General features: G+C 47.3%; 2 protein-coding genes across 4 annotated transcripts; both read left to right on the forward strand.

Moving 5' to 3' along the window:
* Nucleotides 1–18,546: 18,546 nt before the first annotated feature.
* PLEKHA4 (pleckstrin homology domain containing A4) lies at nt 18,547–37,557 on the forward strand. 2 transcript variants are annotated; one of them, XM_030197832.1, is made up of 21 exons: nt 18,547–18,741; nt 20,103–20,207; nt 22,156–22,228; nt 23,119–23,219; nt 23,714–23,829; nt 24,555–24,854; nt 24,944–25,805; nt 26,463–26,576; nt 26,716–26,784; nt 27,516–27,596; nt 29,006–29,158; nt 30,105–30,203; nt 30,416–30,524; nt 31,301–31,407; nt 31,605–31,704; nt 31,897–32,009; nt 32,820–32,972; nt 34,087–34,449; nt 34,612–34,739; nt 35,413–35,525; nt 36,050–37,557. In XM_030197832.1, exons 1-21 carry the CDS (start codon nt 18,658–18,660, stop codon nt 36,562–36,564), a joined length of 3,858 nt encoding a protein of 1,285 aa, XP_030053692.1. In that variant the 5' UTR covers nt 18,547–18,657; the 3' UTR covers nt 36,565–37,557. The 2 variants fall into 2 exon arrangements, with proteins under 2 accessions (XP_030053692.1, XP_030053694.1); XM_030197834.1 differs by lacking the exon at nt 34,612–34,739 and having other exon boundaries at nt 36,050–36,155.
* Nucleotides 37,558–38,044: 487 nt separating this feature from the next.
* Nucleotides 38,045–51,723, forward strand: HSD17B14 (hydroxysteroid 17-beta dehydrogenase 14). 2 transcript variants are annotated; one of them, XM_030197836.1, is made up of 9 exons: nt 38,045–38,171; nt 38,914–38,949; nt 39,243–39,340; nt 41,502–41,568; nt 41,676–41,767; nt 41,854–41,958; nt 49,962–50,029; nt 50,378–50,474; nt 51,161–51,723. In XM_030197836.1, the coding sequence occupies exons 1-9, from the start codon at nt 38,072–38,074 to the stop codon at nt 51,323–51,325; spliced, it is 828 nt and encodes a 275-aa protein (XP_030053696.1). In that variant the 5' UTR covers nt 38,045–38,071; the 3' UTR covers nt 51,326–51,723. The 2 variants fall into 2 exon arrangements, with proteins under 2 accessions (XP_030053696.1, XP_030053697.1); XM_030197837.1 differs by lacking the exon at nt 38,045–38,171 and adding an exon at nt 38,179–38,267.
* Nucleotides 51,724–55,575: the final 3,852 nt, after the last annotated feature.

Raw genomic sequence — 55,575 nt, forward strand, 5'->3', positions numbered from 1 at the left:
GAACCTGCATCTGGGCGCTGAGTAACAAATTAACCGCAATGTTCAAACTGTCAAAAAGACGCCAAGAGCCGGTGCCTGTTTGGCAATGGCTCATGCATTAGCCATGCACTAACCAGTTAAAGCTACTTTAGAAACAGGATTGCCCTCTCCCCGCACCCCTGTCACACCCCCTGTAGAAAAGTAAACAATATGTCATGCACGGTTAGCGTGTGCAGGTGCGCAAATGAATATGGGATGCTTTTGCGCTTTCAGCATTAAGAGTGACTTTCAGCATTAAGAGCGATTTAGCACTCAACACAGCTTAGTAAAAGGGATCCCAAGTCTTCAAATGTTTTTAAATGACCCGTTGCAGCAGAGCTGGCATACTTCTAGTGCAATAGAGTACCAAAAGTCCGCAAACAGGTCAGTTTAATCTGAATCCTGTCAGGAACTCTTAGTAACTGCTGTAGCCACAAATTAAATACATCTAGAAGCATAGAAACAGATGGCAGATGAAGACCATACGGCTAATCCAGTCTGTCCATCCACCCAACTACTAATCTGTACAATCCCTTCCTCAGAGATCCTCTGTACATAGAAACAGAGAAAATGACACAGATAAAGACCATACGGCCTATCCAGTCTGTCCATCCATATCGACTACTAATCTCTACAGTCCCTTCCTCCCCCTCAAAGATCCTCTGTACGTAGAAACATAGAAAATGACACAGATAAAGACTATCCAGCTTATTTTCGAAAGTGATGGATGCCCATATTTCAACCCAAATTGGGAGATGGGCACCTGCAACTGCACTCCGTCGCGGAAACGGTCAAAGTTGATGGGGGCGTGTCGGAGGCGTAGTGAAGGCGGGACTGGGGCGTGTTTTTCGGCCGAGCAGAGATAGGCGCCATCGGCTGCTAAAAAAATGGGCGTTTTTAGCGAGAATTTAGGTCGCTCTTTTTGGACCCTTTTTTTTCACGAACAAATCCCAAACAAGTGCCCTAAATGATCAGATGACCTCCGGAGGGAATGGGGGATGACCACCCTTGACTCCCCCAGTGGTCACTAACCCCCTCCCACCAAAAAAAAAACAACTTTAACAACTTTTTTTGCCAGCCTGTATGCCAGCCTCAAATGCCATACCCAGCTCCATCACAGCAGTATGCAGGTCCCTGGAGCAGCTGTTAGTGGGTGCAGTGGACGTCAGGCTGGTGGACGCAGGCCCATCCCCCCTACCTGTTACACTTGTGGTGGTTAATATTGAGCCCTCCAAAACCTCCCAAAACCCACTGTACCCACATGTAGGTGCCCCCCATTCACCCCTTAGGGCTATGGTAATGGTGTAGACTTGTGGGCAATGGGTTTTGGGGGGGGGATTGGTGGGCTCAGCACACAAGGGAAGGGTGCTATGCACCTGGCAGCTATTTCAATGTGTTTTTTTAATTTGTAAAAGTGCCCCCTAGGGTGCCCAGTTGGTGTCCTGGCATGTGAGGGGGACCAGTGCACTATGAATCCTGTCCCCTCCTATGACCCAATGCCTTGGATTTGTTCGTTTTTGAGCTGGGCGCCTTCGGTTTCCATTATCGCTGAAAACCGGTAGCGCCCAGCTCAAAAACGCCCAAATCCTAGGCATTTGCCCCGCACAACCTGTATTATCGAAAAAAAGATGGGCGCCCATCTTTTTTTTTCGAAAATACGGTTTGCCCGCCCCTTCACATGGCCGCCCACAGAGATGGGCACCCACTTTCAATTATGCCCCTCCACATTACCTATCCAGTCTGTCCATCCACCCAACTACTAATCTCTACTATCCCTTCCTCAGAGATCCTCTGTACATAAAAACATAGAAAAATGACACAGATAAAGATCATACGACCTATCCAGTCTGTCCATCATCACCAACTACTAATCTCTACAATCCCTTCCTCTCTCTCAGAGATCCTCTGTACATAGAAACATAGAAAATGACACAGATAAAGACCATACTGCCTATCCAGTCTGTCCATCCATATCGACTACTAATCTCTACAATCCCTTTCTCTCCCTCAAAGATCTTCTACATAGAAAATGACACAGATAAAGTCCATCCACATGAATTACTAATCTCTGCTGTCCCTTTCTCTCCCTGGGGTGGGGGAGTGAGGGGTAAAGTCCGAGATTAGCACAGAGTATCCTCGATGGGACAGGCACAGGGGTTGTTACATTAGTACTTGAGTCCTCAGAACTCCAGACTCCTGAACGAAACATTCATAATTTGTCTCATAAATCTGTCAACTGACTAAAGTTTATTGTCTCAGAAACCTACATGTCATTCAGACTGTGATCCCCTTACCTTGCAGTGTTGAGACAATGGCACCCAGGAGCTGTTCTCTCAGTTTCATCATGACTTCCTTGTTCGCCTTCCTTTTTCACCACTGAGTTTGCAAACAGGGCGTTCCATAACGCAGATGATCTTTTACTGTAATGAAAATATGGGAACTAGTGAAAGATTCTTTCTCATTCTTTTTGCTGCAATAAAAGTTATTGAATTTTAATAATGTAAAACAACACATCTCATGGTATATAAATACAGTTATAAACGTACAATAATGTATATGTATCTAATAAGTTCAGATTCTAATTCTCAATCTCAATCTTTCTTTACTTTCATCTCTGAATTCTGGTTGTTTGTCTCCTTCTTCTTTTGTTACATATGTGAACTATGTACACAGAATTCTAATATATAACCTATGTAACCTTTATTGTTACTTATGTCAAAAATAAAATGTTTAAAACTGAAAATAAGAAAAAAACATAGAGTTGCAAGCTTGATTCCAGATTTGCTGGACAAGGTTGGTCCAGTTCTGGGGTTTCCCCCACTGCATTCTGAGACTTGTAGTCTTTTTCCTCCCCCTCCCCCCTCTTCTTTTGTATGGGAATGCACCTGGAAAATCAGAACTTCAAGTCCAGTATGTAATGGGGGAATCAAAACCTAGGACTGGATCAAGCCAGTCCTGAAAACCTGGATCCATTTGGCAGTCCTGCTTGTAATCTAGGAGTGGACAACCACAGTCCTTGAGGGCCACTACCCAGTTGGGGTTTGAAGATTTCCACATTGCATATGCACGAGATTGATTTGCATGTGCTCCTTCCATGCATGCAAATAGATCTCATGCATATAGTCATTGTGAAATCTTAAAAACCTACCTGTGTTGTGGCCCTCAAGGACTGTGGTTACCCACCCCTGTTCTAATCCCACCTGCAAGGCTCATCCCTTTTTAGTCAACTAGCAATGAGTTCTAATCCGAGAAAAACTGCATTGGCTACCAATCAAAGAACGCACCACTTTCAAAATTTGCACGACTGTTCATAAAATTTACGGTGAGGCACCGGGATACATGACAGACCTCATAGACTTGCCAACCAGAAACACCACAAAATCTACACGATCATACCTAAACCTTCACTACCCAAGCAACAAAGGACTCAAATACAAATCCACCTGTGCATCCAGTTTTTCATACTTAAGCGCACAACTGTGGAACGCACTGCCAAAAGCAGTAAAAACTAAACTCGACCACCTAAATTTCCGGAAAGCACTAAAGACAGAACTGTTCAAAAGAGTATACTCCACCAACCCAACATAAGATACACGGACACTTGCGACACAATGTAACCAAAGACCGCAATGGACATTACTTGACTCTTCCTCCCCTCTCCCTGTCTAAGTCCCCCCCAACTGTACCTATCATACATGTACCTCACTCTACCACAATATCGCTTTGAATCAATCCAAACCATGTATTTGTTCATACCGGAATCGGCTAACGGTGATGTAAGCCACATTGAGCCTGCAAAGAGGTGGGAAAATGTGGGATACAAATGCAACAAATAAAATAAATAAATAATCCCCCTGTTGGCAAGCAGTTAGCTTAATACATCTGGACCAAGGGTTCTCAGCACACCCAGCCAATCGAGTTTTCAGAGTATCCATAATGAATATGCATAAGATTATATTTATATGCAAATAATCTCATGCATATTCATTGGGGGAATCCTGAAAAACCAACTGGCTTGCGGCCCTCGAGGTTCAAGGTTGCTCACCCCTGGTCTAATGGTTAGAGCAGCAGGCTAAGAACCAAGAGAGCCAGGTTCAAATTCCACTCCTGCTCCTTGTAATCTTGAACAAGTCATTTAACCCTCCATTGCCTCAGGTGCAAACCTAGATTTTAAACCCTCTGGGATCATTAAAATACTTGCTGTACCTGAATGAAACTCACCTTGAGCTGCCACAGAGAAACGCATGAGCTGAACTAAATCCAAAATTCCCCTTCGTCCATACAGCCCAAAGCAGTGAGGATTATGCCTTTTAAAAGCTGGGGCTGCTAAACAGAAATAAAAAAAAGATAAGGTTATACCTTTTATATTGGAGTAAAATACAGTTTTTGACTAGCTTTCAAAGGTAGAACATTCTTCAGGTCAGAAATGAGCAAACAATTAGAAATACCAGATTACAGAAGTGAAACATAAAATCATTCCAATGACAGCTTCAACAGGAAAGGTGGGGGGTGAGAATCAGGGAGAGGATAGTGATCAGGTACCAGGGCCGGTCTTAGGCAGAGGCGACCAAGGCGGCCGCATAGGGCCCCGCGCCTAGGGGGGCCCCGCTCTGTGTGCCTCAACTCTGCCTCGTGCCTGCGACCCAGAGCGGGACCGCATCGAGTCACTCAACCTCTCTCCAGCCATAGGCAGATAAAGCATTCCTGGCATACCTTGTACACTGTAGCACTGTGCTGGATCTTTTCTTAATATTTTTCCTTATTTTCTCCTTTGTTATGAGAATTGGAACTACTAATTGTAGTGGACTTGAACTGAATAATTTCTGGGGAGGAGAGGTTTCATGATGATAGCATTGTGCTTATTATTTCAATCAGTTTCTTTGTACAAGTTTAGCTTTGTTTGTCTTTATTTGAAATTTCATAAATTAAAAAAAAAAATCAAAAAATGGATTAATCTTATCAATGGGGTGGAGCTAGGGTGGGGGCGGGGCTAAGATGGGGCCCCACCAAATTGGTCTGCACAGGGCCCCGCACTTGCTAAGACCGGCCCTGTCAGGTACTATAATTTTATGGTTTATAACTTGATAGGAAACCCAGATCTATGTTAACTCCTGTCTGGTGGTGGTAAAATATTTCATTTAACTTCAACGGTCTTATTCCTGGATTCTTGTGACTCTGGGCAAGTCACTTAACCCTCCATTGCCCCTGGTACAAAATAAGTACCTGACTATATGCAAACCGCTTTGAATGTAGTTGCAAAAACCTCAGAAAGGTGGTATATCAAGTCCCATTTCCCCTTTTCCTTTAAAAATTTGCAGTGTTTTATTTATTTATTGCATTTGTATCCCACATTATCCCACCTTTTTGCAGGCTCAATGTGGCTTACAATAAATCATGGATAGTGGAAATGAGAGGAGAATTGACATTTAGTGTTACAGAAGTATTTTGGGTAGCATGGTAATGTATTCTGACCTTAAGGTCATTTGATAGTGCTCTGGTCTGGGTGAAATATTTTTAACAGTTGCTGCTGCTGCCCCCCAACCACCGCCATCAAATCGCACCATTGAACGCTACAAGGTTAAGAGCACTTGTATGCTCTTGGCATGTTAACCTGTTAGCATTATTTCCAGGCCTGCAGGCATTTCAATGGGGCACGGTCTGGTAAATTGGCTCTGGAGCATGCATTCTCTCTGGAATGAGATGCTCTGGTGTTGCAGCCCTTGTTCCTTTAGTAATTATATAACCACTAGAGGTCATGTATGTCATAAGAACAGCCATACTGGGTCAGACCAATGGTCCATCTAGCCCAGTATTCTGCTTCCAACAGTAGCCAATCCAGGACACATGTACCTGGCAGAAACCCAATTAGTAGCAACATTTCATGCTACTAATCCTTGGAAAAGCAGCGGCTTCCCCCATGTCCATCTCAATAACAGACTATGGACTTTTCCTCCAGAAACTGTGAGAGGTGAGCATAATAGTATTTAAAACTTTTCTGGTGATGCTCCCTCTTATAACATAACCTAATACACCTTATACCCCGCAAAATCCCCATAAGAATTCATTGCGGTTTACATAAAGATCAAGCAAGGCATACCTTGCGAATTACACGTTTAATTTATGAGTTACAGAACTTAATTTTACTGTTTAAACAATTGTGTTTTGAGTGCCTTCTTAAACTGTTTACTCTGAATTAATACCCTAATATTTGAAGGCAAAGAATTCCACCATTTTGCTGCCTGGAAGAAAAAAGATCCATCAAAAATAGGTCTATAAATGACCCCTTTGGGATTTGGATATTGCAATAAAAAAAGCTGGTCTATCTGATAAGCCACAATGGCGATGTGACAAAGTTTACCTTGACAAATAAGATTGAAAAGGTTATAGTACACAGTTTATAATTCATACCTTTACTGGCAGACAGTGTGATGTGATTTCTCAGAAACGGTACGGCTGAGTAATATCTACAAAACCAAAAGCATCCAGTGAATCGTAAAAATCCAGTGAAAGAAGGTAGGAAAAAGACTTCATAACTGTGATGAACAACAACACAAAAAACATGACCGCCGGATCAGCGAATTCACATGCACTCAATTAAAAAAGTTAATCATGGGTCAAAACACCTCCACTGCAACATTGCTAAATGATGCAATCAAAAATTGAAAATTGCAAACAAAATAGATCAAAGAAACTATCATATCCAAATAAATCTTCAACACATTAGTGTCATGCAAATAGAGTCGCAATATGTGAGCGCTTATCTTATCGGTGCCGTGTCTCAATACACGGTCGCTCAGTCTTGGCGGGATAACAAAAAACGGTGTGGTCCCGACGGACCCATTTCGCTTCCAGCTTCTTCTGGAGACCTCACTGTGCCCCAAGTCTGCAACTGAAGAGGTAAAAAATCGGCTTAAAAGCTCACAAAACAAAAAGAAAAACAAAGCCAGAACGTTCTTTAAAGAATCTAACTAGCGGGTTGTTACTGATGACATTTAAAGTCATTAAATCACAGGAGGATTGTGAAAAATTACAAGAGGACCTTACGAGACTGGGAGACTGGGCGTCCAAATGGCAGATGACATTTAATGTGAGCAAGTGCAAAGTGATGCATGTGGGAAAGAGGAACCCGAATTATAGCTATGTCATGCAAGGTTCCACGTTAGGAGTCATAGACCAAGAAAGGGATCTAGGTGTCGTCGTTGAAGATACGTTGAAACCTTCTGCTGCTGCTGCGGCTAAGAAAGCAAATAGAATGTTAGGTATTATTAGGAAAGGAATGGAAAACAAAAATAAGGATGTTATAATGCCTTTGTATCGCTCCATGGTGCGATTGCACCTCAAATATTGTGTTCAATTCTGGTCACCACATCTCAAAAAAGATATAGTGGAATTAGAAAAGGTGCAGAGAAGGGCGATGAAAATGGTAAAGGGGATGGGACGACTTCCCTATGAGGAAAGGCTAAAGCGGCTAGGGCTCTTCAGTTTGGAGAAAAGGCGACTGAGGGGAGATATGATAGAGGTCTATAAAATAATGAGTGGAGTTGAACGGGTAGATGTGAAGCATCTGTTTATGCTTTCCAAAAATACTAGGTCTAGGGGGCATGCGATGAAGCTACAAAGTAGTAAATTTAAAACGAATTGGAGAAACTTTTTCTTCACTCAACATGTAATTCATCTCTGGTATTCGTTGCCAGAAAATGTGGTAAAGGCGGTTAGCTTAGCAGAGTTTTAAAAAGGTTTGGACGGCTTCCTAAAGGAAAAGTCCATAGACCATTATTAAATGGACTTGGGGAAAATCCACTATTTCTGGGATAAGCAGTATAAAATGTATTGAACTTTTTTGGGATCTTGCCAGGTATTTGTGACCTGGATTGGCCACTGTTGGAAACAGGATGCTGGGCTTGATGGACCTTTGGTCTGTCCCAGTATGGCAACACTTCTGTACTTATGTACTCCATGGTGAGACAGCTAGCAAACAGTGGAGGAAGATAGCGCTCAGGCTGAAAAAGCACGCCAAGCATCCAGCACCCAATCAGAACTGGAAACGTCATCGCTCAATCCACTCATTCAACAATCGAATGAGTGGATTGAGTGATGGATGTTTTGGGTTATCCTCATTATTTACAGAGTGAATCTGATCTGTGTGATTTTTACTTTGTGTCTAGAAAAACCATATATCAACCTTTCGGTCGTATTCTGCATTGTCTGCAGTTTCTTCCAAAGACTTTCAGGTATACTTAATAATGCTATGTTACAATAGTCCAGTTGAGGTAACAGCAAACACTGAACCTAAAGGCGTCAAAATGTAACTTTGATCTAAGACGTTTAAGCCTTTTCATATTTCATATTATAAAAACCTTTCTTTACCATTTGGTTCACGTGATGTTCAAAAAGTTAGACTTTCATCAAACATTATCCCTAAAATCTTAGGGCCCTGCTGCGTTATAGGCGAGTTATTGTCTTTAACGAGCATTAACCGTGTACATGCCTACAATATCCCTATAGGTGCCTGCACGGTTAGTGCACATGCTAATTGTAGGCGTGTTAAAAACGCTAATGCAGCTTAGTAAACAGGGTCCTTAATCTGATTTTCCAGTTTCAATGTGATGTCATTTACATTTACAGTCGTCTGGGCAAACGGCTTAGATTTTGAACCTAAGACCATTAATTTTGTTTTTTCGTTATTTAATTTTAGCCGAAACAGGGATGTCCGTTCATTATTGATTTCAAATCCTTGCTTGATCTTATTATTTATTTCTAGAAGTCAGTTATGAAAGGAATGGTCAACGTTATGTCATCAGCATGTATATGTGAAGTAAAACCTTTCTCTTCAAAAAGGAGAGCTAAAACTCTGGAATTCGTTGCCAGAGAATGCGGTAAAGGCGGTTAGCTTAGCGGGGTTTAAAAAAGGGTCTGGACAGCTTCCTAAAGGAAAAGTCCATAGAACATTATGAAATTGACTTGGGGAAAATCCACTGCTTATTTCTGGGATAAGCAGCATAAAATGTATTGAGCTTTTCTGGGATCTTGCCAGGTATATGTGACCTGGATTGGCCACTGTTGAAAACAGGATATTGGGCTTGATGGACCTTTGGTCTGTCCCAGTGTGGCAACACTTATGTACTTAAAACATTAAAAAGGATGGGGGAAAGCGGAGATCCCTGCGGGACTCCACAATTTGAATCCCAACACTGTGAAGCATTTTTGTGTTTTTACTCTATAAGTTCGAAACTTCACAAAACCATCCAAGGACAGCACCACCTACACCACCGATATGACTGATTTTTTTTTTTTTTTTTAAGAAAAATTTGAAGACTTGTCTTTTCTCACAGAAATTGTTCTTAGGTCTGTTTGATTTTGATCATGTTGATTATATGAGTTTTTATATAGAATGAATGTTGTGTAATTTTTAAGTCTACCTTATGGTGTTACATTTTCCAGACGGATTGGGTCTGGCTTCTTTTTATAAGTACATAGCTGTTGCCACACTGGGACAGACCAAAGGTCCATCAAGCCCAGTATCCTGTTTCCAACAGTGGCCAATCCAGGTCACAAGTACCTGACAAGATCCCAAAAAAGTTCAGTACATTTTATGCTGCTTATTCTAGAAATATTCTAGAAATAAGCAGTGGATTTTCCCCCAAGTCATTTTAATAATGGTCTATAGACTTTTCCTTTAGGAAACTGTCCAAACCTTTTTAAAACCCCACTAAGCTAACTGCCTTTACCACATTCTCTGGCCATGGATTCCAGAGTTTAATTACTTGTGATCCGCCCTGAGCTAAGTAGGAAGTGGTGGAATACAAGAAATGAAGTAACATAAAACAAAGGAAGCCTCCAAGCATCAAAAATCAGCTTTAATTGGGGTGGAGGACAGAGAACACAGGGCGTTGTCAGTGCACTGCCTACTATTCCAGCACTGAGACATTCACACATGCAGCTCTGCCAATGCACCTCACTCCTGCCCTGCAGCACCTTCTGCTTTTGCAGTACTGAAACTCTCACATACAGCTTTGGCAAGATCCCAAAAAAGTACAATACATTTTATGCTGCTTCTCCTAGAAATAAGCAGTGGATTTTCCCCAAGTCATTTTAATAATGGTCTATGGACTTTTCCTTTAGGAAGCTAGCCAAACCTTTTTATAATCCCCGCTAAGCTAACTGCTTTTACCACATTCTCTGGCAACGAATTCCAGAGTTTAATTACATGTTGAGTGAAGAAATATTTTCTCCGATTTGTTTTAAATTTACTACTTTGTAGCTTCATTGCGTGCCCCCTAGTCCTAGATTTTTGGAAAGAGTAAACATGTGATTCATGTCTACCTGTTCCAATCCACGCATTATTTTTTAGACCTCTGTCATATCTCCCCTCAGCCGTCTTATACAAGAGTGCCTAAATCTGAGTGACATTTATAGAACTTTCCCCTCTGTGTTTTATTTCAAATCTGTGGTGTTGGGGGAAGGGGGTGATTTTCAAATGACCAGATGATGTATACACCTGTTTTTATTGCCAGTGGCTCTGTCATGCCTGAACGACAACAGATCACCTACCCACTGACACTAAAGTGCGATATTCCTGTGGAGATGCTTTAGCTCTGGTAATGGGAGCGTGGGAATTCAGTGGAAAGATTATATTTCAGTGATGAAAATGAGAGGCATGCATTAAGTGCAATACCACAGCTGCTTGGACTGCATGACAGAGCGAGATAGCTGGTGTGTCTGGGTAGCCCCTTTAGGAGGTCTGTTTCTTGGGAAGAGACCCCTTGATGTTTGTCAGCTGTTTTCTGCTTGATGTCTTTGTGACTGAGAAGGGGGGGAGGGAATCCACTGGATTTATTTTGGATGTCTCAAGTTTATCTTTCTGTTCGGGTAGAGGATGGCCTGGCAGCCTCTGTCATAAAGCAGAGACCAGTTTTCTTTGTCCTGCGAATAAAAAAGGTCAGTCATGGGTTCACGATAGATTCACCCCAAGAAAAAGTCTTTCCTGGAACCTTTCAGCAGCTAAAGGTTTACAGTAAGATCTGGGTTCCAATTCTGCAGCTCTATGCCTGCCGCTGCTACTACTACTACTACTACTATTTAACATTTCTAAAGCGCTACTAGGGTTACGCAGCGCTGTACAATTTAACATAAAGGACAGTCCCTCCTCAAAGAGCTTACAATCTAAAGACAGTCAGTCCGATAGGGGTAGTCAAATTGGGGCAGTCTGGATTTCCTGAGAGGTGAGAGTTAGGTGCCGAAGGCAGCATTGAAGAGGTGGGCTTTGAGCAAAGACTTGAAGATGGGCAGGGAGGGGGCTTGGCGTAAGGGCTCAGGAAGGTTGTTCCAGGCATAGGGTGAGGCGAGGCAGAATGAGCGGAGCCTGGAGTTGGCGGTGGTGGAGAAGGGTACCGAGAGGAGGGATTTGTCCTGTGAACGGAGGTTTCGGGCTAGAACGTAAGGGGAGATGAGGGTAGAGAGGCAGCAGACTGAGTGCATTTGTAGGTAAGGAGGAGAAGCTTGAACTGTATGCGGTATCTGATTGGAAGCCAGTGAAGTGACCTGAGGAGAGGGGTGATATGAGTAGATCGGTTCTGGCGGAATATAAGACGTGCAGCAGAGTTCTGGACAGATTGAAGGGGGGATAGACGGCTAAGTGGGAGGCCGGTGAGGAGTAGGTTGCAGTAGTCAAGGCGCGAGGTAATGAGAGCGTGGACGAGGGTTCGGGTGGTGTGTTCAGAGAGGAAAGGGCGAATTTTGCTGATGTTGAAGAGGAAGAAACGACACGTCTTGGCTATCTGCTGGATATGTGTGGAGAAGGAGAGGGAGGAGTCGAAGATGACTCCGAGGTTGCGGGCAGATGAGACGGGGAGGATGAGGGTGTTATCAACTGAGATGGAAAGTGGAGGAAGAGGAGAAGTGGGTTTTGGTGGAAAGACGATGAGCTCGGTCTTGGACATGTTCAGTTTCAGGTGGCGGTTGGACATCCAGGCAGCAATGTCGGATAGGCAGGCCGATATCTTTGCCTGGGTCTCCGCGGTGATGTTTGGTGTGGAGAGATACAGCTGGGTGTCATCAGCATAGAGATGATACTGGAAGCCATGAGATGAGATCAGGGAGCCCAGGGAAGAGGTGTAGATTGAGAAGAGAAGGGGTCCAAGGACAGATCCCTGGGGAACACCAACAGATAGCGGAATGGGGGTGGAGGAAGATCCATGAGAGTGAACTCTGAAGGTGCGGTGGGAGAGATAGGAGGAGAACCAGGAGAGGACAGAGCCTCGGAACCCAATTGAGGACAGTGTGGCAAGGAGTAAATCATGATTGACAGTGTCAAAAGCAGCGGATAGATCGAGGAGGATGAGGATGGAGTAGTGGCCTCTGGATTTGGCAAGGAATAGGTCATTACAGACTTTAGAGAGTGCTGTTTCTGTCGAGTGAAGGGGGCGAAAACCGGATTGAAGTGGATCAAGGATGGCATGAGAGGAGAGAAAGTCAATGCAGCGGCTGTGAACGGCACGCTCAAGTATTTTGGAGAGGAAGGGTAGGAGGGAGATGGGGCGATAGTTGGAGGGACATGTAGGGTCAAGTGATGGTTTTTTGAGGAGGGGTGTGACTACGGCGTGCTTGAAGGTGTCAGGGACAGTTGCCGTGGAGAGAGAGAGGTTGAGGATATGACAGATGGAGGGGGTGACAGTATGAGAGATGGTGGTAAGTAAGTTGGTGGGGATGGGATCAGAGGAACAGGTGGTGCATTTTGAGGAGGAAAGAAGGCGAGCGGTTTCCTCCTCGGTGATGTCAGGAAAGGAGGAGAAAGAGGTCTGGGATGGTTGGTTGAGGGAGAGGGTTGAAGGGTGAAGAGGCGGAGGTGGCTTGCTAGTGAACTCAAGGTTGATCTTTTGCACCTTGTCGCGGAAGTAATCAGCCAGTGATTGAGGAGAGAGCAAGGGGGGGGGGAGCGGGGGGCACTTTGAGGAGGGAGAAGGGTGGCAAAGAGACGACGGGGGTTGGAGCTGAGAGAGTTGGTCAATTGGGTGTAATAGTCCTGTTTGGCAAGGAATAGGGAGGAGTGGAAGGAGGATAGCATGAATTTGTAGTGAAGGAAATCTGAATGGGTGCGAGATTTCCTCCAGAGGCGTTCGGCAGATCGGGTGCAGGAACGAAGGTAGCGGATGCAAGGGGTCAGCCAAGGCTGAGGAATAGTTCGCTTTGTGGGACGGGAGGTGGATGGTGTGAGGGTATCCAGAGCAGAGGAGAGAGTGGTATTGTAAGCGGAGACGGCCTTGTCGACAGACTCGGAGGACATGATGGAGGGGAGGAGATTAGAAATACTAGAGGATAAGGTGGGAGGGTCAATAGCCTGCAGATTCCTGGAGGTCGTGGTAATAGTTGGACGGGGCTGAGGGGGGGATGAAGAAGTGTGAAGGTGATCAGATGATGATTGGAGAGAGGAAGAGCTGAAGCATTGAAGTTGGAGGGAGAGCCGGAAGAGGAGAGGACGAGGTCAAGACAATGGCCGTCTCGGTGAGTAGGGGTGGTGGAGCATAGTTGGAGGTTGAAGGAGGATATTAGAGTGAGGAACTGGGAAGCGTGAGGGTCGGATAGGTCATCAATGTGTATGTTAAAGTCTCCGAGAATGAGGGACGGAGATGAGGGTTCAAGAAAAACGGAAAGCCGGGCATCAAAGTCGGTGAGGAAGGAGGAGAGGGATTTATTAGGGGGGCGGTAAATGACTGCCACTCTGAGTGGCAATGGGTGGAATAGCCGGATGGAGTGTGCTACTGTTTCCTGTACCGGTCCTGCCTCTTCTGAGGTAAACTTCCGAGCCAGCACAGGAAGCAGTAGCAGCAGGCAGAGAGCCGTGTTCCCACACCTCTGCCTTGGTTGTTTATTAGCGCCGACACGGCGAGGTGCAACTGCAGGGATTGTTCTGCATGGCGATTGTTGTTTGATGTAAATCTGTTGCTGGACTAGAGGCACGGCTGCGAATGAAAGGCCGTGCAGCTGCAATTGGAGGGTTACAAAAGACTGGGTGGGCCTGAACAGAGGCCCACCCATAGCTACGCCCCTGTGCATTTAGTGACTTGGCATCCCCTTATTCTTTTGATGGGGCCAAGGGCATGCTAGGAACCTTTGGAATGAGACACACCACATTCTCCTATAGCGGAGGGGGGGGGGGGGGGACACAACAGATGGAGGGATAAAGGAAAAGATATGAGAGGTTTTGCCAGGGTATCCACCACATCTTGGATTTGAAATAATAAACTATGGGTTGTGTGCAGTAGAGGGCTGAGGATTAGGATGAAGGCACCTGGATGGACCTGGCAGTACCTGAGGAAACTTTTTTTTTTTTTTTTTGCCAAGGTTACACAAAGAGGGTTTTGCTTCTTTTCTGAATTAAATGGGCTACTGTGGCCCATTGAAAGATCTGGAGCAGAGGGAGGGAGGGAGGTTGGTGAAGAAAGGCCTTCAGTCAGTAGCTGGTTTCCTACAGATTGGTTGGAAGGATCTTCCCTCCTGAGATCTGAACTCTCCTTTAGGTGATTGAAACCCCCCTTTTTAAAACTACTACTACTACTTGACATTTCTAGAGCGCTACTAGGGTTACGCAGCGCTGTACAGTTTAACAAAGAAGGACAGTCCCTGCTCAAAGGAGCTTACAATCTAAAGGACGAAATGTCAAATTGGAATTCCTCTTTGGGAGACCTATCCGGGGACACTGACTGACCCTGGCAGGATCAGTCTAACTTCTGTGTTTGCAGTTCTTGAACGAATGGTTGCTTTCCTGTCTCTTCATTGCATTCTTATCTATTTGTGTTTTATTAACTTTTAATGTAAACTGCTGTGGCCTGTGCTTAGAAATGATGATATATCCAGTGTGTCAATTAACATAAACCGGTGGGAGTACCACGTTTGATGTGTTCTCTGTACCTGCAGAGAAAGAAAGTGACTCACACAGGAACGGCACACACAGAATAAGGGACAAAGCCGGGGATTAGAACGAAGACACAGGGAGATGTGGAGGCTGAGTTTCAAAGCACATATAGACTTACAAATTTACATAGGTTACTATATAACTTTGCAAGTCGGTGTGCTTTAAAAATGAGCAGCAAAGTGACTCACCCCAGACACAGAGTCACTGACAGAGCTGGGGATTAGAGCTGAGACACACAGAGGAAAAGTGACCCACTCCAGGGTCACACTCAAAGTCAGTGACAGAGCGAGGATTAGAGCTGAGACACTGGGAGGTAAAGTGATTCACCCCAGGGTCACACAGAGAGTCTGACAAAGCCGGGGATTAGAACTGAGACACAGGGAGATAAAGTGATTCACCCCAGGGTCACACAGAGAGTCTGACAGAGCCGGGGATTAGAACTGAGACACAGGGAGGTAAAGTGATTCACCCCAGGGTCACACAGAAAGAGTCAATGACAGAGCTGGGGATTAGAGCTGAGACACAGGGCGATAAAGTGACCCACCCCAGGGTCACACTCAGAAAGTCAGAGACAGAGCCGGGGATTAGAACTGAGACACAGGGAGATAAAGAGCTGAGGATTAAAGCTGAGACACACAGAGTAAAAGTGACCCACTCCAGGGTCACACTCAAAGTCAGTGACAGAGCCGGGGATTAGAGCTGAGACACAGGGAGGTAAAGTGACTCACCCCAGGGTCACACTCAGAAAGTCAGAGACAGAGCCGGGGATTAGAGCTGAGGCACATGGAGATAAAGTGACCCACCCCAGGGTCACACACAGAGAGTCAGTAACAGAGCCAGGGATTAGAGCTGAGACACAGGGAGATAAAATGATTCACCCCAGGGTCACACAGAGAGTCTGACAGAGCGGGGATTAGAGTTGAGACACAGGGCGATAAAGTGACTCACCCTAGGGTCACACACAGAATCAGTGACAGAGCCGGGGTTTAGAGCTGAGGCTCTGGGAGATAAAGTGACTCCAGGGTCACACACAGATTCAGTTGCAAAGCTGAAGCAGACAGTGATACAGTAGCTCATACAGGGTCAGTAGATCTGATCCTTAGGGGAACCCATCTGGCTATGTGCCTCGGCCCTTCCCTGTCCTACTGCAGGACTGCTTCCCAGACGGGTAACAAACACACATTCCTTTCAGTGATCGTAAGAGCTACAGACAGGGTGTGTGTGTGTGGGGGGGGGGGGGGGGGCAGACCTGCAGATTTCAAGGCAGTGGGTGAGCACAGCTGTGCCACTGGAAATAGGGCAAGAAAAAGGAGCACCTGTTTGACGGAAGACAGACAGCAGCTGTGAGGGTGCCCCTTCTCCCTGTTCCCCACCTCCCACCATCACCAGCAGTGCCAGCCTGAGGAGAGTGTAAAGATATATGAGGCTGTGATACTGGGGAGGACTCAGCTCTGGGCAGTGAGTGTGGGACCTGGGGAGGACTCAGCTCCGGGCAGTGAGTGTGGGACCTGGGGAGAGCTCAGCTCTGGGCAGCGAGTGTGGGACCTGGGGAGGACTTATCTCTGGGCAGTGAGTGTGGGACCTAGGGAGGACTCAGCTCCGGGCAGTGAGTGTGGGACCTGGGGAGAGCTCAGCTCTGGGTAGTGAGTTTGGGACCTGGGGAGGACTCAGCCCAGGGCAGTGAGTTTGGGACCTGGAGAGGACTCAGCTCCGGGCAGTGAGTGTGGGACCTGTGAGGCTGTAACTGCAGAGGACTCAGCTCTGGTAGTGAGCTGGGACCTCTGGAGTGACTCTCTCAGCAGTTTCTGTGTTGTGACTGGTAGAGTGCTGGCAGGAACTTACCAGGGAACATGAAAGAAGCCCTTCCCGAATGGGGACTGCCAGATGAGGCACTCAGAGAGATTAAATATCCATCACCCCAGGAGGGACTCAGCCCCTCCCACCCACAGCCACAGATGGTGCCCCAGTGTTGTTTTTTCTTTTCCTACCCTGAAGGAAAAACACAGGCTGGGGATGGAGAGAACATTACATTCCTGCCCTGGCTGTGCTGTTTCCCTAATCCTAGAGACCCTGGGGTGCTGCGACTAGTATTATCTTACCAGGTGTGGCATCCTGGAACTTGGGGTGTTGCTCTGAAGAACAGTGAGGTGCATCCCAGAGCTGCCAAGTTACCCATTCCACCAGGGAGACTTCTTGGCCATCCTGGTTTTAAACTTACATCCCAAAGCAGTATGGGATTTGTAGTCCAGGATTCTAGCCATTGAAATCAGTACTGCAGGGCCCTTAATGCACCAGGATGAAGTTGGCAGAAATCCAAAAAATGTACCTCCTGGAATGGATAACTTGGCAGCTCTGGCATTGTGATGTAGTGTCTGTAGTGGGTTCAGGTTCCCTCTTTGAGCTGTGGAGTGCCTCAGGTCCCAGAGAGAGATTTAGGCCCAGCTAGAGAAGTTGGGGGCCCCTGGCAGACATTTAAGTGGCCAGCGACTCTCCAAAGGAACAGGGTGTGTGCAGATGACATCTCCTCCTGGCTTAGGATTTAGTTCGCCCTGTATCAGAGCTGCCAACTTTTGGGCCAATCCTAGTTTTGAACTTCCATCCCAAGGCAGTATGGGATTTGTAGTCCCTGACCCTACTTATTGCAATCTGCACTGCAGATACCACAATGCATCAGGAAATCCAGGACTGGCCTGAAATCTCCCTGCTGAAGCTGGGTAACTTGACAGCTCTCATTAAGTGGTGGCATGTCGTTGCCAGGACTGCGCTGTCCCATATTGCCTGGCTTATGAATGGGGCATTCAGACTCTCCTCAGCCTGGCCCCTGACCCCTGACTTGTAGATGTCCTATTGGGGGTGGGGGAAGCATTCCCCAGATTGCTGAAGGGTCCTTGTTTTGCATCCCTCCTACGTGCCAGCCGTCCTCCCCATCGCTGTATCCAAATGCTTTTACCTTTGGCAGCAAGCTTCCCCTCAGCAGTGCATTGAGAGACAGCCTCCAGAAGTGTGAGCTTCCCTTCAGCAGTGCCCTGAGAAATAGACTCCAGGAGTGTGAGCTTCCCTTCAGCAATGCCCTGAGAGACAGACTCCAGAAGTGTGAGCTTTCCCTCAGCAGTGCCCTGAAAGACAGACTCCAGGAGTGTGAGCTTCCCTTCAGCAGTGCCCTGAGAGTCCAGTAGTGTGAGCTTCCCATCAGCAGTGCCCTGAGAGACAGTCTAAAGCAGTGTGAGCTTCCTCTGAGAGACTCCAGCAGTGTGAGCTTCCCCTGAGAGACTCCAGCAGTGTGCGCTTCCCTTCAGCAGTGCCCTGAGAGTCCAGTAGTGTGAGTTTCCCATCAGCAGTGCCCTGAGAGACAGACTCCAGCACTGTGTGCCTCTCCCCAGCACTTAAACACTTCTCTCTCTGGATGTACATCTGTTTGAGTTTTCTGGCAGCTGGTGGAGGGATGGGAGGCAGCGCAGAATCCAGAGCGGGGGTGGAGAAAAAGAGAGACAGAGAACAATCCAGGGCTGTGTACTGGGAGCAGAGGGCTATCTGACCTTCACACTCTGAGCTGCTGAGCGAAATACCACGCTCCACAGTCAAATAGCCAGTGAAAGGGAGTTAGCAGTACAGTCTGAACAAGCCCTTTTGTGCCCTGAACACCCAGCCCAGCTCCCCTCTGCCACCTGCCACCGATGCCCACTGTTTCTCTTTGGATTTGTCTTTGAAAGTGTGTGAAGCGAAGAGCCATGTCAGAGCTGGAACGACCTCGGAGTGGACTCAGTGTGGCCAGCAGTGTGGCTACCATCTCCTCTGTGACCTTGGGATCAAAGGTAAGTGGCAACTTTGGGGAGGAGGGGGGGGAGGGAGGATCTGCATTAGATATGCTGGGGCCCAGGGCAGAACTTTGCAAGGGGACCCTAAAACCTGTCAGCAAGCTTGGGGTCCCTTCTGGGATGGGACCCCAGGGCAAGTGCTTGGTTTGCACCCCCCTCCCTAACGCCGGCCCTGTGAGTGGGAGGGGAAGAGTGGAGGTCATCAACAATCCGAGCAGGATTTCCCTGGGTGAGGCACAGTGTCAAAGTGTAGGTGACCCATGTCCACCACCGGTCAGCATCCTTGCATCTATCTCTCAGAGGAAAATTATCACCCGCATTTCCTGTCACTCCCATGATCATCATGATCATTGGGCAAATAGTGCCCGCGCCCCTCAATACCACACAGCTCAATTAGATTTAAACGAGTTCTGCGGTATTCCACCCCTATGATCAGAGAACAGCGCTGTGATCGAGATCGTAGGGGTGGAACAGCGCCTTAACCCTACGCCAGCTCAGTGCCAGCCAGCTGAAGAAAACATGCATCTTTCTTGGGAGCCAAACCAGAGATGTGATTTGATATACCACCTTTCTGTGGTTTTTGAAACTACATTCAAAGCAGTTTACCTTATTTTGTACCTGGGGCAATGGAGGGTTAAGCGACTTGCCCAGAGTCACAAGGAGCTGCAGTGGGAATCGAACCCCAGGATCCCCCACTGCACTAACCACTAGGTTACTCCATTCCATATAGAATTTCAAATAGGGAAAGGGAAATGGGATTTGATATACTGCCTTTCTGTGGTTACAATCAAAGCAGTTTCCTTATTATATACAGGTCCTTATTTTGTACCTGGGGCAATGGAGGGCTGAGTGACTTGCTCAGAGTCACAAGGAGCTGCAGTGAAAATCAAACCTGGATGCTACACTAGATAAGATCCACTATCTCAGTTCCAGGCTGATGGAGAAAATTGTAACCTCCCAGCCCTCACTGCAACTTTCCTGAATGTTTTGTGTGGGCAAGTATGGAAGCAACAAAGAACAAAATGTGTTTGTTTTTAGCTGGTTCCCAGTTTATGGAACAAGCTGCAGGGCGCATTGCGAGTGGAAGCCTCCTTACCTAAATTCAAAAGGCAACTAACTCAAAGCTCATTTTTGTTTTATTATCCGAGCTTTGGACCCCTGGGAGTTTGAATGCGTTGAGCCAGCATCTGTCTGCAGGTCCCTGATGTTATTGTTTAGGGTTTTATATTGTATCTGTCTTTATTGTTGTGAGTGTGATGTGTCATCTTTCCTGTTTTATTGTTGTTCTTTGTTTGGTGTATTATGTCATATTTTCTTTAATAACCATAAACACACATTTCCCTCCCCCCCCCCCCCAGCCTATTCGATCGGTGAAGAAGGTGCACACCTTTGGCAAGAGGGAGAACGCCATCAGGAGAGACCAGAATGCGCCAGTGGTGGTGCGTGGATGGCTTTACAAGCAGGTACAAGGCACGTTCTGCTCCCTTGTCCTTATGGGATGGGGGTAGCTGATATAGTTCTCATAACATCCTCCCCCCCCCCCCCCGTCTACACACACAGACAAGCTTTGTCAGAGCTGGTGAGGGAAGTGAAAATATCAGTCTGAATAGGCCTGGACCCAGCTGGGCTATGTCTGGTACTGTTCAACTTTGCGCTCTGTACCCAGAGGCGCGACATCCCAGCACGGATGGGAACAGTCAAGATAAATAAGAGGTTCAGGCCATTTTTTTAGAGAATGCTCTGGGCGCGCTACGTTTGTAGAATTTAGGAGGAACAACCCGTGCAAAAAATCTTACAGTCTCATGGGCCGATGCTCAAAACTTAACGCCAGCACTAGAAGTGAGGGCAGAACACTGAGAGGCTGTAGCGCAGGAGACAATGTACTCGCCAAAGAATAGCGCAAATAGCACGCAAATGTAGTCAAATGGATGTTAATGAGGTCGTTCCCTAGTCTCTCCCAATGCTCAGAGAACAAAGCAGGAAACAAAGCCCCCCTTTACCGCTGAAAACCTAACGCCATCTCGGAGCAGGCATTGGGTCTGTTTGAAGAGAGGATTTCTTACGATTCTTTCTTTTAAAATCTGCTGGTTTTGATTTCTTTTGGAACTGGAAGAAAGTCCGTTCCAGACGCTAACAGGTGTTTCACTTTCGGGTTCCCCCCACGCATTTTCGCATTTACAGCGTGTGTTTAATTTGAATAGCATTTTCTCTGAGCACTGGGAATGCAAAGGGGAAATCAGAACTGCAAGTCTCTGCGTGGAACAAGGCCCTGTCCTGAGAATCTGGATCCAGTTGGCAGCCTTAATTGTGGCAAAACCGTTGTGTCTCTGGAAAAGGAAGCTGAGCTGATCCTGGTTTTGGCAACCCAACCCCACCCCACCACCACCACCACCAAAGGGCTGGTGTTAAACATGCTGGGGCCCAGGGCAAAAATTAAGGAGGGGGCTCCCAAAGTCCAGCAGCAAACTGTATCTCCTTCAGCATGAAACAGGTCTGGGGCCCAGGGCAAGTGCCCTATTTGCAGCCCCTTTCTCACTCACCCCAGTGTATGTAGGGAAAAGTAGTTCTGATCTCCGCCCTAAGAAAAGTGGGAACTAGGTTTCCCTACATGCAGTGGGGGAGGGCAGAAACCAGGACTGGATCAGCCTCTGTTGGATGACCTGGGTTCACGCTCAGCACAGCTAAAGCGAGAGGTAAACAGAAGGCTTAAGGCCGGGAGAAGGACATGGAGCTGGTTAATGGGTTCACTTCCAGTGTATTTGAGGGTTGCCTCCGTTTCCGATACCCCAGTCCTGATTTTACTCTTGGTGCATGCTGGGACATGCAGTTCTGATCCCCACCCCAACCTCCCATAAGCAAAACAGCAAGACTACAGAGTTGTTCTCAACTCAGTCCTCTGGACACACCAATCCAATTGGGTTTTCAAGATATCCACAAAGAATATTCATGAGATATATTTGCATACACTGCCACCTTGGGATGCAAATCTAGCTCATCATGAATATTCATTGTGGATATCCTGAAAACCTGACTGGCTGGGTGTGCCCTGAGGGCTGGGTTGAGAAGTACTGGACTAGAAGCAGGGTTTCCCCAATTCGGTCCAGCAGTACCCCCTTGCCAGTCAGGTTTTCAGGATATCCACAGTAAACATGCAGGACATTGATTTGGATACACTGCTTCCATTTGATGAAAATTTCTTGCATGCATTTTCATTGTGGATATCCTGAAAACCTGCCTAGCAAGAGGGTACTCCAGGACCATCTTGGGAAACACTGGATTACAGGATACTGCATGTAGAGAACGAAGGGAGGAGGGGAGGGGTTAAACCAGGTGTGGGGTAGAGAAAGCTCTGAGGTGCAGGGGGCCTGACATCTCACTCTGCTAACACCCCATCTCTGTTCCCTGGTCCAGGACAGCGCAGGCTTGAGGCTCTGGAAAAGGAGGTGGTTTGTTCTGTCTGATTTCTGCCTCTTCTATTATCGAGGTAAGTTCTTCCTGCACGTTACCATTCAAACTTGCCCCGGGTTTGCCCCACCCTCCCCCTCGCTCGCTGCGCAGACAGTGGCATCACTTCACGTTTGCTGATTCTCGCCTTTCCAAATCCGAGCGTGAGACGAGTCATGGGACTGTTTCTTGTATTTCCATCTGTCGGAGGGAGGACTGGGGCAACGGTAGGGGGCACCCTGGGCAACCCTCAGCCCTACTCCTCCTTCAGTTAAATTCCAGGCCTCCAGCCCGTCCCCTCTCACCCAAGATTTTGATAATTATACATAATTATTCTATAAAAAAAAAACAGAGCTGCCAAGTTACTCATTTCAGGAGGGAGACTTTTTGGCCGGTCCTGGATTTCTGTCTCATCCTGGTGCATTATGGGACCTGCAGCACTGATGTTAATGGATAGAATCATGGACTACAAATCCCACACTGCTTTGGGTTGTCAGTTTAAAATCAGGACTGGCCCAAAAAAAAAATCTCCCGCTTTGAATGGGTAACTTGGTAGCTCTGAACAAAATCAGATATCATACTTTTATTAAGTATTAAATTCTGCTACCCCCAGAGAGCTGTTGCCCTAAGCGATTGCCTAGTTTTGCCTAATGGTTACACCGGCCCCACGGAAGGGGAAAAGATGGAGGGAAATGTGTAAACAGAAACAATTCTATAATATTGGGGGGGGGGGGGGGGGGGGGAAGGCATTCTGAGCTGGTCCTGGTTTTTATCCTATGCATTCTGGGACTTGTAGTGCTCATTTCCAGTGAAAGCAGCATGGACTACAAGCCTTCTACCCAGCCTTGGGCAGTTGGGAAGAGGAGGTTTGCATGGGGAAGGTGAGATGAGGACTTCCACAGCTGACTGTCTCTTTTTCTCATCCTATAGATAGCCGTGAAGAGACAGTGCTGGGCAGTATCCTGCTCCCCAGCTATGAGATTCTACCAGTCAGCACCAAGGAGGGCAAGAATCGGAAGTTCGCCTTCAAGGTGAGCGACTGAGTACCTGGGACCCCCCCCCCCCCTCCGCCACTTTATCACCTTCTGCCGCTCTCCCCTATCGTGCTGCCAGGCTCTGCACCTAGAGGTGGTTCTTTGCATGCGATTCTGAAGTTCTGAATTATGAAATATTTTTTGCATCATGTTAGGGTGTAGGGAAGGGAAATGGGACTTGATATACTGCCTTTCTGAGGTTTTTGCAACTACATTCAAAACAGTTTACATATATACAGGTACTTATTTTGTACTAACCACTAGGCTACTCCTCTAGAGAATCATATTATGATTATCATAGTGGATAGGAGGACAGAGGATGTACAGATTCATTTGGTTTTGGCGAGGTGGGGGGGGGGAGAGGTCAGGAGAGAAATCTGGCATTTCCAGAAGGGCACAGCAGAGGATAACCAGCAGTGAGGGGCTTCCTTGTCACACCCCCAATCGCCTTTCCTCTCTATCCCCCATCCCACCCCTCTGCTCTCTAACAGGCAGAGCACCCTGGCATGAGGACCTACCATTTCAGCGCGGATACCCAGGAGGACATGAGCAACTGGATCCGGGCCATGAACCAGTCAGCGTTGGCAGTGGCAGACAATAATAACAAGTAAGGAGGCTGCAGGGGACAGACAGGGTAGTCCCTCTGCTCCCTGCAGCGAGGAAGGGGATGCAGAAGCTGAGTCTGTGTCCTATCCATTATTACCTAATAACACTTCAGTTTCCTAACAATGTTGGTTATTGAGAAAGTAATGACTTCCTTCTTTCCATGTTTCATCTCCCCTGTCTGCTGCCAGAGAGGTTGATACATTTTTTTAAGCTGTGAAGGGAAGCAAAAATGACTGAGAGCAGAGAGACACACACAGGCTGGATAGGGAGGGAGGGCCTTTATAAACTCCAGTTCTCAGAGGTGCTGGACCAGTGTGTGAACTAGCAAAATTCCATGCAAACAGCTTAGGGAGCTGCCTGTCTCTCCCTGACACCCAGTAGAGGATTTAGTTGTGTTTCATCTGGTATCTGGAACAGTTTAGAGAATGTGGTGACTTTCTCACCTTTCATAAATGTCATTAAAGCACAACTTTTCGATGTGCCATGTACTATGGTCTGTGGAGTTAACTGTGGTTTTAGCAGGGGGAGGAGTTTAAGGGAGATTTTAGGTAGTTATTTTTTTGTGATAATACATGATTGTGTACTGTTTTACATTTGGTTATTGTGATTTAATCATAATATACAACACATCCTGAGCTTCCCCTGCCATTGCCATTCTGCAGTACCCAGAGAAGGATCTGGAGCAGTGAGCTTGTACTAAATGCTTTTCCTGTTTCCTCCCAACAGGCTTGCCTACACCCTTCCAGGCAGGACTGGGGCTCTGCCTATCAGCTGTCCCCCTCTGGGCACCTTCCATTCAAGCTATGAGGAGTTCCAACCCTGTGGCCTGCCCCCCAGCTGTGAATATACCAGGAGCGCAGAATCGCTGGAGATCACCCATCTGTCAGAGACCCAGTCAGTAGACGAGTCCGGTGGCAGCCCGAGGCAGGGGCGATCCTTCAGCAGGCCTGCTCAGGATGCTGCAGCCCCCCTGTCGACCCCCATTAGTGGGTGTGGAAAGCTGGAGACCACAGCAGAGAATGGAAGGTGCTACGCGAGCAGAGTGCGCTGATTGTGTCTGCAATTTGCTTCTGGTCCAGTATCGAGATAACAATTCTTTTCTCTGTGTCTTTCAGCATGCACTACGCCAGAACCCAAGGCAGCCAGCTTTCCCAGGGCTTGGATTATCCCCATGACAGTTACCCCTCCCCTCCCATCCCCAAGACCCTCAGTCCACGGGAGGCTCTTTCCCCGCCCCGCATGTACAGCCTGGAAGGGACAGAAAGGGACTGGGAGAGGCGACAGGACAAAGCCCTTGTCCTAGGCCTGAACTCCACCTTTGGCCACCAACCCACCCCACGTCATTGCTTGAGGATCTACCCCGAGCCCCCAGCATCCCCTCCCAGTGAGAGAACCACCCTAGTAAGGCCCTTGAGGTCCTACTCCCTCCCCACCACACCTTCAGACCTCTCAAGGCCCCGGGCCCTGGCCATCTCTCCACCGCTAAGAAGGAGCGAGGCTCTCGGAGCAGTCGCTAGAAAAGCAGCATCGTTGACCCCCAGGCTGCATCAGAAGGCCCGTACGTCTCTCGGGCACTGCCAGGCAGCCTCTTGCGAGGAGCTTTCTCTGATGGACTCCCCAACCCTAAACAGCCGCTCGCTGACCAGGCCGCACACCCCGGTTGGACGGGTGGACATCCTGCCTGACAGCGAGATGGTGCTGAGCCCTAGCTCCGGAAACCACGGCAAAGAACGGCTGGCCGACAGGTACAGGGGCCAGCTGGGGACGTCTTATAGCAGGCCCCAGACCCCGTCAGACCGGTACGACGTCCTGCCCTTTGATGACCCTTATCTGTCCCTTGCCAGGCCTGTGGGGCATGTGGGCAGGTACTCCAAGAGGTTACATGTCTTGGCAGTGGCTGAACAGGAGCGGCTGGCAGGAGGGGATAGAGCGAATCTCCCCCACAGGATGCAGCGAGCTTCAAACAGCAGGCCGCAGGTGAGGACCAAAACCCAGGGGGGGGGGGGGACGGGGACAGGGACTAACAAGAGCCAAGACGGAAGGGTGACACACACACACATAGGAAGTATGTCACGTGTAAATACAGACATGTACAAAAGCCACACGTATGCCTAAAATAATCAAGAGATGTGCCACCCCCACCGAAAGTGTAAGCAAGGGAAAAGGGGGGGCAGATTCAGGTGCAGGCATCAGCTGAGTGAGGAAGAATGTGTTTTAAAGAGGTGACTTTCTGGATTGCAGGGGGCCCCTTTCTCCTGTACCTTCCTGAAGCTTCTCCTCTCCCCACTCGGCACTCGCAGGGATGTCCAAACCTGCTGAGGGCATGGGTCTGGCACCTGTGGTCCTGGGGAAGGGTGGCTGTGTGTTGCAGCTTGTATTGACTTGAATGGATTGTAAATGTGCTTTACCATTTCTGGGATGCCAGACCGGGGTCACCAGGCTGAGCCAGGCCTGGGTCGCTTGTTCCAAGTGATTCCATCATCACTAAGACATGACAGGAAACCCATGCCTAGTCCATGGGGAGCTGAAACCAGGTCTGGCTCAGCCTGTCTGTGAGGACCCAGAGTCCTCTTGTATGGGGCCCTGGATCTGGGTATGTAAATGAACTGTTACCTCCTCTCTCTGTCTCCTCAGGTCTTCCATCATCCTACTTCACCCAGTTTCTCCCAGTTACCGCCTCTGCCTCCAGTTTCTGGCCGGCCCGTATCACACCCGACGCCTGGGAAACGGCTCTCGCTGTCTGCTCTGGTATGGACCAAGTCAGTTTTACAGATGGGGGGGGGGGGGGGGGTTAGGAGGAACTTCTACCAGTGATTCCTACTGAATTCCAGTGAATAACATTAACTGGCAGGGATGGACAGCTGACCGTCACTCTCTGCTCTCTCAGGCCCCCGGATCCAGATCATACAAAGAGAGAATGCTGCAGCTGGGTCGGAGGACAGAAAATGACATGGATGTAAGTGATGCCAGCAGGGTCTCTCCATTCACACAGGAAGGCTTTGAAATGGCCGAGAAGGTGGGGGTCTATTTTTGGGGTGTTTGAGGGTCTCCACCCCCCCATCCTCCAGCAGTCACAGTTGTTCCTGCTTCGGGCCGGCTTCCTAGGTCACTCAACCCCTAATTCTATCACGCTGGGCTTCAAATTTGCACCCACACACAACTTAATTCAACAACTGGCTGTTAATTGGAGTTAAAAGCCAACTGTTGGCTATAATTGACCTAATTTAGAGCCAACCAAATTTTGCCTTTGGTTTCGGCACCAAAACAGGACCAACATCTGAGTTTGGGATTCGGCCAAAAATATCTGTGCTCTTTTGGTTGAAACCCAAAACTCACTCCTCCCCCGCCACCCACAATCACTCTCCCCCTCCCCATTCCACCCAACCCAGAAACGCTAACCACTGTTACCACCTCCTCTGGCAAAGAGTTCCAGAGCTTAACTATTCGTTGTTTTAAACGTATTTCCATGTAACTTCCTTGAGTGTCCCCTAGTCTTTGTACTTTTGGAACGAGTAAAAAATCAATTTACTTCTGCTCGTTCTACACCACTCAGGATTTTGTAGACCTCTTAGCTCTAGGCAGGGCTTGCCCACTGCAATTAAATTTCAACAGTTTCCTGCTCTCTTTCTCACCTTTACCCCCTCCCACACATCTTCCCCTATACTCTTCCTCACTCCTTGTTCCCAGGCACTGCTGACAAGATTGTGTGGACAGGATAAGCTTCTGATAAGCTTGGAAGGGGACTGGGGCCAGCTGCAAGCTGAGAAGGTACCGTAGCCCCCACCTCATCCGTGAGATGCAGAGACAAGAGGTTGGATGGGGGAATCTATCTTTGCACCCTTGCTAGAGAATCCATTTTCAGCTTTGCATTGTGATCCTAACCATGACCAGTTGTGGTCTGTTGGCATGAGAAGGGAGGTGACGCCACCATCAAGAGTTTGCGGGGAGTAGGTGCATCTTGGTACATCTGGGCAGTGCTGTGCGATATTGAGTTACTAGTAATTAGTTACTGTAATTAACTACTTTTTCACTATCCCAGTAACTGTGATTAATTAATTACTTCTTGAAGATTAGCACAACATGACATGACAGAGGATGTAGTTACATAGTAACATAGTAGATGACGGCAGAAAAAGACCTGCACGGTCCATCCAGTCTGCCCAACAAGATAACTCATATGTGCTACTTTGTGTGTATACCCTACTTTGATTTGTACCTGTGTTCTTCAGGGCCAGTGGCGTAGCCAAGGGTAGGCCTGGGCGGGCCAGGCCCACCCACTTTGGGCTCAGGCCCACCCAGTAGCAGCACACCTATGCTGATTCCTTAGCCCCACCAGCTGAAAACTCCCAACTACTAATCAGTACATAAGTAATGCCACACTGGGAAAAGACTGTCCCTCCTGCATACCTTGTAAATAGCAGATGGCATGCAGGTGAGACAAGGAGAGACCAAATCACCTGTGGGACAGGGAGGGATTCTTCTGCCCACCCATCTTGAGTCCAGGCCCACCCAAAGTTGGGTGTCTGGCTATGCCCCTGTTCAGGGCACAGACCGTATAAGTCTGCCCAGCACTATCCCCGCCTCCCAACCACCAGCCCCGCCTCCCACCACTGGCTCTGGCACAGACCGTATAAATCTGCCCAGCACTATCCCCGCCTCCCAACCACCAGCCCCGCCTCCCGATCTTGACTAAGCTCCTGAGGATCCATTCCTTCTGCACAGGATTCCTTTATGCTTATCCCACGCATGTTTGCATGAGTTGGTCAACTGCCTTGAAATGAGAATCAAGAGATGAATTTATGAAATATTCACCTTGGGGTTGTATATAAGATGCATATTTTACCTCTTCACGTACCATAAGTATTCTTGGATGAGGTATCGGTAAAGTAAAAGCAATTAGTTACTCTAAACAGGTAGCTCTAATCCGTAACCAATTACTTTCCTAAATGAGTAATGTAATTACTGTAACTAATTACTTTAAGCTGAGAAGTAAATGTAACTGCAATTAATAACTTTTGAAGAGTAACTGGCACAACACTGCATCTGAGGAACAGGGATAACCGGTCAGAGTACTTTTTTCCCCCCCCCCCCCCTTTCCCTGCCTCCCTCCTTCCAACCTCACCTTTTCCGAAATGCCCTCTGATTGCTTCACTAACAAAATCTCCCGATGTTGGTAGGAGGCATTGGAGAACGCTCTGGATTTGACCCGTCTGCACCTAGAAGAGCTCCAGGGTCGGGAGCCTGAGGTGATGGAGAAGATCTGGGTTCAGCAGAGGGTGCTTCAAGATGACCTGGTCCAAGTGCGAGCCAGGATATGTGACCATGCAGTGGTGAGCCCAGTGCTGGTAGAAGGGGGAAGCAGTGCCAAGGTCCCCATCTAGATACAAAAGAGAGAGAGGAGAAAAGAAGGAGGGGAAGAGACTGGAAACTTGTGAATTCTGGCCCAAAGCAAGGGGACCAGTTGTTTTATATGTAAAATAATGGTGAGGGGAGATATGATAGAAGTCTATAAAATAATGAGCAGAGTGGAGTGGAGCGGAGTGGAATGGGTAGACGTGACTCATTTGTTTACGTTCCAAAAATACTAGGACTAGGGGGCATGCGATGAAGCTACAAAGTAGTAAATTTTAAACGAATCGAAGAAAATTTTCTTCACTCAACATGTAATTAAACTCTGGAATTCGTTCCCAGAGAATATGGTAAAGGCGGTTAGCTTAGCGGGGTTTAAAAAAGGTTTGGTCGGCTTCCTAAAGGAAAAGTCCATAGACCATTATTAAAATGGACTTGGGGAAAATCCACTGCTTATTTAAGCAGCATAAAATGTATTGAACTTTCTTGGGATCTTGCCAGGTATTTGTGACCCAAATCAGCCACTGTTGGAAACAGGATGCTGGGCTTGATGGACCTTTGGTCTGTCCCAGTGTGGCAATACTTATTGTGCCCGGAACTGGAGAAGGTTAGAGCCCTAAAAATACCAGCTGATGAACCAATGTCAGCGATTTCTTTTCTTCCACACATTCCTGAAATATCCTAATTTAAAGCAAGATGGGAAGGATCTGGTAGAGCGGGATAGAGGGGACCTCTAGAAAGAGGTGGAGGGGACATGGATGGGATGGGGGAAGCACTGTACATACAGATGGAGGAGTTGGGGTGGCTAAGACACGTGGAACATGAAGGTATGATGGGAAACCCCCCCCCCAAGCCTTTGAGCTTAATCTTATCTCGGGGTCTGCTGGATCTCCAAACCCCTTACTTCATTTCCTCTTCTCTCCACAGGAGATGGAAGACATGTGGCAGGAGTACCAAGTCCTAGAGAAGGAGCTGCATGTTCTGAGAGACAGCCTGGAGCATCTCCAGCGAATGGGACACCCCCAGGTACTCAACCTGCAGCCCCTCCCCCATACCCTGCTTGAAGTCCTCTCCTGACATCTCTGCAGAGATCAACGTGGTGGTGGGACAGCATGTCTTAGAGACACTTGCTTCTCCATGTGTCATGGTATCACATTCGTGGGCTGTAGAGAGACAGGTGCTCTCGTGTCCCATCTTGAGGCATGTCCCCTCCCAACTGCTTCCTTCTCCTTTCTCAGGAGCAGGTGGCAGCCCAGCGGGACCTATGGATGATCGATGACATCGTGTCGGGTCTCAGAGCCAACAAGAATAACTTCCATATGGTCCGTGAGCATGCGAGACACCCCCGTGAGTACACTGGTGTTTGTTCTGCTAAACTACTGATGATATGCCATGATCTTTGTAGATCAGATTCTGACATGGAGGATTAGCTGAGATCTCTCTGAGGCCAGTTAGGGAAAGGGGGGTTCATTGAGATCACTCTAGATCAGATTATTTTCTAACTCTTTTTACTCTCTTACCTACTATATGTTCCATCTTTGCTTATACCCTTCACTATCAATTAAAATGTTCTATTATGTATTGTGTTGACATTATACTATGCCATACTTTGGATTGTTATTTGAATATTTTTACTGCCGTAATTGCCTGTTGCCCATGTTTGATCTATTCTTAATGTATACCGCCTTGAGTGAATTCCTTCAAAAAGGCGGTAAATTAATCCTAACAGATAAATAATAAATAAATATATGTAATCTGTTTTGATTGTACCACAGAAAGGCCGTATATCAGATCCATTTCCCTCTCCTTTCCATTAGAACATGGGGGATTGATGGAGATCACTGTGGATCAAGTTGGAGCATGGTTGGAGCATGGTGGGATAGGTTGAGATCACTCTGAAGTGTGCACATGGGGGCATAGGCTGAGATCACTCTGGATCAGGTTGGAGCACAGGAGATTGAGATCACTCTGGATCATGGGGGATTGAGATCATTCTTGATGAGGTTGGATGATGGGGACTAAGATTAGATTGGTTGAAATGACTTTTTAATTTGGGGGTGAACCAACAGACTTGTGTATTGACCTGTTGTCTCTTTCCTCTGGGAATGGGGTTTCTTCTGAAGCATTATTCATCCCGGCCTCCCCAGTCCTCAATGAGCTTTTTGCTCCTCAGAGAAACTTCCTGCAACTGGCAGACCTAGAACCACCTGGTCCAAGAAAAAAACCCAGGGTAAGAATCGGAACCTCCATTTCTCCACCCTCCTATCTTTTCTCCACCTCTCCCCTGCCGTCTCTGAGCCTTTCAAATTGTTAAGTGGCTTACCCCGATGTCCCTCTTGAGATGGGGAGTGGAGGGGGGCAGCGAACGATTCCTCCATCAGAACTTCCCATAGTCACCATTGGTATCTTGGTGTTTTGTGACTGCAGGGACCAGCTGAAGCATATGGCAGCAATGAGTCCACGGCAGAGACCCTAGAGGCAGGTGGGATCCAGTTGGCGGAGAGCTCCAGACAGATCACAGGAGAAGGTAGGATCTCCAGGTCTCCCCTGCTGTGGGGATGGGTGGATTCAAGAAACGTAGGGATGGAGCACTGACTGGGATGTCTCTGGGGGAGAAAAGGGGAACCTGCCAGGTTAGTGAAGGCCTACACGAAAACAGGACTCTATGAAACGTTCATCCTCTGTCTCTTAACTCTCCTCCCTCTTCTCCCATGTTTAGACCATCTCGGCACATCCAGCCAGGGCCCAGCTTCCAACTGTGTCTCGCCTCAGCCCTGCAGCCTGCTCCCTGGACCTTCCTGTTCACAGGTGGATGGAGATCTGGACGCAAAGGTGAGAACCTGTAGAAGGAACTGAAAAAAGTCCTCAAGAAAAAAGCCAGTGAAAATATCCATGGATATTCTGCACCCCATGTGGGTGCAGAAAAGGGTGTGGCTGTCTATATCCCAGTACAGACAGTTTAAAATCTGTCCCTTCTTGTCCCCTGCCCACCTTCTCCCAGTCATTCTACCATGGCATGCATGTATCTTATTCTGACTTCAGTAGGGCGTCTGTCTTGGTAGCTGGGCCCAGCAGGTTGGAATTCAAGCCTGCAAGGGAGAAGAGCAGAGGTCTCAGATCTGTGGCCATTAACCATCTCAGGCAAAGGTTGTCCTCTGCTTTCTCTCCTGGGCTTTGTGGTTTTTTTTGGGGAGTAGTGGGTCTTGGATCTTTCTCAAGTGCTATGGGACAGGGAAGGGGCACAGGATGTGGGTGGATGCATGGCATGGAAGACCTGTCGACCCTGGTCTCTTTATTTCCCACAGGTCACTCAGCCGGTTGACATTTATGGGAGGGGTGAGGGAGGGTGGGGAGAATATGCTAGTGCAAAACATGGCCTATCAATAAAAGTGATCGTCACATCCAGACCTAGTACCCATGGACTGCCGTCCATAGAATTTCACTTTCCTGCAGTGTCTGCCTCCTCTGATCACTGGTCAATCTGCCTGCAATCTGTCACCTCTGTCTCAGCCACACATGAAAATGCATCCTAGTGGTCACAAAGGCCACCTGTGAGGTCAGGCACTTGCCCCCTTCCTCCCCCCCTGGAAGCTACCAGACACATCAACATAATTGTGTCTCTCTGCCCGCCCTGTTCCACAGACCTCTCCTGCGAGCCGCAGCCGGCGACAGCGCATGAGTGCCGAAGAACAGCTGGAGCGGATGCGGCGACACTGGGAAGCCCAGATCCCAGAACGAGTCAAATCCCCCAGAAGGAGAGTCCCACCTCCGAGGAGCTCAGTGGGCAATGGCTGGGTAAGATCTTCATTTCCAAGGTTATTTTCTGGTTGAGAAAACCCAGAGGGGTCAATATTAGGCCAGTAGAACTCAGCGTTTTTTAACCTCTGACCATATCTGGTTAAAATAGACCCAGATACTCAATTTTGGGCCAGATCCAGGCAGCACTGAGTATTCAGGGTTTTGCTGTCACCCGGAAACTAGGCAAACACCAGTACCTGTGACCCTAAAAGTCTCTAAGTACGTTCTCTTACAATGAAAATTCTGCAGGGGTTGGAGGGCAGGATTAGGAAAATGAATACAGAGTTTTCTAGTTTGATACTGTTTAGGCACCTAAATAGACTATGGGTTACGTGTTTCCTCAGTGAGGAACAATAATAGGACAATGCTTAAAAAATTGAATATTTATTCGTATCCAAAACGCATATTTGTTCACATCCAACACGGCTGTGTTTCAGCCACTAGGCCTGCATCAGGAGTCTCAAAAGTCTGGATGTACAACTGACTTGTGCTGTAACATGTGAATATATTCCTTCTGAGCTCACAATAGATGCTGTTCTAGCGTCAGCTCAGGTAGTATGAACAGTGCAAAAATCACGGGTAGAAAACTTCATCTAACACGTTCAACACAGCTCAGTGCTGAGTTCCAGACGAAGTTTTCTACCCGTGATTTTTGCGCTGTTCATACTACTGAGCTGACACTAGGACAACATCTGTTGCGAACCCAGAAGGAAAATATTCACATGTTGCAGCACAAGTCAGTTGTACATTAAGACTTTTGAGACCCCTGATGCAGGCCTAGTGGCCGAAACACTGCCCGTGTCGAGTCTTGGGTGTGAACAGATATGAGTTCTGGATATGAATAAATATTTGATTTTTTAAGCATCGTCCTATTATTGTTTCTGTCTCCGCTGTGTTTCTATGCTTGTTTGGACTGTGCAGGTCTGTTTTTCTCTACCCTTACTTATGTGTTTCCTCTCCTTTTGAGTTCACATTATATGTAAGGTAATTATAAGAGAACCTTATACACAGAGAACAAGACTTATCTAATTACCTGCTAGTTCTTGTCCTGCCCTCCGGACATGATGAATAAACTTGTTCTCTCTCTCTCTCTGTTTCCTGTTTTTTCTAGTCAAGGTTAACAGGCACAGACCCCCAACCAGCAGGATGTAATGGCATCCAACTGGACCAGCTCACCACAGGGCCACCAGATGCCCAGAAACCAACTTTGGTGACAGTCAAAGCATCCTACCTCCCTCTTGCTATGGTAGCACCAGGGAAAACTGGAGCAGCAGTGGGACTCCAGGGCCAGAGTGAGGAGCGAGAGATGCCGGGCATGCCGGAAGGTACTCCATCATCTTGCAGATCCCAGGAAGTGATGCCAGCAGCCTCACTGGTCAGGACCAGCTGCGATGCACCAGCTGCCCCTCCACAGCTGAGAGACAGGTCGGAGATCATGCTCAGTTTAAGCCGAGATAGCAAAGCTGCACGAGAGGTGAGCAATGGGGCTTTATAGTCACTGAAACAGCATGGCAGGCCTTGGTTGCAAAATGCCCCCTTCTGTTGGGTAGATGCTCGGCCCTCATCCTAAAAACTTCAAATAGGGATTTCAGTTCTTTTCTTTATAAAACAATCACTGGGTTGTTCTGTGCTCCAGCTCAGGCTGAACCAGTACCATGTGTCGCCCTACTGCTTTGTGGGTCCCAACCTGCCTCTGGCCCCCCGGCAGCTGGAGGCCAGGAGGAAACTGGTGGATGGGATGGCAACCACGGTGCCGCGGAGCAGGTGAGGGCAGCGGACACATCTAGGGGCTGGGGAGGGAGGACGAAGACGAGGAACACTGATAAAGGCCAACCCTCTTCAGTGAAATTTTCCATTTCTGGGGTGCAACAATGGGCATATTTAAGTCTTTCCTGGAAACACCCTGATGTTAGTCACTGCTGTCTGAGGGTCTGATTTATCAAGGGATTGGAGGTGTTATTATTGATAAACTGGTCTGTCAACTATGCTGCTTTCACTCAGGTTGGCCACTGGGCCCTCCCGGGGGTAGAGGGAGAATTTGTGTGGCAGTGAAGTACTAAGGGTGGGGCGGTGGGTGAGGTCCATCCCAGGTGCAGGCAGCAAGGGGTTGCACCGAGCAGTCGCACAACTGTTGGCTCTGCTGCTCAGTGAACCCCCTTGCTTGGAGGAAGGAGGGGAGGTGCTCCACCCCTGGTGGCAACCAAACTAGGTATGCCACTGTTGTGTGGTAAGAAAGAGACATGGGGGCTCATTTTCAAAGCACTTAGCCTCCCAAAGTTCCATAGAAACCTATGGAACTTAGCCTCCCAAAGTGCTTTGAAAATATGCCTCATGGTCACCTTTTCCCAACCCTCGCCATTCACTCCATCCCAGTGATCCATCTCCCTATCCAATTCATATCTTCACCACTCACCCACTCCGTTGTTTCACATTTCAGTTCTGGGACATCCCAAGAGAGCCACGACTGCATCACACCGGAGCAGGAGCAGATCGTCAGTCTCTCCTATATCCTGGCAACCGAGGCCTCGCAGCTCAGCAATCTCATGACAGGTAAGGAATGTGCCTACAAACAGGATTTCAACCTCGTGCTCCTGCTCACTTCCCTCATTCCCGAGAGCAGCAAAGCCCCTTCAAAATATTTCTATCAGCTCACAAATAGCTGCCGCGCCAGTCAGACCGAAGGGCCATCTGGCTCGGTGTCTTGTCTCCAGTGGTTGCCAGGGGTAGGTGCCGAGAAGACATGAATAAGAAATGGAGTGGATGTGGGGGTGCCCTGAACCCAGGGTGACACCTCTACCAATGTTATTTATAACTTACCTTGAGTTCATTAGGAAGAGTACGTTACAAGCCAACTTGTATAATAATTGAAACTGATGGATCCTCCGTAAACATGTCTGATTCTGTTCTGACCCTCAGTGATATCATCTGCCTCCATAATACCCATGGCAAGGAGTTCCCTGGGCTCTATGCATTGCATAACGAGATGAGAGGTCACAGGATGACGCCACGGCTTTCCATACCTTGGTCCATGTTTTTTATCCACTCTGCTGTGTGTCCCCTTTTGTCTGTTGCAGCCGGAGCTTTAACTAATGATTCCAGCAACAAGATTGACTCCTGGACACTAGAGAGATCCAAATGTTGGAGGCCCAGCCCACAGGAGCACCCTCCTCGGGACATTTCAATCCATACTGACCCACCGTCTGGAGCCACAACCCCTCCTACAAAGGCAGAATATGCAAACTTGTACAGTCGAACCACAGGAAGTGATGCTCAGCTTGTCCAGTGCTTGGGTGTCGTTAACGGCATTACTAATGAGGGTCCTATGGGTCTTGACTCTGTCTGTGACAGAAGTTATTGCCAGAAGCAGATTATGGAGAAGGGAAGCAGGTGTCAGAAAGCAGCCATGGCTGGGAGAGAGCTGGACCAGGTCGCCAAGTGGGTCTCAGAATGCAATGGAGAGAGTGGGCCTGGTGGTCTCAATTGGGAGGATACAGACCCTACTTGGTTGAGACTAGACAAAGTGCTTGGGTACCTGAAAGATGCAGGGGAACAGCCAGTCCGGGTCACCCTGCTCCAGTCCAGCTTCTAGCAGGCTGCCTGATAAGCAGGGGACAGGTGTTAGAAAGGGAGTGCGTGTCTGAGAGAGATATTTAGGAGGGAGTATGTTAGAGAGGTGGGGGGAAAATTAAATAGGCTAGAGAATGATGGACAGAGAGAGAGAGAGAGAGAGAGAAAGGGAATGTGTTGGAGCTGCGGAGAGGGAACATGAAGGAGAAAGAAAGTGTAGTAGAGAGAAGAAGGTGAGAGGAAAGGCAGAGATAGGAGAGGCAGGGACAACAACAGAATGCAAATGAAGGATAGAGGTGTTGAGGTAAATGTTTTGGGAGAAGCTTTGATGACGAGGGAATAAAGGTGTAACTCACTAGGAAAGTGTGAGATAGGGAAGGGGGGGGGGGGGGGGATAATAAAATAAAAGAAAAATGGAGAAGAGAAATCGAGTGCACGATGACTTCCTGCTGTGGTTACATGTTTCTAGGTCATTGGAGATGAACTGGTCCCCAGTGTGCCTGCTCCCCTGTTCTCACATCCAAGGAGGCGGCAGAAACACGCCTTGAAATGATTCCTAATCCTAAATCCAAATTCCCTGCTTTTCAAACCTCCACCCCACCCCTGCCTACTGCGTTTAGGCTATTTCCTAGCTGAAGGAGAGGACTCCCAACCAAGCAGAACCAGTGGGAGGAAAGGCTGTATTGAATAAAAAGTGCTCATCCAGGCCCAGGGCTGCCAGTCAATGTCTTCCCATTTACTAGTGCCCCCTCTGATGGCTTATTGGCCTGTAGCACTTCACTTGGCTCTGGTGACCCCCCTTTCAGAAAGCCTGGCCTTTAACATTTTGCTTACAAAATGGTGTTTTTCTTAGTATTTCAAGTAGTGATTGGGGTCTAAAAAGCGTTCGCTCCCCTCCCAAATAGTCCTTCCTTTATCCTGTGTGAAGATGGAGGGAAGTAGGGGGAGAAAGGAAAGACGGACTCCTAACCTGTCAGGCACCATTTGGACAGTTCAATACTTTGTGCAAAACTGTTTTTTTTATGCATTTTACAGTTACTGTTACTTAAATAAATCAGTATTGTGTGTTAATCAGTGCTGGTTCTATTGCATATTTTGAATGAAAGAGGAATTGGGATTTGCTTTTAGCCTCATCCGGACCCTCCTTGGACTCCGCTGCCCTGGGGTGATCAGTCCCTGGTGCTGTGCCAGACTGCCAGTGCCACTGGAGGTGCTGAAGGATGGGGCCATGATGTGCAGACACTCACTGTGGATTCAGTCTCACTTCCATAAGTCCTTTGGGCCTGAGTTTCCCTTTCTCCCTTCTAAACTCCATTTCCCATAGTGCCCGGGTCTCCTCACTTCCGGACTCCATTTCCCGTCACGCCCAAGTTTCTGGACTACATTTCCCACCCTGCCCTGACACGCTCTCTCCCTGGGAATGGAGTACAGTATTACATTTCCCGTCATGCCCCGGTGCCCTGTCATTTCCGGACTCCACTTCCCGCCCTGCCCCGCGCCGCTCAGCTGATTCCTCGTGATTCTCAGTCATGGCTGCTGCTGCTTCTCCCGGTCTGCGGTACTCGGGGCGCGTTGCCCTGGTGACGGGCGGGACTCGCGGGATAGGACGGGCCGTGGTGCGGCTGTTCGGTGAGAATCTGGACTCACACGACAGGAGGGACGGGGGATCCATGGGAAGAATTTAACCTCCCCACACCGGGACGCAGAGAGAGACAAGACCTGCAGGTTGCTGGAGGAGGGAGATGAGACTTCGAGGTTCTTGGGGGGTGGGGGTGGTAGGAGGAATTCTGCAGGTTCCTGGAGGGGGGGAGAGGAGTCCTGCAGGTTCCAGGGGGGGGGGGGTAGGAGGAATTCTGCAGGTTCTGAGGAGGGGGGAACCTGAGGGGGGAGAGGAGTCCTGCAGGTTCCTGGAGGGGGGAGATGTGTCTTGTAGGTTCTTGCGGGGGGGGGGGGGGGGGGGAAGGAGTCCTGCAGGTTCCAGGGGTAGGGTGTGGTGGAATCCTACAAAGTTCCTGGGGAAGGGAGGGGTGGAGAGAGTCCTGCAGGTTCCTTTGTGTGTCTTGGAGGTGGGGGGAGGTGGAAAAGAACTTGCAGGACCCTCCAGGTTCCTCTGTGTTTCTGATGGGAGAGGGGGTGGGAAAAGTAGTTTAGGTTTCTGGGTGTCTGTGGGAAGGGGTGTGGGGCTTGCAGCTCTGTCCTCTTAACCTCAGGGCTGCTGCTGACTTTCTCAATGGGGTGGCTTTAATCCTCGGGATCCTGTTTACCACCGACACAGCTAGTTGGAGTGCGGCATTTCCAGTGTGTGTAGGTGTCAGCACTACGCATTATATACTGATACTTTTTCCTCGTTCTCCCTCTTTCTTCTTCTCAGTTCAGAACGGAGCCCAAGTGGTGACCTGTGCAAAAGGTAAGCTTTAGGTCTCCTGTCAGACACATATACACCCCCGACCACGGAGCCTCCCCGTGACCGCCATGATCTCGGCTGATCTTTCCCTATCATTTCTGCTGCTCTGCACTAGCTGAGGCAGAGTTTCTGCAGGTCTTGCTTCGCTGACGCTCTCTCCCTAGATCTGGAAGGTGAAGCACAAACTGTAACAGAAAAATTGTCAGTGGTGGGACCTGCTACCTGAGCTGCACCTCCACTTTGCCCACTCCCGCTGTAGTAATGGCTGGTGTCTCCTCTTTACCTTGTCTCTGCAGAGGAGGAGGCAGGAGACCTGGAGCAGGAGATGAAGACTTTGGGGCCTGGGGACTGTCTTTATGTCCCCTGCGACGTCACCAAGGAGTGTGACATTAAGGTCAGCAGTAGGGGCAACTCACTGGGGTAAGAAGGCAGCTCCATGATATGGCGGCTTGGTGGAGGGAAGATGTAGCTAGGTGTGTTCTAAGATAGCTTCTTTGGTCTTATTCCTCAGTCCCCTTTCTATGTTGATCTAATGCTTTTCAGTCATTTATTATGGCAGATTGCTGCTGCCCTCCCCCCTCTTCTTCTACTATCCCTACACCGCTGTATGTAAGCTCTCTTGAGCAGGGACTGTCCTTCCCCTTGTCTAAACTTGTACAGCGCTGCGTAACCCTGGCAGCGCTATAGAAATGCTAAGTAGTAGTAGTAGTCTTTCCGCTTCCCTGTCAAATTTTGTAGTTCCTTTCCTTTTTTCTTAAGTTTTTTTTGTATTGTAAACTGCAGAGAGCTGCTAGTTAGTCATGGTGGTATAGCAAATTCTATTAAAACTTTACCATATGGGAGGGCCATCAGACCACAGGCCCCCTGGCTCTCTTGCGGAGGGGAGTAAATTCACACATTATGGTTTGATCTTTATTCAAGGCTTTGTGAATGTAAAGCTGACACCTGAAGGTGATTATATTTTGGGGGTCAAAGCATTTGAACATATGGTGTCAATTGGTAGAAGGGAAAGATAGGGGGGAAGGGTTGTTGGGAAATTGCTGTTAATAGATCCTGTTGATTAAATGTTAATTAATAGTACAAAGGGGGGGGGGGGATAAAGTTAAAAGATTAATGGAGATGAGTAATATCGTACAATTTCCGTACTTGGTGTGTGTTGATTGATTGTAGAGACATTTACATTATGTAAACACCACTTTTGTGCTTCATTAATAAAAACTGTTGAAACCTAAAACTTTACCATATGTATGTTTAAGTGAGAGAGGAAGGGTGAGGTTCTGCTGAAATAAAAGGTATGTACCCTGAATTATGTTCATGATTATTGTGCTTCAGCTGTTTGTCTATATTCATGCTTTATGTGCGTCAATGTAATGCCTGCGTGGGGCTCTAGTGATGATCTGCTTTTCAGCTGTTGGTGCTGTATTCATGCTTTGTGTATCTGTATGATGCTTTGCTCTTCAGCTGTCTGTGCTGTTTTCAGACTATGTATTACCTGCAGGAAGTAAAGGGTGGGGAGCCTCTTGGACTTTCAGTGCAGCAGCACCTCGCACCCTAGATTTGTAAGAAGTTTAAAAACCGTTAAAAGGTGATCTGTGCTCTGTGGTGCGAAATGGAAGGTGTGGATTTGCCACTGTGTACCATGGTCTTTTGATGTAGGGAATGACAGGGACAGATCCTGCGGGGCTGGGGAAGAGAACAAACTTTGTTCCCGTGTCATTTTGTACTTCTAAGCCTGTTAATGAACTGGACTGTTGTTTATGTTTGAGTGATGCAGACAATGATATTTTGATTTTTTTGGAAAAACAAGCAAACATGCTGGCCACAACTAGCAAAATTTGCATGTGGGATCCTGTATATCCTGCTACCAGCACATTTTCTAAGAAGAGGAAGGACTCTACTGCAGAGGAAGGACTGTGGAAGACAGGAGAGCTAGACTGAATCCTGAGATTGTTGATGACTTCTTATTCATCCACATATTTAACAAATCATAACAGTGCTTCATAGGGCATATTTCTCCCCCGCTAGGGCATACAGAACGGGTTGTATCTTGTACCCCTAGACATTTTAACAGGGTAAATTAGGGTTCCTTGGGGTGGTAGAAGTCAGCCATTGTTGGGGTTGGAAGGATAGAGGGTGGTGGGAGGGTTTATTATAGCTGCTCATTGTTATTATTGATATCTATTTGTAATTTATACACAACAGTTGCACAGCATTTTGTTCATTTTTATACTTTAATAAAAAGATTTAAATATAAAATCATAAGTGTTTGGGGCTTCTGCAGATGAGGACAGAGCCCACGGGGATGGGGCGGGTATGGAGACAGAGCCCGCAGGGACGGGGACAAACTTTGTCCCCGTGTCATTCTCTATTTTGATGGTAACATATGATTAATTCTTTGCTTTTATGACTCTAGAATCAGTTTTCAGGATTCCTACTCTCTAGTCACCTTCACAGGCTCTGCGGGGCTCTCCTCCAGCGTTTCCTTGGTCCTCACCTGAGCCTTGATTGTGCTTTGATCATAACTCTTGGTTTTTGTATCCTCGCACTCTATGCAGAGGCTGGTCGAAGTGACGGTGAAGAGGTTTGGACGGCTGGACTGCCTAGTGAACAACGCAGGCTGGCGTAAGTTTATTCACCCCACCCCTGAAGTCATCTTTTGGTGCTGCCATGGCCTGGCCAGTAGACATGTGTCTGGGCCCTCCCATCCTCAGGGTTGTCTCACTTTCCAGATCCCCCAGAGCAGACGATCAAGGATACCAGCGCTGATGACTTTCGAGCCCTCTTAGATCTCAACCTCCTCAGCTGCTTCCTGATGGCCAAGGTGAGCCTACACCCTGCTTTTCTCAACACTTGCCCGCCCCTGTCCCTCTTTCCTCACGACCGTCTCCCCTCCTCTTTCTTTTCCAGTACGCCATGCCCCATCTGCGGGAAATCCAGGGCAGCATCGTTAATGTATCCAGCCTGGTTGGGGTCATCGGTCAGAGCCATGCCGTCCCTTACGTCTCCACCAAGGTACTTGTCTCTGGAAAAATTGTGATTGGGGGAGGGGGTGCACCCTGAGCTGTCAGTGTCCACTGCAAAGACAGCCACGCTTCAGCCCTTAGCTTTCTCTGTGTGAGGACACTGGAGATAGGGGGGGGGGGGGGGGGGGGGGGGGGAGGATATAAACTGGTAAGGACTTGTTGAACATAGTAGATGATTACAAGTGTTCATGTCCACACTGCAAGGATATTGTCTGCTTCTGTAATATCTCTTCTTATCTGGCTTTCTTAGCGCTCCACTATCACCTCCAGCAATCCTCCTGGTCCATGTTAAAGAACAGAATCACCTGGGTCTCCAGTGTAGCCTGTCAGACAGTCATAAGTACATAAGTATTGCCATACTGGGACAGACCAAAGGTCCATCAAGCCCAGCATCCTGTTTCCAACAGTGGCCAATCCAGGTCACAAGTACCTGGCAAGATCCCAAAAAAGTACAAAACATTTTATACTGCTTATCCCAGAAATAGTGGATTTTCTCCAAGTCCAATTTATAGTGGTCTATAGACTTTTCCTTTAGAAGTCGTCCAAACCTTTTTTTAAACACTGCTAAGCTAACCACCTTTACCACATTCTCTGGCAACGGCTGCTGGTGGATTTCTATACTCCCAGTGCACATCCCATGCTTATCTCCTTAATGAGTTCAGAGATACCTTCTGCCACGTCCTGTTTTCTTAAATCTGTTTCTTTCTGGTCCGTTACATTCTGCTTTCTTTTCAAGAGAATGTCCAATTGGGCTGTCCTTGTGCAGGGAGTAAAGCCGTTAACCAGCACACAGGCAGGTGAATTTGCGGTTAGTAACTTGGGCCATTCTTCATATGCTTTCCCCACTTATAGCGTTTTGTCTCTTCCTCTGGGTGGCTGTTCCAATCATCCTCCGCCCTTCCTATGAAAAATGTTTCTGATGGCCCCAAGTCTCAGCCCTCCCCCCCCCCCCCCCCCCCCCACCAACTTGGAACTTCATATTGTGATCCCAAAATCTGAACTTCCTGCTTTTGACAAAAAATTTACATCTCAATCATTAATATTGTTGATGTGTTTGAATTTTTGTATCGTGGGAGGTGGTGGAGGTGAAAACGGTAACGGAATTCAACAATGTGTGGGATAAACATAAAGGAATCCTGTTGAGAAGGAATGGATCCTCAGAAGCTTAGCAGAGATTGGATGGCAGCACCGGTGGTTGGGAGGCAGGGCAAGTACTGGGCAGACTTCTACGGTCTATGCCCTGAAAATGGCAAGGATAAATCAAAGTCAGGTATATGTATATCTTGTTGGACAGACTGGATGGACCGTACGGGTCGCTATCTGCCGTCATCTACTATGTTGCTATGTTTTCCTCCGTCTCTTCTTTCCTCTGGGACAGGGGTTCTCAAATCCAGTCCTGGAGACCCACAACCCAGCCTGGTTTTCAGGATTTCCACAATGAATATGTATGAGATTATTATTATTATTCACTGTTTTCACTGTACGCAAATAGATCTTATATATTCATTGTGGAAATCTTGAGAACCAGGCTGAGTTGTGGACTTTGAGCACTGGATTAGAGGACCCCTACTCTAGGAGATACGAGAAGATACTTGGAGATCTAAATACGTATAACTGTAGTTTGCCTTTTTCTATCCCTGTCCTTTCCGAGCCGCAGCCTCCAAACCTGAACTGGTTTGTAAAAGGAGACTGTCATGAAACGTCTAGTCACCCACCTGGTGCTAACCCTGCAACCACCTGTAGGGTCTGTCCCCAACACAGCTCAGGTCCACTTACACCTGCCGCTTGTGCTCTACACTAACACCCTCTTCCCACCGACTGGGTCACAACCGCCTATGGGTGAGTCTCCTGCTTTCAAATTATCCCCAGTGATTTCTAGATTACTGGGGGCTATACTCCCAGTGGTCCCACAGTTACTACTACTACTAGTACTTAACATTTCTAAAGTGCTACTAGGGTTAAGCAGCGCTGTACAGTTTAACATAGAAGGACAGTCCCTGCTCAAGGAGCTTACAATCTAAAGGACAAATGTACAGTCAGTCAAATAGGGGCAGTCAAATTGGGGCAGTCTAGATTACCTGAATAGTTCCCAGAAAGCACTCACAGACCCAACACACAAACCACCACGATTCTTTATCAATCCAGACAAGCAGAGCAAACAAAAACAAATATGTTTATTTTCATAAAATATTGAACATTGAACTATAAATAGATGGAGAAAACAGCACATAGTAACAGGTATCTGAAATAGGATTAAACTATCTAAACATTTTATCACTACCTGAATAGAGCCTGGAAAGTACAGAAACTATAGCTGCTCACCAGTTACAGAATATAACTGATCACAGCAGAGAGGTCTTCCCACTCTACTTCCAAACTGAGGCTGACAAATTACCTCACAGGCCGGAAAAAGAAAACAATCATTTGCTGGCCAACCAGTAGAAAAACATGTCATCAGCAAAACAGTATATTTATTTATTTGTTACATTTGTATCCCACATTTTCCCACCTATTTGCAGGCTCAATGTGGCTTACAATTTTCCATCATGACTTATGTCATTTCAGAATACATATACAATTGGTAATATATATAGAACATGAATGCTAAATTAACAGTCGGGCAAAAAAAGGGAAAATATACAAATGGTTTCACATATACAGTTCATAGGCACAGAAACCCACAGTTTTGCCACAGAGATGTCCCTAAATCTGTATTACATCCACCAGACCCCTCTCCTCCTCACACGGCACACAGAGGTCTTTGCAAAATGGTTTGTCAGTGTCTGTACATATTTACAGAAAGGACGGCACGACAGCTGAAGCAAAGGCGCAGAACGCATTTTTAATTGATCTGAATTTAACCTGGTACTTTCTGCTGCTTAGCCAAGAAGAGCCTTGATGCAAAGTGATTTACATAAATACAGTGACAAGAGAGGTAAATCTGTGCTAAGTTTCTGTAGGTTTAGCCACAGCCATATCTGGTGATCTCTCTGTTCATATGATACACATATAGATTGGAGATTAGCTGCTGGTATTTAGTTCATAGTGCCATCCAGTGGCTGCCTGCTCATATAACTCTGAAAGGTATCTAACTTTCTAACTTCCTTGATTTTGTGCAGCCATTTTTTTTACATCTCTGTGCATAGCCCCTCTAGCAGTGACATAGTGTACTGCTATGGATTTACAGCCTGCTTCACTGAACAGACTACTCAGTAATTACCGTGGATTCTTTTGGATTCGTATTAGATAAATGAGACCTTTATTAGAGGAGCTAAATTCTACATTGATTAAGATATATATATATATATATAATGGTTAAGACATATACAATGTACATAAGTATTGCCATACTGGGAAAGACCAAAGGTCCATCGAGTCCAGCATCCTGTTTCCAACAGTGGACAATCCAGGTCACAAATACCTGGCTGGCAAGATCCCAAAAATGTACAAAACATTTTATACTGCTTATCCCAGAAATAGTGGATTTTCCCCAAGTCCATTTAATAACAGTCTATGGACTTTTCCTTTAGGAAGCCGTCCAAACCTTTTTAAAACTCCGCTAAGCTAACCGCCTTTACCACATTCTCTGGCAATGAGTTCCATAGTTTAATTACAGGTTGAGTGAAGAAACATTTTCTCCAATTCATTTTAAATTTACTACATTGTAGCTTCATCGCATGCCCCCTAGTCCTAGTATTTTTGGAAAGCGTGAACAGACGCTTCACATCTACCTGTTCAACTCCACTCATTATTTTATAGGCCTCTATCATATCTCCCCTCAGCCGCCTTTTCTCCAAGCTGAAGAGCCTTAGCCGCTTTAGCCTTTCCTCATAGGGAAGTTGTCCCATCCCCTTTATCATTTTCATCACCCTTCTCTGCACCTTTTCTAATTCCACTATATCTTTTTTGAGATGCGACGACCAGAATTGAACACAGTATTCGAGGTGCGGTCGCACCATGGAGCGATACAAAGGCATTATAACATTCTCATTTTTGTTTTCCATTCCTTTCCTAATAATACCTAACATTCTATTTGCTTTCTTAGCCACAGCAGCACACTGAGCAGAAGGTTTCAACGTATCATCAACGACGACACCTAGATCCCTTTCTTGGTCCGTGACTCCTAACGTGGAACCTTGCTTGACGTAGCTATAATTCGGGTTCCTCTTTCCCACATGCATCACTTTGCACTTGCTCACATTAAACGTCATCTGCCATCTAGACGCCCAGTCTCATAAGGTCCTCTTGTAATTTTTCACAATCCCGCGATTTAACGACTTTGAATAACTTTGTGTCATCAGCAAATTTAATTACCTCACTAGTTACTCTCATCTCTAGGTCATTTATAAATATGTTAAAAAGCAGCGGTCCCAGCACAGACCCCCTGGGAACCCCTCTAACTACCCTTCTCCATTGAGAATACTTGACCATTTAACCCTACTCTCTGTTTTCTATCTTTTTAACCAGTTTTTAATCCACAATAGAACACTACCTCCTATCCCATGACTCTCCAATTTCCTCTGGAGTCTTTCATGAGGTATTTTGTTAAACACCTTCTGAAAATCCAGATACACAATATCAACCGGCTCCCCTTTATCCACATGTTTGTTCACCCCTTCCAAGAAATGTAGTAGATTGGTGAGGCAAGATTTCCCGTCACTAAATCCATGTTGACTTTGTCTCATTAATCCATGCTTTTGAATATGCTCTGTAATTTTGTACTTAATAATAGTCTGTACCATTTTGCCGGGCACCGATGTCAGACTCACCAGTCTATAATTTCCCGGATCTCCTCTGGAACCTTTTTTAAAAATCGGTGTTGCATTGGCCACCCTCCAATCTTCCGGTACCACGCTCGATTTTAAGGATAAATTACATATTTCTAACAATAGCTCCGCAAGCTCATTTTTCAGTTCTATCAGTACTCTGAGATGAATACCATCCAGTCCAGGATATTTGCTACTCTTCAGTTTGTAGAACTGCCCCATTACATCCTCCAGGTTTACAGAGAATTCATTAAGTTTCTCCGACTCGTCAGCTTAGAATACCATTTCCAGCACCGGTATCCCACCCAAATCTTCCTCAGTGAAGATCGAAGCAAAGAATTTATTTAATCTCTCCGCTACGGCTTTGTTTTTCCTGATTAGCTAGATACACACGATTGGCTAAACAATCATTACATCATTGGTCTCTACATCTAAGCAATGCTAAGAGTTCTTAGACCAGGAAAAGAAGCAATACATACGCTATTCATACAACATCACTGGTCCTTACATCATCCAGGTTCTTAACATCAGCTGGGGGGAGCCGTTACAGCGAAAGCCAGGAGCTTTTTAGACCAGGAACAGATCCTCTGCACAGTGCGTCCACTCATAGATGAGCCCCCACTCTGCTGTAACAAGCCCCCCTTTTTATTAGGCTTAGAGCTCATGTTCAGAGCTACAGAAAATTACAGAATGCTTCTCTGTTTAGGTAAACAAGCCATACTGTGGGAACGTGGTCACATGCTTTCCAAGTCCAGGTGGCCAGGCTGAACTTCCGAAAACAAATGCCATCCTCTCCTTCACATACCAAATTAATTAGAGCTATGTCTTATCTTCCACATTCCAACTTGTTTTTGTATTTACAAGGATACCTTCGGTCAAAAACAGAAGATTTCAGAGTTCATTATCGATCAAAGCAGGGTTGAAAAGCAATCCTTTAAATCTTCCATTACACATAGCTAGGTGGGGCCTTGGCCCCTGGTTGGCTGGCAGGGTTCCCCAGCTGAAGACTTCGTCCAGCCCTGCTCTTCCCCTCGCGTCCAGCACGCTCAGTTTCACTAAAAGAAGCGTGCTGGACGTGAGGAGAAGAGAAAGCAAGGCAGGCAATGCAGCGGTGCCAGACACCAGCGCTGGACGAAGTCTTCAGCTGGTGGGGGTTGAGGACCCCTGCAAGCCAAGGTATTTGCTGTGGCGGTGCTTCAGCTGGTGGGGTTGGGGACCCTCGCCAGCCGAGATGTTACAGCGGCGGGGGTGGTAAATTGGTGACCAAAATGTGCCCCCCCCCCCATCTTTGGCTCTGGCCCCCCTCCCACCTCAAGGTCTGGCTACGCCCCTGCCCTCTAGTCCCTCAATCTACATTGGTACTGGTAGGCTCACCCCCCCCCCCCCCCACCACCCCCGTTAATTGCTGGAATTAGAGTCAAGTTGTACAGCCAGCTGGAAGCTTTTCCTTATAAAAGTGAGGGTGTGGCTGAGGGCCACAGGCCCCATCTGACCCACAGCTACAATTCTTCAGCCCCACTATGTCCACTCTTAGGCATTACCCCACCATTGCTAACGCTGCCGATCTCTGGAATGTACAAATCAGTTCCACTCACAGCTTGCGGCGTCCTTGGTTCAGGTTTTCCCCTCTCGGATCAGAGGATGCTCTTTGCTGTCGCTGTTACTCTTTCTACTGTCAGTCCAGGCATCCACCACCCTTTCCTGACGGTGGTCCCGAGACTCCTAACCCGCAGTTATTTTTTATATCTTCCCCTTGCTGTGTTTCTATTATCAGGACATGGCATTCATAGTTCTGGGCCAGAGGCTGTGCGTTAGAGCTCCCTCCAGTCTGCGATCCTAAAAAGGGTCAATTGCATGCATTAAATTTCAGGATCGTAGCACTTTCACTGATAAAGTGTGTGCGTAAGAGCTTGCAGTATACCTCTGCACCCTTTTATAAAGGTGGGGGGGGGAGAGGGAGGTGTAAATGCAGGAGGGGCTCCCACTTAGCCCGTAGCTTACACAGTATGATGCATTATGCATGCCATGGTTACGTCTGGTCTATGGTTGGTGTAAATGCAGGGTTACGCCATTCTGTACTGAAATCCGGATGACCAGATGTTTTAGACTAGTGGATTATTTGTATAAGTGAGTAGCAGCTATTGAGCTTTAATTTTTTAATTTGATGTGTGCACATCATAACTGAAGCATTATTGTTTTCAGTGTCCTGTTTCTTTCAGCTTCCAACTCATTTAGAACCTTCGGTCATGGCTCCATGTACATAAGGTCTTTAGGGATCCTTTTACTAAAGAGCATCCTATTTTATACCTATGGGCCATGTAGCACTTAGCACACACTAATCTTCAGTTAAAGAGCCATTTAATTTGCAGCTTCTGGAAGTGGGTGGGGATTCCCCTTGTTTTATATCTTGGCTCCTAACTCAGCCCATCTATTGCTGTAACAAACATTAGCCAAATGGCAGCTCTTTCCAGGACCTTGTTAGTGTACACTAATTAGATTGTAAGCTCTGTCGAGCAGGGACTGTCTCTTCATGTTCAATTGTACAGCGCTGCGCACGTCTAGTAGCACTATAGAAATGATAAGTAGTAGTAGTAGTAGATTCTCACTGCACAGCATCAGGAGGAGTAGCCTAGTGGTTAGTGCAGTGGACTTTGATCCTGGGGAACTGAGTTTGATTCCCACTGTAGCTCCTTGTGACTCTGGGCAAGTCACTTAACCCTCCATTGCCCCGGTACAAAATAAGTACCTGAATATATGTAAACCACTTTGAATGTAGTTGTAAAAACCTCAGAAAGGCAGTATATCAAGTCCCATTTCCCTTCCTCTTCCTTCAAATGAAGGCATTCACAGAGGACTGACTCCAAAGTGATAACATTAGGTACTGACTGCAATGCCTTTTCTGCTGGCACTCTAAGCCCCGACCCACACATTGAACTGGGAAACTTCTCCACTGCCACTGAGCTAGCAGACCGGCCTGGATTCTCTCTATTTGTTGAAAAGCTTTGCTTCTTGTGCCTGTTTTGTACCTTGAAGTTATTGGTCTGTGTCCTGTCCAGCCCTTCCCCACCCTCCAGTGTACAGATGTCACGGTTGCTGTTGAGACTGCTGGTAGCGCTGATGAGTGTCTGAGAGGAATGAGCTTACTTACGTTTGATAACATTCGAATGTGGCAACTTGCGGCTTTGTGGCATTCATTTTTTTATGTAACGGTTCTCTTTATTTCTAGGGAGCTGTCACTGCGATGACGAAAGCCATGGCCGTGGACGAAAGCAAGTACGGTGTTCGTGTGAACTGGTGCGTCTTGGGGCCGCCCTTCTGGTTCTCTTTATCTGGAACACTGAGCTCTTGCTGCACTGCCACTGTATTTTTAAAAATCACCCCCTGACCACGAATGCTGGCAGTGGGTATGGGGTATTTGTGAGTGTCTGCAGAGGGGGAGATGTGCTCTCTGGCATTTCAGGAATGATGCCCATGTTTGGCCAATCTCCTTCAGGCTGTGCTGTGATACTACGCTGCCTGTACAGAGCATTAAAATCTACACCTCCAGAGAGAAATGCAGTGGGAAATGAGGGGAGAGGGGATCCTAAAACGGGCAAGGAGGGAAAAGACATTTGGGTAATTGTATCTCATGTATTCTCCTAGCATCTCTCCTGGGAATATCTGGACCCCGATGTGGCAGGAGTTAGCTTCAAATGCACCTGACCCTGAAGCCATGATACAAGGTGGCAAAGATGCCCAGGCAAGTGAGATGTAAAGGAGGGGTAAAGCCTGGGATGGGCAGAGAGGACCCTCATTGGAGGGGGAGTGAAGGGGTTAAGCCTGGGATGGGCAGAGAGGACCCTCAGTGGAGGGGGAGTGAGGGGGTAAAGCCTGGGATTACAGAGGACCCTCAATAGAGGGGGGAGTGATGGGGTAAAGCCTGGGATGGGCACAGAGGACCCTCAGTGGAGGGGGAGTGAGGGGGTAAAGCCTGGGATGGGCACAGAGGACCCTCAGTGGAGGGGGGAGTGATGGGGTAAAGCCTGGGATGGGCACAGAGGACCCTCAGTGGAGTGGGGAGTGAGGGGGTAAAGCCTGGGATGGGCACAGAGGACCCTCAATGGAGGGGGAGTGATGGGGTAAAGCCTGGGATGGGTACAGAGGACCCTCAGTGGAGGGGGATTGAGGGGGTAAAGCCTAGGATGGGTAAAGAGGACCCTCAGTTGAGTGGGAGTGATGGGGTAAAGCCTGGGATTACAGAGGACCCTCAGTGGAGGGGGAGTGATGGGGTAAAGCCTGGAATGGACACACGATCCTCAGTGTAGGGGGAGTGAGGGGTAAAGCCAGTGGACCTAAACTATTTGGAGCTGCAACTGATTATCGGTTGTTGCTCATCTCTCTCTCACTCTCTGTTGTCCCTTTGATTTTTGTCTCTCTCTCTCTCAGCTAATAGGCCGAATGGGGACCCCAGAGGAGTGCGCCCAGGCCGTTCTGTACTTGGTAGCCGAGGCCACCTTTTGCACAGGCATTGATCTGATTCTGAGTGGGGGGGCCGAGCTGAACTATGCCAACAAGAACCAGCAGCGGGTCCACAGCAGCATTTACGACTGAAACCTGGACAAGGCCCCCACCAATGTGCTCACCTCTTCTGAGATGGCAGGGGTGGGGCGACTGATAATGACAGGTCATGATCGTTACACAGAAGCCGCCATGCATCACTGGCACAGAAGCGTGTGAAGGTCAAACGGATTGAAGTCTGAGTTTCCTGGGACCTCGTGAGGAAACAGCTGCTGAAATGAGGGCCTAATCAGTGATTGTACCAGCCCCAGCCTCTTCCTTTAAATTAATTTTTTCTTAAACTGTACCACCCTCGTCCCCCTCAAGGATATGGGGATGGAGGGCAGAGTAATATTTCTTCATTCCAATGTGAACTGTGAATTCTCTGCATCTAATCATGTCCCTTTCTGTATCATGCCAGTTTATTACAAAATTAAAATGATATTTTTCCATTCTTATGTCCAGTCTTTGCCAGCATGTAGCCACGGTTTGTTTCTCGGCCGCTGCAGGCAGGGATTACCTAATGGAAAGAAAGATATTTAAAACAGGACATCAGGTGCTTGAAACAAATCATTTGCAGAATGGCTCATAGGTTGCACAGAATCTCTGCTCCTGGTTTTAGTCACCCCCCCCCCCCCCCAACATTCTGATAATAATAAGATTCAGTTAATTGTATTAGCATGTCGATTTTATATACATTGCTAGAGAGTCACATTTCCAGGTAGAAAGAAAAGATGCAGTGTTCATTTTTCTAGTTCTTCCTCGCCTGCCTTCCCCCCACTCCCCCATGCCCTAGTCTCATCAGGTGTTGATACCTGCAATGAATATGAGATACGTTATGTATTATATACCACATATCATGTAGATGCATATGTGTGAGACAGTCCGTACCACAAGAGGGCATAGATCATGCTGAATAAGCGGTGAAGTGACCAGATGGAGTAGTGGAAGTTACTTGAATGGGTTTGGGAAGCTCAGATCTCTATGCTCTGAGGTAGCAGGGATAGGATAGCAATTTAGGGAATTCCTACATCTAGAGGGGTTGCATTAGCACCAGTCATGGATGCTTTTTTTTTACCCTTTTTGGCTCTTCTGCACAGGGTTAAAAAAAGGTCTGGATAATTTCCTAAAAGAAAAGTCCATAAGCCATTATTAAGATGGACTTGGGAAAATCCACTGCTTATTTCTAGGATAAGCAGCATAAAATCAGTTTTACTGTTTTGGTATTTTGCCAGGTACTTGTGACCTGGAATGGAAACAGGATACTGGGCTTGATGGACCTTTGGTCTGTCCCACTACGGGCAATGCTTATGTCCTTATTTACTTAGGAAAAAAGAATTAAGGAGCAGAGGGGTCCTTTTACTAAGGTGAGCTACAGATTTAGCAGGTGCTATATGATAAGATGCCCATGGGAGCATAATGGGTAACATCATTTAGTAAAAGGCCAGAGCTTCCACAAAAAGTGAAAGAGCTGGGTCTGCTCTAAGCTTCTGTGTACTGCTTTGTTTGTCACCCTCCTGTCTCTCACCTAGCCACCCCCATCATGTTAGACTGCCACTGAAATGCTTTGATGTTTCACTTATATATACTGTCATCTACCAACATTTGCTTATTTCCAGTCTGACGAAGGGCAACCTTCGAAAGCTAATCAAGAAATGTATTGTTATGTCCAATAAAAAAAGGTATCATATTTTCTTTTCCATGTTTTATTTTGTTTTATTTCTATTGATTACATGGTAATAGGGTAAAGGAGCAGGAAATGCAGGAAAAGTGATCTGGATTTTGTTTTGGGGTAGAAACAGTTTTGTATATAGAACGAACAAAGAGGCTGACTCTCCTGCTCCCTGGCATTGTCGAAGGTCTTGTCTGAGTTTCACTAAACCTGTTGAAGGTATTGGTTTAAAGCAGTGTTTCCCAAATCGGTCCTGGAGTACCCCCTTGCCAGTCAGGTTTTCAGGATATCCGCCATGAATATGCATGAACTTGATTTACATACACTCCATATGCAAATTGTACATTCATTGTGGATATCCTGAAAACCTGACTGGCAAGGGGGTACTCCAGGACCGACTTGGGCATTAAGGGACATTTGCAGGCGCTCTTGCCAACTGCTGGTAGGGGGACGTAATCCCTGGTACAGAAAACAGCCTGATTTAATACAAAATCCCCTATAGAAGGCAGAGCTGGTGGGAGGGGGGATTTCAGGTCTCTGTACGGTAATCAACAGAAATAGAACAAAATAAAACATTTATTTATTTGTTGCATTTGTATCCCACATTTTCCCACCTATTTGTAGGCTCAATGTGGCTTACATAGTACTGTAGAGGTGTTCGCCAACTCTGGTGGAGAGACAAATACAAAGTGATGATATGGTCGGATCGTGTGTTATAGACACATTAGGGAATCATAGAGAAAGAAGGGTTATGTAAAGTTCAGACACGGGCTATGGTTTCGTTGTGTTGCAGGGTTCAGGCACTTAAGTTGGGTCGATTCCTTTTCGAACAGGTAGGTCTTTAGTGATTTCCGGAAGTTGAGGTGGTCATACGTTGTTTTCACAGCTTTTGGTAGGGTATACACAAAAAGTAGCACACATGAGTTGTCTTGTTGGGCAGACTGGATGGACTGTGCAGGTCTTTTTTCTGCCGTCATCTACTATGTTACTATGTTGGTAGTGTGTTCCAAAGTTGTCTGCTTGTGTAGGGGAAGCTGGATGCGTAAACTGATTTGTATTTGAGTCCTTTACAGCTTGGGTAGTGGAAGTTTATGTTCATGTTGATCTGATTGTATTTCTAGCTGGCAGGTCTATGAGGTCTGACGTATCCGGGGGCTTCGCCGTAGATAATTTTATGAACCAGGGTGCAGATTTTGAAAGAAATACGCTCTTTGATTGGGAGCCAGTGGAGTGGTTTGGTGCTTTCAAATCGCGTTTTTCCAAAGATGAGCCTGGCTGCTATGTTTTAAGCGGTCTGAAGTGTCATTATGACTTGTTCTTTGCATCCTGCATATCATTGCAATGGTCTGTGTGGCTTAGTAGCATTGATTGTATCAGGTTTCGGAATGTTTCTCTGTGGAACAAAGGTTTGACGTATAATCTTTTCTGTGTTTTATTTTATTCTATTGATTACCTTTAAAGTGGACTAACGCGGCTACCATATCTCTCTACTCAGGTCTCTGTGCTGTGGCCCGGCTTCTTTCCAGCCGGCCCAAGGTGAATCCGCTCCCTTGACAGCTGCACACGCAGTCAGAGGAGCACATGGCTGTATTGAGGGGCGTATTCCCAGGCCCTCTGCTCATTGGTCAGCGTGGGAGGGCGATGGCTTGACCGCGACCGCTGATTGGTAGCTGCGAGGAGGAAGGGTTGGAGGCGAGGCTTCAGACTGGTAGTGTCATTGGAATGCGGGGGAAGCATTAACGTGTGACACCGAGGGCTGCAGCTCTGAGTTCAGCTCACGTTAGGGTGATCAAACGGGGAAATTGCCCTGGGAAAACTTGGGGCTTTCTCCTCTATCTTTGCCCTGCGCATGTCTAACACCAGCCCTGGATATGTCCCCCCACCCCCAGGGCTTGCAAAATCGGGGTTGTTAGCCGGCTCATTTCGATGCAGATTTTGATGCATGAAAAATTGCAGACCGGGCCCCACCCCCAGCTCAGCACTTTTCCATCATTACTGGACGATGAAGTTTGGCCTGTGTATGAAAGGCTGCCTCCCCCACCTCCCCACGACTATCAAGGGAGGCAAAGCTGCGGGGAGGGGGGGGGGGAATGGAACAGAGGGCTGTTTGCAGGCTGCAAGAAGCTGAGGGTGCCAGAGAGAGCGTGTGTGCAGCGTGGGAGGGGGTGGTATATTGGGGCTGCCTAGTGCTCTGTGTAAGTATGTTGTGTATTTCAGGGCGTTTGGGCACATTTGAGAGTGGGGTGGGGAGTTGCACGATGTGTGTAATTTTGCAGACTTGGATAGGGCGTGTGTGCACAGCACAGTACTTAAGATATATATTGGGGGAGTGGCATGCTGTAGTGTGTGTATGCGTATTTTTGGAGGGCTAAATTGGGGGATGTATAATATTTAGGGGGATATTATTTGAGGAGGGGGAGTGGCAATGTGTATTTTTAGGGCTGTAATCCTGGGGAGATAGAGAGCTAAGGTTTGTACAGTATATGGAGCATTGGTTATTGTGTGCGTGTATTTTTTGTGGTTATTTCTGTAAGTATGCGTGCATTGTGTCGCATATTGGTGGGGGAGGGGTGTTTGTGCGTGTATTGTATAGTGAAAGCAGTATGTAGTTGTGTGTTTATGTTGGGAGACT

The sequence above is a fragment of the Microcaecilia unicolor genome, chromosome 3 (genome assembly GCF_901765095.1).
Source record: "Microcaecilia unicolor chromosome 3, aMicUni1.1, whole genome shotgun sequence".
Classification (NCBI taxonomy): domain Eukaryota; kingdom Metazoa; phylum Chordata; class Amphibia; order Gymnophiona; family Siphonopidae; genus Microcaecilia; species Microcaecilia unicolor.

Coding starts and splice junctions, on each gene's coding strand:
- PLEKHA4 (XM_030197832.1), top strand. CDS start 18,658: ATGTCAGAGCTGGAACGACCTCGGAGTGGACTCAGTGTGGCCAGCAGT. Junction 31,408..31,604: donor GTCCAAGAAAAAAACCCAGG/GTAAGAATCGGA, acceptor TTGTGACTGCAG/GGACCAGCTGAAGCATATGG. Junction 31,705..31,896: donor CAGACAGATCACAGGAGAAG/GTAGGATCTCCA, acceptor TCCCATGTTTAG/ACCATCTCGGCACATCCAGC.
- HSD17B14 (XM_030197836.1), top strand. CDS start 38,072: ATGGCTGCTGCTGCTTCTCCCGGTCTGCGGTACTCGGGGCGCGTTGCC. Junction 39,341..41,501: donor CCAAGGAGTGTGACATTAAG/GTCAGCAGTAGG, acceptor CACTCTATGCAG/AGGCTGGTCGAAGTGACGGT. Junction 41,959..49,961: donor TCCCTTACGTCTCCACCAAG/GTACTTGTCTCT, acceptor CTTTATTTCTAG/GGAGCTGTCACTGCGATGAC.